This window comes from Rutidosis leptorrhynchoides, chromosome 2 (genome assembly GCF_046630445.1).
Source record: "Rutidosis leptorrhynchoides isolate AG116_Rl617_1_P2 chromosome 2, CSIRO_AGI_Rlap_v1, whole genome shotgun sequence".
Classification (NCBI taxonomy): Eukaryota; Viridiplantae; Streptophyta; class Magnoliopsida; order Asterales; family Asteraceae; genus Rutidosis; species Rutidosis leptorrhynchoides.
In genome coordinates this window covers 18,204,040-18,276,128 of record NC_092334.1, presented here as the reverse complement: position 1 = coordinate 18,276,128, position 72,089 = coordinate 18,204,040, and the positions used below count along the sequence as shown (strand labels likewise).

General features: G+C 35.2%; 1 protein-coding gene and 1 non-coding gene across 2 annotated transcripts; both read right to left on the bottom strand.

Annotated features, from left to right (window-relative positions):
* Positions 1-46,095: 46,095 nt before the first annotated feature.
* On the bottom strand, positions 46,096-47,085 carry LOC139887663 (uncharacterized). Its single transcript, XM_071870733.1, has 2 exons — positions 46,569-47,085; positions 46,096-46,454 (listed from the first exon to the last, which is right to left on the bottom strand). Exons 1-2 carry the CDS (start codon positions 47,083-47,085, stop codon positions 46,096-46,098), a joined length of 876 nt encoding a protein of 291 aa, XP_071726834.1.
* A 3,645-nt stretch (positions 47,086-50,730) lies between these two features.
* LOC139895090 (small nucleolar RNA R71) lies at positions 50,731-50,837 on the bottom strand. The gene has a single exon (XR_011775558.1). It is a non-coding gene; the product is annotated as a small nucleolar RNA R71 (small nucleolar RNA).
* Between the last annotated feature and the right edge of the window lie 21,252 nt (positions 50,838-72,089).

The following is a 72,089-nucleotide window of genomic DNA, read 5'->3' as shown; positions in this document are numbered from 1 at the left end:
TAACTATAACAATCTTATTTCAAGTGATGATCTTGCTTGAACTTGTTTTCGTGTCATGATTCTGCTTCAAGAACTTCGAGCCATCCAAGGATCCGTTGAAGCTAGATCCATTTTTCTCTTTTCCAGTAGGTTTATCCAAGGAACTTGAGGTAGTAATGATGTTCATAACATCATTCGATTCATACATATAAAGCTATCTTATTCGAAGGTTTAAACTTGTAATCACTAGAACATAGTTTAGTTAATTCTAAACTTGTTCGCAAATAAAAGTTAATCCTTCTAACTTGACTTTTAAAATCAACTAAACACATGTTCTATATCTATATGATATGCTAACTTAATGATTTAAAACCTAAAAACACGAAAAACACCGTAAAATCGGATTTACGCCGTTGTAGTAACACCGCGGTCTGTTTTGGGTTAGTTAATTAAAAACTATGATAAACTTTGATTTAAAAATTGTTATTCTGGGAAAATGATTTTTATTATGAACATGAAACTATATCCAAAAATTATGGTTAAACTCAAAGTGAAAGTATGTTTTCTAAAATGGTCATCTAGACGTCGTTCTTTCGACTGAAATGACTACCTTTACAAAAACGACTTGTAAATTATTTTTCCGACTATAAACCTATACTTTTTCTGTTTAGATTCATAAAATAGAGTTCATTATGAAACCATAGCAATTTGATTCACTCAAAACGGATTTAAAATGAAGAAGTTATGGGTAAAACAAGATTGGATAATTTTTCTCATTTTAGCTACGTGAAAATTGGTAACAAATCTATTCCAACCATAACTTAATCAACTTGTATTGTATATTATGTAATCTTGAGATACCATAGACACGTATACAATGTTTCGACCTATCATGTCGACACATCTATATATATTTCGGAACAACCATAGACACTCTATATGTGAATGTTGGAGTTAGCTATACAGGGTTGAGGTTGATTCCAAAATATATATAGTTTGAGTTGTGATCAATACTGAGATACGTATACACTGGGTCGTGGATTGATTCAAGATAATATTTATCGATTTATTTCTGTACATCTAACTGTGGACAACTAGTTGTAGGTTACTAACGAGGACAGCTGACTTAATAAACTTAAAACATCAAAATATATTAAAAGTGTTGTAAATATATTTTGAACATACTTTGATATATATGTATATATTGTTATAGGTTCGTGAATCAACCAGTGGCCAAGTCTTACTTCCCGACGAAGTAAAAAAAAAAAATCTGTGAAAGTGAGTTATAGTCCCACTTTTAAAATCTAATATTTTTGGGATGAGAATACATGCAGGTTTTATAAATGATTTACAAAATAGACACAAGTACGTGAAACTACATTCTATGGTTGAATTATCGAAATCGAATATGCCCCTTTTTATTAAGTCTGGTAATCTAAGAATTAGGGAACAGACACCCTATTTGACGCGAATCCTAAAGATAGATCTATCGGGCCCAACAAGCCCCATCCAAAGTACCGAATGCTTTAGTACTTCGAAAATTATATCATATCCGAAGGGTGTCCCGGAATGATGGGGATATTCTTATATATGCATCTTGTTAATGTCGGTTACCAGGTGTTCACCATATGAATGATTTTTATCTCTATGTATGGGATGTGTATTGAAATATGAAATTTTGTGGTCTATTGTTACGATTTGATATATATAGGTTAAACCTATAACTAACCAACATTTTTGTTGACGTTTAAAGCATGTTTATTCTCAGGTGAATATTAAGAGCTTCCACTGTTGCATACTAAAATAAGGACAAGATTTGGAGTCCATGTTTGTATGATATTGTGTAAAAACTGCATTCAAGAAACTGATTTCGATGTTACATATTTGTATTGTAAACCATTATGTAATGGTCGTGTGTAAACAGGATATTTTAGATTATCATTATTTGATAATCTATGTAAAACTTTTTAAACCTTTATTTATGAAATAAAGGTTATGGTTTGTTTTAAAAATGAATGCAGTCTTTGAAAAACGTCTCATATAGAGGTCAAAACCTCGCAACGAAATCAATTAATATGGAACGTTTTTAATCAATAAGAACGGGACATTTCAATATGGTTCGAGTTGAGGCCTGGGTGCCTTTTGATCATTTTGTTTTAAACACTTTTCTTTTATTTATGTGGTGTGATTTGGTTTGGTTTGTTGAACTATGTTAGGTTATTAGACATTTGAATAATTGTGTGGTTTGTGAACTAATTTGGTAATGGATGTGGTTGTATCAACACCTTTACCTTTAGTATTATTTTGTGCGGTTTGTTATTGTGTGCAGCATGATTGAACTTCAAAGACTGGCATTAAGTTCAGCAACATTTGGAAATTATGATGTGTATATGATACAAATCGAGGAAGGGACGATGCTCTTATGCTGGCAGTAAGTTCGGAGGCATTCGTCTACTTTGTTCCACGATTTTCAGGTTCCAAATTACTAATTTGTATTGCCACCTTCACACCATGCCCTCTACAATTTAATCCATTTTTCTTGTATCATGAAATGAGGGCATTGCATGAACCAAGTGTGTGTGGGGGGGGGGGGGGAGATAAATTGTCTCGGGATTTCGTTTTGCACTTCAAATTTTAAAATTTTTACAGGTTGCCTTTGAAACGAATATGTCCAAGAACCATTACTAATACACTTTTGAAAGAAATGTTGTCTAAAAAGTCTTAAATTATTAATAGTCTTTGAAGTTGAGCTTGGAAATCCTACTAGTTCACCGGAGCTAATGTAGGTCACCTGAACCAAGTCAGGTGTCGATCGTGAAAGAGGTCCGAATGACGCACTTATTAATTTTGTGTTGAAAGATGCAGTCCAGAACAGCTGTAGGTTGATGAAAAGTCTAGAAAAGTCTTCTCTATGATCGGCTGGAAATCCACCTAACCTCAACATCAAACAGGGCTTTGTGGTCAGACATATTCAAACCATGAGATGGATTTGTCTAGTTCAATGGGGGGCACAATACAAATTAGCTTTTAAGCCTAATGAATCTAATCCCCAGATGGATGATCTCCATAAAGATCAACCGCATCTATGTTGACTGCGGTCAACATACATATGTCATAACAAATTGAGGTGTACAAACTCATGGTTCACCGATGATATTTGGACGTAATGTAGTATCTTCCTAAGCTACATTATTTTCTAACCAACTTCACTATGATGTTAGGTTCCGTGGGAAGGCTTGGCTTGACCAAGAGCGGGAAACCCGCACGCATTTATGAAAAACTTGTAAATACCCTCAACCGGGCTTTGAGGAAACCGAAAAACTTGTTTAGTGTAAAAACTAACATGATATTTGAAAGTTTTTCGATAACATTACGCGAAGACATGAAGATATGCATTGAAAAGTGATTCTTGAATAGTTTTGATGATTTATAGTCATTTTATGAGTTATATTATCATCATGGTTGATCCCGTACGAGTTAGGTTCAAAATAACGGGTTAAAAAGTTGAAATAGGGCTTCAGTTATGCTGGACCCCGTCCAAAATCTTGGGACTCCATCCAGTATAACGGGGTGCACAGGCAGTAGAGGATGCAAAACAAAGGATTCTGAGCAAGGCAATTGGGACGCCGTCCCAATTTGGGATGCCGTCCAGAAGCAAAGACAATTGGGACGCCGTCCAAACTTGGGACGCCCTCCAAAAGTTGGTAAAACAGCTGGATCCCTTTTTAAAGCCACTTTCCCCATTCCTAAACTCATCATTCAATCAAGATCGACCAGGAACTGCTAGGTGACGATTTTAGGAGCACTTTTGGAGACTTTCAAGCTCTTTCAAGTGTTCTAAACATTCAAGGATCAAGATCAAAGTCCTTCTCAATCCAAGATTCATCATTCTTGTAGGTTGATTTCTTGTTCTTAAACAATGAATTCTTCATATAATTTGATTGTTATTTTGATTGTTAAAATGATTGTTGGCTAAGTCCATAATGTTTGTCTAGATTAATAGTCAAGGTATTGGATGTAGAACTATTGATTGATTGTTATATGTGTGATAGTTTAAAGCTTGACGCAAGAACCATTCTTATGTATGTTAAATCATTTGTATCTAGTTGGTTAACATGTTTGTTTGATAAAGAGAACTCTTGTTGATTTAACATGTTAATTTACAATTGATTTGTCTTAATTGATTGTTTACTAAACCGGACAAAGGGGGTAAATTAGGTTCAAACGGTTATACTAAATAGGCATGAATCATATATAACGAACCTTGGTATGATTAGTGATTCCCATGACCATAAAATCACATTTCAAGTCTTTAAACTAGCTAAGTTACTTAGTTACAAACTTAAGGTCTTAGATGTCAAGGAACCTTGCATCTTGTAATTAGGTTTAAGTGTTTGTCAAAGAGAACTCTTAGCAAACCTATTAAGTAGCTTACACACTTGATCAATCAATCGGGCTTAATAACAAAACTTATATCCAATACCGAGGGTAAAAGATCTAGATAAACATTTCTCAATCTTGATTAATATCACAACTATCCTTATTTGTTACTTTTTCGATTTGATAAAAGTTAAAATACCAAAAACATTTCCTTTGTAAACTAGAACTTATCTTCATTCACCCATCGTTAAAGGGCAAACCAAAATATCTTGTACCTTTACTTATTATTTCCTTAGTTAATCATAATTTAGTTTTCAATACTAGTTTGGCTAATATATTGTCCTCGAAACGATACACGTATTTACCATTTACTATACTACTCCACGATCGGGTACACTGCCCGTGAGTGTGTGTAATTCTTAAACCGGTACTTTTCCAAACGATAATTTATAGACACGATTTCGCACATCAATATCATAGTAAACGGATTAGTAAAACTTGGTTTATGCTTGATTGATTGTGCATGGTAAGATTTCTGACATACGTGTGTAAACTGAACCGTACAATGAAATATAACGACATCTGGAATATAAGCTTATGGAATTTGGAAACTACACAGAAAGGTCGATATCATAGGCTAATTGTATCTAGATCATCGGATAATTGCATGAGAAGTTGACTATCATAATCAGGAACGAATCTGGGTTTTGTGCACATTATATGCTATAACTTGAACTATAAATTGATTGAGCATATGAGCTTCTGTAATGTTGTTAATTAGATGATAAGAAGCATATTCCATTTATATGTTAGCTTCTGAAACCATTGTTTGCCATGCGTAATATGTGCTACAATATGACATGTCTAGATATCTGTCCAAATCAGAATGTCTGTAGTATTTTGTGAAACTGTACAAACTGGCTATATGGATTGCTTAGATTTCTTTAACAATGATTATTTGAGATGTTTTTGGCCACCTCCAATTGTCCGTTTGTCATTTTCATTTATCTATATTAAATGAGAATTATTTTAAAACTGTTGCGCGTGCTGAAACTGCTTTGGGAAAACCTTATCTGAAACACGACTTGTAGGAATCGTTTGAGTGCATGGATAGGCTTATTAGAAATTTTTATGTGTTAACTTATGATCTGGAGTTTGCCTTATTGCCTTGACTTATGTGTTATGATTTACGTTCATTGTTTACAAGGTGCGCGTGAATTGCATGTTAAACGATAAACTGTGTTTGTGTACTGAATAACCGTGGATGAAAACATGTTAGTTGACTTAGGATTAACATGTTGACTTGAAATGCATGACCTACTGATATGGTTGACTTTGGTTGACCACTTTGACTAAGGTTTGACTTTGGTTGACTTACTTGGACTTGTTGACTTTGTGTTGACTTTTGCTTGCATGTTGAGTCAGTCTGAGCACTAGGACTACGCGTACACTATGGATTGACATAGTGTGACTTATGTACTTACTTAAGGTAACCTAAATGATTAGGTTGCGTTTTACGTTTGCGATCATCAGTTTTCCGTACTATCTCACTAAGCTATTATTGTGCACATAAAGTGAATCTACAGTCCCTACTACTTTTACTTTGAGATGAGATACATGCTTTTACAAATTGTTTTACGCATTAGGCACGAGTACTTGCGATTATACATATGAGTTTGACTAAAAAGCCTTTAGCTTGAATATATCAATTACTTTACGTAAGCTCGACTTATAGGGATGGATCCATTAGGTTTGACAAACCTCGTCCCAACGAATGGGATGTCTATACTGTTGTAACTTGTACACTTAGTCAGTGTATGCTGTATAGGGTAAAAGGAAGACGCATAGCGCATGAGCTATTCGCAGGTTAAAGCCTTATATTCAAGTGCTCATAATAGATTTATAACACTTTTACAATGTTTTCTAAGTAATCTCGTGGCCTAACTTACGATAACTGTTTCACTAAACCTGTAGATTTTACTCAATATTTTTGTTGACTTTCTCGCATGTTTTATCTCAGGTTCTTAAAAGGTTTGCTTCCACTGTTACTGTTGATTGCTTGCATACACTGGATGGAGTCCAGTATGATTTACTTTATTTCAGAACTCGCATTCGCATTGAAAACCTTTTTGCTTTAAACAGTGTTTGAGATTATTTATTTTCGTTTAATAATGTTAAACCGTTACTGGATTACTTTTCATTTAATGTTATTGGTTGTGAAACTTTAATGCGAATGTTTTCGGAAAACATCTCATATAGAGGGTGTGACCGTTAATTTTGGGACCAGAGTTAATACGTCGTTAGTGGTTACTGACGGGGTATTACAGTACCTTTTTGCATAGCCTAAATTGAAGATCAGCATCCAGGAATAATTGTTGGTCTCCATGGGTTGGATTCAATTTTGCAGCCGATCCTGTTTGTTTCAATTTCAATCCTGAATGGTTGATGAATAACAATAACAATACTAATAAAATGAAGTAGATGAACAAATCATGTATTTTCTAATTCTAAACAGATTGTGGATATAAAAAGATAACCTTGAACAAAGCATCATAATTGCTGATATTAACCCATACCGAAGATTGTAGATTGTTAATCGTTGTTGAAATTGCTTGTAGAAAGAATTATGATATAGATAATGAGAAAGAATTTGGGAACCCTAATTGAAGATCAGGAAGTGGGAGAAAGAAAGAGGTTTTTTGAACCGATTTACGAAACTGTGACAGATGTAATTATGTCAGATATTAGCGCAATAAAGGTTGATTAATTACACGTGGCACGAAAATTAGTGGGTAATTAGGCTGAATGACATGTGGCACATGCACATGCTTTATAGAAGGTTATAGCTTATATGTATTTTTTTCTAAAAAAAAAACAAAAACTAACAAACTTTTATAACTACAAAAAAGTTCATCAAAATATTTAAACCCATAAAAGATACAAACATAATAACAACATAAAATATTATCGGGACATTGATTTACATGATTTCCCTGCTCCTGGAGGTCCATAGATCCATCGAACACGAATGTAGGCCTTTCAACTGGGGGTCAATGTCTGAAATAGTTTTTGAGCAGGTTATGTCCGGAATATCCCCAATTTATTGGGAACTCATCAATGAAGTTATCCAATCCAGACTTTCCGAACTCCATGCATTCGAAATAAGGAATCTCAGTCTTTGATAATTTTGTCATCATCCAATTGTTCTCGAATAGGCCCATTCAACGATGTAAAATCTCCCAATGTTATAAAAGAATTAATCAAAAAAGACCCCCTAATTCCAATTAGGAATTTGTTGGGCCCCTTAGGAACAGGCTTTTCAATTTCTAATTTTGATTTATTTTACTATTTAATAACCCATAATCAGATCTTGGTAACTAACTATTTCCAATTTAATAATTTAAAACACATTTTTCAAATACTTAAATAAAATGTATGATGCAATTTATAGACACAATTAAAATAAAATGAAATTTTATTAATATTTCAATATTACAAGTACAATTAAGGTTTTGTAAAATCCGCTCCAGGTCTAGGTGGGACAACTGTTCCACCTGTTCCCGTACTAGGCCTAGGTCTTCCTGTCTGTCCTCCAGTTCCAGTAGATCCATCTCCAACGGGCTTCGGCGGTACAATTTCAAATGGCTGCGTCAGGATTTTCTCGATAATACATTGTTGGTACGGAATTGTATTATATTTAATATTGGATCATGAGGATCGAGATGATATTAGTATGAAGATTAAATAGGATTGTTGCGTATGAATTCATGAATGAAATATGATAGTGATGTTTGCCTAACTTTGATTCTATAACAAGAGTTAGAGGTTCGCGCGTTGCTGCTCTAAGGTTTATGCGATTTTAACGCAAGCAATCGATTTAGACGGCACATTTTACTTCATGTTTTTTTAGGCACAAAACTACAACCAAAAACAATTAGTCTCCAAAAACGACCTATCATTTGTTCATAGCCATTTACCAACATTCAGGCATCATACATGTTAACCAAATCTCATAACATCACTTAAATACATGGAACCAAACAAAATACAATTGCGGGTCCATGTTAATTTCTTAGTTTTATCAAATGGGTTACTGGGATTTGAGCCCAGCAACGGACGGAGGAGCACCTCGAGTTGCCTTAACATAGCTCACATAGTCCCCATAGTGCATTGTAAATAATGTGCTCTGATAACGGGTCAACGATATACACTTCCTCACTAATTCTGTTATGGTGCCATCAAAACCCGCTTTCCGCATCAGAGTCGATGGCTTCCATCTTTGTCCACCCTAATAACCCAAATAGAGGAATTATAGAACATGAGAACTTAATTGGATCAAGTTGTAGAAATTAAACGGGTTTGGGTCAAAATAGGCCTTTTTGTGCCAGAACAAACGGGTCAGGTTGGTTTGGGTCAAAATAGGTCTTTTTTGTACCTGAACAAATCGGTCGGGTATGGTTGGTTTGGGTCAAAACATATCTTTTTGTGCCTGAACAAATGGGCAGGGTTGGGTTGATCCATAAACAATTTTTGTCCTTTTTATTAGTCCGTAACTATAAAAAATATGACCACTATGAAAAAAATTATTAAAATATCAATATATATGTAACTCACAAAACGTGTAAGCAAAAAATGCTACCTTCTTGAGCAGCTACATCGGGTAGGTATGTGGCATTTCGCCTTGTTTTATTATCATGATCAGTAAACTCTATAATAATTCCATGCTTTCTGACCTGCAAGATAAGATGAAATTTTTTTCATAGTGGTCAAACGGGTCGGGTCTAAAGCAAGTTGGTGACTTCCAACAAAAGGGCATTTAAAAAGAGATCTTAACTTCAAATGGAATCCTCTAATTTAATTCAAGTAAATTAAATTCAAATGAGCAGAATTCGAGTTTACACTGTGTTTTTACTGCATTAGGCAGTTTATTAGTATTCATTATAGTTACACCACCCATTAAATATCCATGAAGGTGGTAAAGTCAAGAGATAAACCTGGTGGACCTTCAAAGAGTACTGCACGGGTTCTATTTGTCTCAAACTTGCACCTGGCTCCACGAGCAATTTCATCATAAACCTCGGGACTCTGCAGAGCCAGCAGTATTGTATCTTCTATATCTCTGCATTATAAATTATATAATCAAATACATAGGCTAATCAATTTACTTAAAGTGGATCCGTTACCTGTTTGAAGTCATGAAAGAACATATGTATAATTCAGGAAAGGAAGGTGATATTAGATAGTTGTATTACATTTGATGAAACCACCATGGGATACATTACAACCAACTATCAAAGAACATCAGAAAACTATGCTTGAAATAACATAATCATGTGTATCCATACTTGAAACTCCATTTGCTTACAGTACAACTTTTAGTTAACCCACCACGGCCTATTTCAAACCACACTTAAAGTTACCCATATTGACCCACTATCACACCCACGCAAATGCCACCTTAACTATCAATTGCAAATCGTAATGGTTGAAACGGAACCAAACTTCAACAATGACATTTACAAATCACTCTTTATCTATAATTATGACACCACCAACGCTCCCAACCCCTATTTGACCAGTTTTCCTTTCAGTTAATTTTTAATATATAGTCGAATTGCCCCATTAGAGGTCATATCCTGAATCGACGGGTTATAAATCACAACTTGAATTGACCCATTCATAAACGGGTCATAAAGATAACCAGCTCTATGAAACATGCTGTAAATATTCACGATTCGTATTATTGCAAATTGCCATACCCGTAAAAGTTTAAGTAGTCCTAATAAAAGGAATGCCCACACGTAGATGGTACTTCCCATGAAGAGTGGTTTAAGAATCCATGTTCTTGAAATAAAAAGAAATCAGATTCTATATTATTATTGTTCTGTTACCTTTTATTGATCCCACTTTTTGTAGCTTTGCAAATGAAATTCGATATTTAATATGTTGTATTCTGCTGCAGCAGGTTTGCATAGTGTTCTTTGTCTCGGTAGTTCATTTTAGCTTGGATGGCGTTTCCCTGCATATGTGAAGCGGAATTCATGCTGAACATGTTAGTTAATTCTTGTTCCATTTATGAATAATCCTCAAATAAGATTTTGATCGAAACAATGAAGAGCATGTTAGTGAATCCTTATGCTATGAAGGTCTTTTTTCTTTTTTTTTATCAGATCATACTTTCTAACCTATCAGCTTGTCACTCTATTTTCAATATTTTAATAAGTGCAGGTTAACCACAGAATTCCAACAGCATACACAAAGCTAATAAAATAAACAAATCTAATGACTAATGCATTAAACAATTACACTATAATTAATCAATACATTATATACATACTTGAGTGAAAGTGCCATAAAGATACGCACGGTAACAAAACAGATACCAATGATTAGTCAATAGCAAAAAAGTGATCAGCAATTTAAGCAAATGTAGATAAATAAACATATAAAAATAACAGTCTTGACCAAACCATCTATAACAAAAGCAACAATTAAATTACAAAGCAACAGACCACATATAAAGGAGAAGCATCAAGTACTGAAACCTAAGAGAATCGTAAGAATAAAGAAAGTGCAGTTATATACCTTGAGGATCAAGAGGAATAGAGTACGCAGAATATACAATCCACAGTAGGAAATGGTGGCTGCAAACGAAACTGAAAAGGAATTGTATAAAAAACATACCAGAAAAAAAAAATCACAAAAAAATAATACTCCGTATCAATTATCATCACAATTCACAATTAGTTGTGTGGCGTATATTATTTTTTTTTTTTTTTTGGGTAAAGGGTTACCCCGATGAATATTATTAAATAATAAAAGAATAGAACAAGAAGCACAGTGGCTACAACAGGGGTACTGCAGCCCGAACAAAAAAATAAAAATAAAAAATAAACCATGGCCAAAAAAACAAACGGCCCCAACCACACATCTAACACTTAAACTAAGCCCAGATGCATATTAAACCTCCTGTAAGTTCCAAGTTGATCGAATACGAGCCACATTAGAAGAGTTTTTGAAGCGAACAGTGAGTAACTTCAACCGCGTATTGGAAACGGTAGCCTCGAAAACTTGTTGTTCCGTGCGACACACATGTTTAAAAATACGAGTATTTCGTTCTTGCCAAATAGCATAAACTGCACCAGCGAAACACAATTTAGCCACCAACACATGAGCCATATTCCGAACAGCCATTGGCGTAAGCTTGGCAACGATGACCTGCCAATCGTCACTTACAACATCAAACTGCAGCATGCGCTGCAACTTGCTCCAAACAACTGCAGAATACTTACACTTGAAAAACAAATGAGTGTGCGAATCCGGACAAATCTTACATAACGGACATAAAAGATCACTACCATCCCGCACATCCCAAGGCTTAAGCTTATCTTGAGTTTTCAATTTCTCACCCAAAACAAGCCACAACAAGAATGCGTGTCTAGGAATACAATGCGAATACCAAACAACCGAATACCATGGCACTTGATTACCTCGCGGACGCAATGAATCCCAAGCTTTAGCAACAGAGAACTCATGAACCAAACCTTGTGGGTCTTTCCAACCATATTTATCGGGAAAGTTAGATAAACTTGGCACATTAATAGATGGAAGAGTGGGATATTTACGCCCCCAACCTCGTGGCCACACCACACCATCATCATTGACTATATCCCGAATAACTGTTTTATCGTTCCAACCTGCACGAATGATATCATTATGTGAAATAATATTAGAAAGAATACCGAGATTACTCCATGAATCATGCCAAGCAGACCCAAAAGAACCATCCCCTACTTGACAACAGATATAGTTCCGGATCAAAGGACGAATTAAAAGAATTTTACGCCAGCTCCATGAAGCACCCGCCTTCAAACCGACACTCCAAAAATGATGAGACGTAAGCTTATATTCGTAAGACCACCTTACCCAAATCGACGGTTTAAGAGTCAAGATATGCCACGCATGAGATGCCATCAACGCTATATTCCAAGTTTTCAGTCTCTTGATTCCCAACCCACCCTCCTCCTTTGGCATGCAAACATCGTCCCATTTGACTTTGGCTTTCCCTTTTTTCATCGGGCCTTGACACCATAAGAAACCCCGAAGTAATTTCTCAATATCCTTAACAATCATATCGGGGAGAATAAAGACGGAACACCAATAAATTTGCATTGCCGTAAGAACCGAATTAATCAATTGCAACCTTCCCGCAAACGATAAATATTTATTCATCCAATTACCAACCTTATTTTTAACTCGCTCAACCAAAATCTTACAATCACGATACACTAGCCGGGATGAAACAAGGGGCACCCCAAGATACCTTACTGGGAGACGGCCTTCCTCAAACGGAAGAATAGCAAGAATTGAATTCTTCATACTAGCCTGAACATTACAAAAGAAGGCCGTGCTTTTAGGAAGGCTTGGAACTAACCCGGAGCATCTCTTGAACTCATCCAAAGCCTCACGAATAACCATGACCGATGCCACATTTGCATGGGAAAAAATAAACAAGTCATCTGCAAAACAAAGGATAATAATCTGCAATTTGTCACATTTATGGTGATAACGAAATCCCGGAGCACGATTAATCTTTCTTCTAAGTATCAAAAAGGAATCCTACAATATACATCTACTATTACCAAGCATAACACAACAACACTTATATAAAAAATATAACTTAAAACCAAACTTAAAGAAAACAAATACTAACCTGAATGCAAGAAGCAACACCTCAAGGAGTAACCTGCGGGAAAAAAAACACGAGGATACATTATATACCAATAATAAAATAGTGAAACAAACGATTATACAACAGAGGGTAAATAATAACTTACTACACAAACTAACAGCTATTGTAGTAATCTGTGACAAGGAAGAAAAACCAAGCAACAAATATTAAGCTAAATATAAAACAGAAAAAGGAAGGACGGTAAACAGTTGTAAAACAAACATATACAAAAAGCATTTTAATTACTCGGATGTAAAGATGAAGTTCATAATCGTAAGTGGAAAAAGCAACAAAATAATTTCGCACCTGTTCTAGAACCGACCGACTGGCGATGGAGATGGTGGTAGCGAATGACACAATGGTTGCGATGGAGATGACGGTTGATGGCGATGGATGGAAATGCTAAAAATCTCAAAAACCTCTGGGAACAGGAATCAAACTCTGATCGACAATTTAGAGTTTCAAGTTTCGAAAATCACCTGATAGTAGTGGAGATCGAAATTGTTTGAAAGCCCAAAAAATTGTTGGTTTATTTTTTGGATAGTAGAAGAAATGTTTTTTTTGCTTAGTCCCACATCGGTGGATGGAAAGAGTGGGAAGTAATCTCTTTGATTATAAAAAGAGCTTATGTGATTACTTCCAAATTGCACCAATCAATACACTTTAAGTATTTGATTATATCTTTCTTTCTTACCCTTGTTTGAGAGTTGTATTAGTTAAATATTTTGGAGAGTGTAGTTGACTTAAGAGAGTTGTCTATATCATTGTAACAATTTGTGATATAGTGTATTTCTTTCTTTGGGGGCCGGTGGTTTTTCTCCTGTTTTGGAGTTTCCACGTTAAATCTTGTGTTGTGTATTGTTCTTATTTCTTTACTATTATTGTTGGGCTGTGTGGTGGGAATTAGTGAGACCATAATTTCCCAACAATTAGTATCAGAGCGTCAGGTTTGACGGGGGTCTCGGTTATAGGAGTCGGAGTATGCTCTGTGGTTGCCACGGGAGTGGATCGTCCACATCAGAAACGAGTTCTATTGATCGTATAGGGTATCTGGTTAGACAATATTTTTTCTGATTCGTAGTAATAGTTGGATTTGTTAGTGGCGAGTTGTGGATTTCCGATTTAAAGGGTCCTGGCTACCTGCTACATCTTTTGGCTATTCGAAACGTGAGCAAAATCAGAGAAAGTGTTGTTTATAGGATACGGATACGATGTCGAAGTTCAGTCCAATGAGGTTTGATGTAGAGAAATTTGATGGGATGATCAATTTTGGCTTATGGCAGGTTCAAGTCAAGGATGTGTTGATTCAGTCCGGGTTACACAAGGCATTGAAAGGTAAACTCACCTTTGTTCCCGACAGTGATTCTAGCAGTAAGTTCGATGAAGAAGAATGGGATGATATGGATTTGAGGGCAACAAGTGCGATTCGTTTGTGTCTTGCAAAGAACGTGCTTGCAAATGTGCACGGGTTATCAACGGCAAAGGAGCTTTGGGTTAAACTAGAGCAGTTGTACCAGGGCAAGGGCATCTCAAATCGGTTGTGTCTTAAAGAACAATTTCATACTCTGCGTATGGATGTGGGTTCAAAGATTTCAGATCATCTAAGTATTCTTAACGGTATTGTTTCAGAACTGGAGGCTATTGGAGTTAAAACGGATGATGAAGATAAAGCTTTGAGGTTGATATTATCTTTATCATCGTCTTATGAACACATGAAACCTATTTTGATGTATGGGAAGAAAACTCTGAAGTTTGAAGACGTTACTAGCAAGCTCCTATCCGAGGAGAAAAGACTGGAAGGTAACGGGGTCTCGTCATCAGGAGATATGATAGTGTTGTGTTCGGATAGGCGAAAGAGAAACTCTGGGAAGAATCTGGTATGCTGGAGGTGCGGGAAGACTGGGCATGTAAGGGTTAATTGTCCAGGTGGAGCTAATCCGGCAAATGACTCCAAAGACGCTAACATTGTCTCCGTTGTTACGGAGAGTGACGAATTCCTCTAAAGTCACACCATCCTCATGGTGTGTCCGCGCCACCATGGAAAGGGATGTTCGTTAGCGGTTCCACAATTGCACATGGGCATTGGTTTGGCATTGATGCAGGTTGTGTGGTGGAAACTGATGTTGTAGCTGATGAAACTTCCAGGGAAAGCCAAACAGGAAGTTGCACCATAAAGTTTCAGCTGGTTGTTCAACAACATGTGCCGAGGTGAAATGCTTGGAATGTGATATTCTAAGTGCTATACTCTTAATGGTGGAGTATGATAATTCTTGTTAAGAGTTATGATTGTCTGTGATGACAATGATTGTCGGGTCTTGACAATGTTCGATGAAGATGCAAGTTTTGTCTCTTGGGAGATAATGTCAACGACATGAAGATGAGGATCTTGAAGTTGTCGTCGAGGAAGCGTCTACATCGGTTATCCTTGCAATGTGGAAGCATGGTTATCTTCTTCTATTCAAAAGGTGGAGATTTGTTGGTTTATTTTTTGGATAGTAGAAGAAATGTTTTTTGCTTAGTCCCACATCGGTGGATGGAAAGAGTGGGAAGTAATCTCTTTGGTTATAAAAGGAGCTTATGTGATTACTTCCAAATTGCACCAATCAATACACTTTAAGTATTTGATTATATCTTTCTTTCTTACCCTTGTTTGAGAGTTGTATTAGTTAAATATTTTGGAGAGTGTAGTTGACTTAAGAGAGTTGTCTATATCATTGTAACAATTTGTGATATAGTGTATTTCTCTCTTTGGGGGCCGGTGGTTTTTCTCCTGTTTTGGAGTTTCCACGTTAAATCTTGTGTTGTGTATTGTTCTTATTTCTTTACTATTATTGTTGGGCTGTGTGGTGGGAATTAGTGAGACCGTAATTTCTCAACAAAAATATACACAATCGCCACAGCAGATGGGATGGGATGATTTTGGAGATGGAGTAAATGAAGATGAAGGTATGGTTGAAGGTAAGCGGATGTGTCGGAGGGTATGGCCTTCCTCAAACGGAAGAATAGCAAGAATTGAATTCTTCATACTAGCCTGAACATTACAAAAGAAGGCCGTGCTTTTAGGAAGGCTTGGAACTAACCCGGAGCATCTCTTGAACTCATCCAAAGCCTCACGAATAACCATGACCGATGCCACATTTGCATGGGAAAAAATAAACAAGTCATCTGCAAAACAAAGGATAATAATCTGCAATTTGTCACATTTATGGTGATAACGAAATCCCGGAGCACGATTAATCTTTCTTCTAAGTATCAAAAAGGAATCCTACAATATACATCTACTATTACCAGGCATAACACAACAACACTTATATAAAAAATATAACTTAAAACCAAACTTGAAGAAAACAAATACTAACCTGAATGCAAGAAGCAACACCTCAAGGAGTAACCTGCGGGAAAAAAAAAACACAAGGATACATTATATACCAATAATAAAATAGTGAAACAAACGATTATACAACAGAGGGTAAATAATAACTTACTACACAAACTAACAGCTATTGTAGTAATCTGTGACAAGGAAGAAAAACCAAGCAACAAATATTAAGCTAAATATAAAACAGAAAAAGGAAGGACGGTAAACAGTTGTAAAACAAACATATACAAAAAGCATTTTAATTACTCGGATGTAAAGATGAAGTTCATAATCGTAAGTGGAAAAAGCAACAAAATAATTTCGCACCTGTTCTAGAACCGACCGACTGGCGATGGAGATGGTGGTAGCGAATGACACAATGGTTGCGATGGAGATGACGGTTGATGGCGATGGATGGAAATGCTAAAAATCTCAAAAACCTCTGGGAACAGGAATCAAACTCTGATCGACAATATAGAGTTTCAAGTTTCGAAAATCACCTGATAGTAGTGGAGATCGAAATTGTTTGAAAGCCCAAAAAATATACACAATCGCCACAGCAGATGGGATGGGATGATTTTGGAGATGGAGTAAATGAAGATGAAGGTATGGTTGAAGGTAAGCGGATGTGTCGGAGGGTATGGGTTGAATCCTCTCTTCACGCACGCCATCTGATGTACTCGTATTTGTTATTAATAAATAGAAGCAATTGGTTGTGAGAGGGAGCCAAATACGTGGACAGGAAAACAAAACTTTTTTCTTTTTCTTTTTAATTATTAAGAAGGCCAAAATGTGAGAAGTGGTGAATAGTATGGGTTGTGAGAGGGAGGGTGTCACGTGGACCAATCAGAATGCAATAACCACACTTGTTATTAGTATGTGGTTAATTGACATGTTACTAACTTTGATACTCTTGTTACGTAAATGGGTGATTATTATGATGAATGATATTTGATGGTTTATATTCGAGACAATGAATATATAATTCTTAGATAGGTGTCGTTATTCAGAATCCGTTAGGACTCAACGACGGTAACTCTGCTATTCAGAATCTTAAAAAGACTCAACAGACGAAAACCAGTGAGGTTTATTATACAAATACAACATGATTACAAACTAAGACCGAGGCTTCCTTTTATAGGCTAGCCATGATACAATTTACATATGCTCTGAGACCCACGCACTACGATCGTTTATATCATCGATCGTTTACATTATTGCTGTAGCCCGCGCACTTATTTAACTTTAAACATAGACCACACACGTCGATCTACTTTAAAGATACCTATGGCCTACATGGCCCACACACTTATCACGCGTATATACAATACAATTATTACAAGGACACGATATATAACATTACATTATTGGTATGGCCCACGTGGGACCCACTTGTTCAGCGTTTAATCAACTTGGCATGTATGGTGTTCATCTGGGTCTGCATATTGCTCAACTGTGACTGTATATTACTCAAAGATCCAAGCTGTGATATCAATGCACTGATTTGACTTTCAGGTACAGACGGCTCTATCTGACGGTTATCCCTTGCACAAGCAAGCATCAACCGATGCTGATTGTACGTAAGGATAATCCACTCGTTCGAATCGGGACAGGCAGAGATGTTGAATAACTTAGTTCGATCATCGTACCCTAATCTACCACTGCTAATGAATTCAGTGTGTGTCCGTTTCAACTCCTCATACCATTGATTAAGGTCATCAACCAAGTGTTGACGATCAACTCCCCACTTCTTTACTTTGTTCTCAGAGAGTTCCCCCGCCCTCATACTTACTAAATTTCTTCTTGGAGACGTCACATACCAAGATACTGAAATTTATAGACATGTCTTATACCCTCAAGTATTCAAATATCAAATAGTGACCGTCCAAAAACTGATCTGACGGCTAATATTCTTCAAGTAGTGAGCATAATCTAGTGCTTACACGTGTCATCAATTAAAATAATCATATATCAACAGCTGACATCACGACAGCATGCGTCATCAAGGAGTTATCATAGAAGAATGTTATAATCCAAGTAATGTTAGCTGATTATTCTCCATGATTGAAGGATATCTCTTCTCCTCAATTATTACATAGGTTACAGCTCATGGGTTATTAAATGAGTAGTTAGCAGTTACATTTATTTATTATGTAGACTATGGTTGTTTGAGTCTCATTTATGATGTCCAACTGTAAAGGATCGTGTAACAAATGAGAGAAGGACATCAAGCAATGATCACAAATCAATAAAGCAAAAGCATATCAATATTTTCATAAGTAATAGGTACCTAACTTATTCTCTAATTGTCGATCTGTAAAGTGAGAGGGCCATTTATGACTCATATGAATCTTGTAAGTGATCCATCCACATCTTGTTTAGATGAAGAAGTCTTCTACATCTGTAATTGCACTGCATCCTGACTATGTATGTAATATGATTATCTGAATCTGTATACTTGCGATGAACTTTGAAGAAAAGTTCAAAGTTAGATACATTTGGTGTATTCAGTGTTTCTCTTGTACAAACAGCAATGAATATTATACTTAGAGATTGGAGTCTATGACCGGGTATGAATATGAATGTACTGAAGAAATAATAAGATTTGAAATATAAATAAATATTTATTTTTTATTATAATTCATCATAGTACATAAGAGTTATCCTTCTTAACAATGCATCTAACTGTTTATCAGGACATTGATTTACATGATCATAAAATATTATTTCTGGATGAAAAAGAAAGCTCACAATAAATTAAAATTATAGTAATCAAACCCAACTTTTTGTTTCATTTATTCCTATACTTATTAAATATTAACTAGTTTTCAAGGTCTGCGCTTCGCTGCGGCGTGAAATGTTTATGCAGTTATTCAAATAGTATGGATTTTTTTTCTTTGTTTTTTGTCGTTACATATTATTTTTTACTCCCTCTGTCTCATATTAATAGTTAATCTTTTCTTTTTAATATGTCATAAATTAATATTCAACTTCTATAAATAGATAAGAATATTTGGGTAGAATTTAAAAAGACAAAAATGTAGGTAAAAGGTAAGGGTTAAAACTGGAAATTAGACAAAAAAAAATACATGTGACAGTCATTTTTTCTTAAACTGCATATTATTTTTTTCTATGAACTATTAAATTGGGACGGAGTAGTATCATATTTAGTAATGAAAAATTTTGTCCTTGGAATTTTACTTTTATAGTGCTTCGCCGAATGAAGTGGGAAAAAAGTTACTGCAACCGTAATGAGTTGGAATAATTAAGGGTAGTTCGTTTTCTTATACATTTACGAAACAAATTGTCATAAAATGAATGTCTGGTAATTGTGACATATGTTTGTTTTTCTTAAGAAAAATTATATGTTAAAGAAAAGAGAATTATGACATGAGTAAAAAAATGCAAAAATGACTTAACAACAATATTAAAAAAGAGAATGAAATTATAAGTAGTTCTAATTCTAATAATAATAATAATAATAATAATAATAATAATAATAATAATAATAATAATAATAATAATAATAATAATAATAATAATAATAATAATAAAAATAATAATAATAATAATAATAATAATAATAATAATAATAATAAAATAATAATAACAATAATAATAATTATATGGATACCCTATGTCAAATTATTATTATTATTATTTTAATATGTCAAATAATAATAATAATAATAATAATAATAATAATAATAATAATAATAATAATAATAATAATAATAATAATAATAATAATAATAATAATAATAATAATAATAAGTAATATAAGTAGTAATAGTAATAGTAATAATAATAATAATAATAATAATAATAATAATAATAATAATAATAATAATAATAATAATAATAATAATAATGTTAATGATAATGTTAATGTTAATGTTAATGTTAATGTTAGTGTTAATACTAATACTAATAGTAATAATAATAATACTAATAGTAATGGTATAGTGGTGGTAATGGAGATAATAAAATAAAATAGCAAGACACCTCCGTTTTCGATGTAGTTTGTTGGGTTTTGTTCGTAAAATTATTTCGTGTTTAAAGGTGATTCTGGTGACGCGTAAGGTTTGACGAACGGGACGGTAAGGACATTTGAAGTTGTCGGTGGTTTGTTGTTGGGGGGAAAAGTGTAAGCTTTAAGGTTTAGCATGTTAGGCCCTTGAAGTTTGGACTGTTGGCATGAATGGTCCCTGGGTTGTGGGTCGGGTTGGGGTGGGAAACGGTTTCAATAGTGGGAAGGGGGGTGTTAACCAATGGGGTGTTGATGTCAAATACACCAATTAGTATATTGAGTAATATTAAATAATAACATTAATTGTAATGAATTTTAATTATGATTATTAAAAAGTAATATTAATATATTAAAATTATTGTCTTTTAAAGACTAAATTTATAGTAGTGTCTAATAAATCTCTATAATGATGATGTCATAAATAAGGATTATTCAAGCTTATAAAAATTCAAAATAAAGGGAAAAATTTTAAGCCCCATGCTAATGTCATTAAAATAATTAATTATATTTAAAATAAATTTAACATGTTAATTGTATAATATATGAAGCATTATGTACAAACTTATGATAAAACACCCTCATGACCATATGTACAATATTTGAAGCATTATGTACAAGCTTATGGTAAAACACTCCCATGACCATATATATGATATTTGAAACATTATGTACAACCTTATGATAAAACACCATCATGACCATATGTATATGAAACGACCCGTCCATATTACTATAAACACAGTACGTTATTCATTGGTCCCATAGCGAGGTATTTGACCTCTATATGATACGTTTTTAGAAAATATTGCATTCGTTTCATAAAAACACACCATTATTATACATAATGCATGTTTTAAACAAGTGGGCGATTATTTAAGGAATAATCCCCATATTACATCGGTTTACAAATACTACACACGTGCCATAACAGTCAAATATATTACATGGCAAAGGTTTAATTGAATGCAACACTTCATTTAAACAAAAGCATGAGACTCCATGCACAGCTTGCTCAGATAATGCAACAGCGGAAGACTTTCTTAAGGACCTGAGAATAAACATGCTTAAACAGTCAACACAAGGTTGGTGAGATATATAGGTTTAAAGCTAGCATCGATATAAATATAGACCACAAGATTTCATAGTTATAAACATTTCAATAAAGATATTCTATAAGTTGTTGAGCGCTTCGGTAACCATACTTAACCAATAATGTAACATATTCCCTTTATTATGAAATCTCCCTACACTGTACCAAGTGTAGTAAAAATGAAGTACTATGCAACCGTTTACGATACTAGAGCGACTAGCCCGGTTGGGGTTGTCAAACCCGATAGATCTATCAATAGGATTCGCGCTTACATATTCTTACAACATGTAAATATTAGTTACCAAGCTATTAGGGAAGATATGCAAGGTGGTACAACTCAACGTAGAATATATTTTAAGTACTTGTGTCCATAGCGTAAAACATAAAATACATGTATTCTCATCCCAAAATATTTTTATAGTTGAAAAATGGGACTATATACTCACGGTAGTAAAAGTATATTAATAATAAGTTTTCAACTTATTAAAAATATAGCCGTCGTCCTTGGATTCACGAACCTATAACAATAATAATGATTCAGATAATAATACGACATATGAATAAAATAAAGCAAGTTCATAGAATACTTATTAATTTTTAACATTTTCATGTTAGTAATCCTTTGTTAGTTGTCCTTTGTTAGTAGTCCAAATATTGTCTAATAGTCCAATAGTCCAGCAGTCCAACAGTCCAATAGTCCAACAGTCCAATAATCGGTATGTATATATAATCTTAGAATTACCCCACGGCGTATTGTATATGTATTGTTATAGACTCAATCATGACCCATGGTACGCGTATTGTCTTAGAATTAACCCAGACGTATTGTGTACATGGTGTCTTTCGATTTATCCGAACGTATTGTATACGTATTGTCATGGAACGTACCAAGATTATTATATATATACAATCTCGGAATTAACCAAGATTATAATATTTTGTTATACTAATGATAACATGTCCAAATATATATAGGATATAGGAAAAGTTAGCAAGGATATGGTTAATATAGTTTTTATAAGATAAATTTCGTTCATATAAAGTTAATTTTAGCAGATTTTGTTTTGCTCGCCAAATATTCATTACAACTCCGTTTAAAGTGAATCAAATTGCTATGGATTCCTTAAGAAGTTAATTTTTCAAAACCAATTCGAAAAGTTCAGCCCAAGTAGTAATATTTAGAGTTTTACTCTCTTTTTGTGCCGGTGGTCAGATTTGGAAGAATCCCGGCATCCACCCGATATATGATTTTTGATAAAATACTTCCACTTTGTCTAAAATCATTAAAAAATTACTGGAAGTCTTATTTACATATATTAACATATTTCCAAAGTATTAGCCTCGAACTCAAAGTATAAGATAGGTTTTTAATTCCCAACCCAAAACAGCCCGCTTTTTACCGAATAGAGATTAAACGATATATGTTAAGTTTCAAGGTGTTCTTCATATGTACAAGTTATAAGTTCTTATATTAACTTAATTTAACATCATAATACATATAACTAAGTGTTATTAGAGTTAAGCTAGAAAGATTAGATTAGTTTTTCAAACAAGTTTAGAATCAACTAAACTATGTTCTAGTTTATAAACTCTTATATAGATAGCTATAAACATATGTATTGAACAAGAGTTGAAGTAGAGTTTTTACCTCAAGTTTAGAATGTAAAGTTGCTAGAAATAAGTAGTAGAACAAAACTTGATAGAGTTCTTGCAAGTGTGTGTGAAAATTGGAAGTAAAAATTGAAAAATGAATGTGTAAAAATGAGTTAGAAATGGTGCTTATTTATAGGCTCATAAATTTGATTTTTAGTGAAAAATATCTAAGATAAGTTAAAAATCATTAGGTCATGCATGACATAATACATCAATAATTGTAGATTACTATTCATATATACCAATAGTAAATACTTCTAGAAGCTGCGTATAATACGCGTACAAATACCGTATAAATACGTAATTGTAGATTTCTATTGGTATATACCAATAGTAAATACTTCTAGAAGCTGCGTATAAATACCGTATAAATATCGTATAAATACTGTATAAATACCGTATAAATACGAGTAGAATTCTTGAGAAAAATGAACGAAAAATATGAATATAGCTATTCCTTATTTATATATTATTAAGTGTATTCAATACTTTTAAAGATGTATTTATACTCATAATATATTGTATGTAAATACATTTTAACATAAGTTAATTACGTCGTTTAAAAAGTAACATATATATTGTCCGAAAACTCTTTAAATTAATAGTATGAAAAGGTATATATAATACCTTGTTAATATACTTAATGAGATATTTAATTATCATATTTTCAAGTTAAATATATATATATATATATATATATATATATATATATATATATATATATATATATATATATATATATATATACTTAATACAAGTTATGACGTTCGTGAATCGTAGGAATAAAAGGGTAGTCAAATGCTTATATAAAACTCTTTTCGGAGGTTCAAGACTTATTAAAATTCATTGTTTATCAAGTCGGAAATATTAAATCATGTAAATAGTATAGTCAAGTAGTCGGAAAAATCCGGGTCATCACAGTACCTACTCGTTAAAGAAATTTCATCCCGAAATTTGAAGTAGTACCTATTCAATGGGCGGTGTTTGTAAACAGATGTGGATACTTCTGTTTCATCTGGTCCTCTCTTTCCCAAGTTAACTCGGGACCTCTTCGAGCATTCCAACGAACCTTAACTATAGGTATGTTGTTTTGCTTGAGCTTTTTTACTTCATGGTCCATGATTTCGACAGGTTCTTCTATAAAATGCAGTTTCTCGTCGATTTGGATTTCTTCAAGAGGAACAGTGAGGTCTTCTTTTGCAAGGCATTTCCTTAGGTTCGAGACGTGAAAGGTATTGTGTACTCCAGCTAGTTGTTGTGGTAGCTTAAGTCTATAAGCCACTGGTCCAATACGTTCGATGATCTTGAATGGTCCTACGTATCTTGGGTTCAGTTTACCCCTCTTACCAAAGCGTATCACACCTTTCCAAGGTGACACCTTTAACATAACCATGTCATCAACCTGAAATTCCAATGGCTTCCTTCGAACATCGGTATAGCTCTTTTGACGACTTTGGGCGGTCTTTAATCTCTCCTTGATTTGCAAAATCTTTTCTGTTGTCTCCTGTATGATCTCGGGACCGGTTAGTTATCGGTCTCCTACTTCATACCAACAGATTAGGGATCTACACTTTCTTCCATAAAGTGCTTCAAATGGTGCAGCTTTAATACTCGTATGGTAACTGTTGTTATACGAGAATTCTGCTAATGGTAGATATTTATCCCATCCGCTTCCAAAATTGACCACACATGCTCTAAGCATGTCTTCAAGAGTCTGTATGGTCCTTTCACTTTGTCCATCGGTTTGCGGATGATATGCAGTGCTTATATCTAAACGAGTTCCTAGGGCCTCCTGTAGTGATTTCCAGAACCTTGACGTAAACCTACTGTCACGGTCGGATATAATGGAGATAGGTACTCCATGTCTAGAGACAACTTCTTTTAAGTATAGTCGTGCTAATTTTTCCATCCCATCCTTCTCCTTCATAGGTAGGAAATGTGCGAACTTGGTGAGACGATCGACAATTACCCAAATGGTGTCGTAACCCCATGTAGTCTTTGGTAGCTTCGTGATGAAATCCATTGTAATACATTCTCACTTCCATTCTGGGATTTCTGGTTGTTGCAGTAGCCCTGATGGTTTCTGATGTTCTGCCTTAACTTTGGAGCAAGTCAAACATTCTCCGATGTACGTTGCAATATCAGCTTTCAAATTTGGCCACCAAAAGTGTGCCTTAAGATCTTGATACATCTTTCCTGCTCCGGGATGTATCGAGTATCTTGTTTTATGTGCTTCATCTAGCACTGATTTCCTTAACCCTTTAAACTTCGGTACCCAAATGCGTCCAGCAAAATATCGGGTTCCGTCTTCCCGTGTAACAAGCTGCTTATCTAACCCTTTAAGCATCTCATTTCCAAAGTTTTCTTCAGAAAGAGCTCCTTGTTGAGCCTCCTTAATTTGGGTGGTGAGGTTCGTACGAATCTTCATATTCATTGCTCGTACTCGAATTGGCTCTCTTTCCTTCCTGCTTAATGCATCTGCTACTACATTTGCTTTCCCGGGATGATAGCGAATTTCACAGTCATAGTCGTTTATCAGCTCGATCCACCTACGTTGCCTCATGTTCAGTTGTTTTTGGTTGAAGATATGTTGAAGGCTTTTATGATCGGTATACACAGTACATTTAACCCCGTACAAGTAGTGTCTCCAAATCTTTAATGCAAACACCACTGCTCCCAATTCTAGATCATGAGTCGTATAATTTTGTTCATGAATCTTTAGTTGTCGGGATGCATATGCAATAACCTTCTTTCGTTGCATGAGGACACAACCAAAACCTTGTCGCGAAGCGTCACAATAAATTTCATAATCATCGTTTCCTTCAGGTAACGATAGAATAGGCGATGTAGTCAACTTCTTCTTCAATAATTGAAATGCGGCTTCCTGCTCAGAAGTCCATTCGTACTTCTTCCCTTTGTATGTTAATGCTGTCAATGGTTTGGCTATCCAGGAAAAATCTTGAATAAACCTTCTGTAATAGCCAGCAAGACCCAAAAATTGGCGTATTTGCGTTGGAGTCTTTGGGGTCTCCCACTTCTCAATAGCTTCAATCTTGGCTGGATCAACCTGAATTCCTTCACTACTGACAATATGACCAAGGAACTGTACTTCCTTCAGCCAAAAGGCGCACTTGGAAAACTTTGCGTATAACTGTTCTTTCTTTAACAGTTCCAACACCAACCTTAAATGTTGTTCATGTTCTGTTTCATTCTTAGAATAAATAAGAATGTCATCAATAAAGAGGATAACAAACTTATCTAAGTACGGACTGAATACCCTATTCATGAGGTCCATGAATACAGCTGGTGCGTTGGTCAACCCGAACGGCATGACCAAAAATTCATAATGACCATAGCGTGTCCGAAATGCGGTTTTCGGAATATCTTCATCTTTAACTCGCAACTGATGATAACCCGATCTTAGATCGATCTTGGAGTAAACACGTGATCCTTGCAGCTGATCAAACAAGTCGTCAATTCTCGGTAATGGGTACCGATTCTTGATAGTTAACTTGTTTAGTTCACGGTAATCTATACACATGCGGAAGGATCCATCTTTCTTTTTAACGAATAAAATTGGAGCACCCCACGGTGAAGTGCTTGATCGAATGAATCCACGGTCCAGTAGTTCTTTTAACTGGCTTTGTAACTCTTTCATCTCAGACGGTGCAAGTCTGTATGGAGAACGAGCCACTGGTGCAGCTCCTGGTACTAGACCTATTTGAAATTCTACAGATCTAAATGGAGGTAATCCCGGTAACTCTTCAGGAAAGACTTCAGGAAAATCTCTTGCCACAGGCACATCGTTGATGCTTTTCTCTTTCTCCTTCGTTTCAACTTTATTAACATGTGCTAAGATAGCATAGCACCCTTTCTTCAAGCACTTTTGGGCTTTCAAACAGCTAATGAGTTTTAGCTTTGAGTTACCCTTCTCTCCATAAATCATTACTGGCGTTTTATTCTTACGAGGAATGCGAATTGCCTTCTTGGCACAAACAACTTCAGCTCCTATTTTGGACATCCAGTCCATGCCGACTATTACGTCAAAACTTCCTAATTCTACGGGTATCAAATCAATTTTAAACGTTTCTCCGGCTAAATTTATTTTACAATCACGGCAAATTTTATCGGCTTTAATTAGTTTACCATTAGCTAACTCAATCATGTACTTAGCATCTAGAGGTAATGATGAACAATTCAATTTAGCGTAAAAGTCTCTACATATGTAACTTCTATCGGCACCAGTATCAAATATAATAGATGCTGATAAGTTATTAATGGTAAACGTACCCGTAACAAGCTCTGGGTCTTCACACGCCTCTCTAGCATTAATATTAAACGCTCTTCCACGTGCAGGTCCATTATTCTTCTCTGGATTCGGGCACTGGCTCTTAATATGACCCTGTTTCCCACACCCGTAACAAGTAACAGTAGCCAAGGCAGTTCTATTTGCATTGGTTGCAGGAGTCTTGGTGCCATTTGTATTTGTAACGGGAACCCTACAATCTTCAGCAAGATGACCCCTTCGATCACAATTGTTGCACACCACATTACAAAAACCAGAGTGATGTTTGTGGCATCTGTTACATAAGGGATTTCGTCCTTTGTAACTCGAGCTTGAACCACTACCCGCACCTTGCGTGGTTTCCTGTTTCTTGAGAGATTGTTGTTGGTGACCTTGATCACGGTTTCCATTCCACTTTCTTTTGTTATCCGATACCTTGGCATCGGTATTTGATGCATTCTTATCCAGAATGATCTGATCCATTAGCTCGTTTGCCATGGTGATAGCTTCATGAATTGTCTTAGGTTTGGATGCTGTAACATTGGCCTTGATGTTTTTTGGCAGGCCATCCTTGTACAATTCAATCTTTCGCTCTTCAGTTGGTACCAACTCAGGACATAACAAGGCTAATTCCATGAATCGCCCGTTATAGTTGGTAAGTTTCGTGCCGACAACTTTCAGATTACGTAACTCGGCTTCCATTTTCCTAACCTCGTTCCTTGGGCAGTATTCGTTGATTAGCATATTTTTCAACTCCTCCCAAGGAGTATCATATGCTGCATCGCCCCCTACAGCTTTTACATAGTTTTTCCACCATGTAAGTGCACCATCTTGTAATGTGCATGAATCATACTTTATCCTATCCCCTTCCGTACAACCACTAATTTTAAATACAGACTCCAGCTTTTCGAACCATCGGGTTAAACCGACTGGTCCTTCTTTTCCGCTGAATGATGAAGGTTTGCAACCTTGAAACTCTTTATATGTGCATCCAACACGAGGGTTTGTGTTGTTTGCTACTGCTCTTGCCGCTTCGGCCCAAAGCACTCGGTCGTTCACGCGTTGGTTGATAAGCTCTTCAATTTCTTGTTCCGTCATTCGATTCAATCGAGCCATGTTTCTTCAATAAACATATAAGATAATTAATCACATAGAATATTATAGATGTATCGAGTAATTAATGGTACATCGTGGCATATTAATAATATGAACCCATTATTATAAAAGCCATTTCTTCTTATTAGCGTTTTATAATTATTTCTAGGGTATTACCTACCCGTTAAAGTTCATACTTAATAGCTTAGTATAACAATTAACTACTACCATCCAAATAATATTCCATCATGAAAAACTAATGCATTATCATTTCACGCTTTATTCTTCAATGCATTATGGTACAACAATACAATACCACTTATTCACATAAATTTATTTTACATAAAACATATGTAAGATAAAGTAAAGCACACTAGATAATATTATACAATGCGTGAAGTGATGTCGTAGCGAAAATGGTTTTAAAAACGGCGGGGCCTCTTGTTATCAGGTACTGGCATAACGCTTATTCGAGCGGTACGTTTATATCTTGTTCGGGGTTCCGAGGTACTTGATACCTCAATAGAGTTGGTAAGACAAAGATGATTAGGGGTAGAAATGTCAGGAGTACTTTGTACAACAAATTCTTTATTAATTTCCGGATTTGGAAATTTTGGTTTGGTGATTACAGGTTCCTTTCCCTTTTTAAATTCTTTCTCAGTAATCTCTTTTACTTCGTCCTCCTCCTCAGGATCGTTTTCAGGTTCTTTCACTTCCGGTTCTTCTGGAAATTGTGAATCTTCCCAGAATGTGTCCTCTTTCTGGTCTTCATCATCATCAGACAAATTGATGGTCGATATTTTTGCTGAAGATTTGGACTCGATTTCGGAGTCACTGAAAGTGAATACTAATTCGAAGCTAGATGCAGACATCTATCACATAATAACTAGTGCATTAGTAATATACATCATAACATTTACATGTTAAAATATTCAATTTCCGACTAAAAATGATAAGCAATGGTTTTCAAAACAGACGCGGTCAAAGTCTAGACTCACTAATGCATCCTAACAAACACCGGTTAGACACACTAATGCAATTCCTGGTTCGCTAAGACCTTTGCTCTGATACCAACTGAAACGACCCGTCCATATTACTATAAACGCAGTACGTTATTCATTGGTCCCATAGCGAGGTATTTGACCTCTATATGATACGTTTTTAGAAAATATTGCATTCGTTTCATAAAAACACACCATTATTATACATAATGCATGTTTTAAACAAGTGGGCGATTATTTAAGGAATAATCCCCATATTACATCGGTTTACAAATACTACACACGTGCCATAACAGTCAAATATATTACATGGCAAATGTTTAATTGAATGCAACACTTCATTTAAACAAAAGCATGAGACTCCATGCACAGCTTGCTCAGATAATGCAACCGCGGAAGACTTTCTTAAGGACCTGAGAATAAACATGCTTAAACAGTCAACACAAGGTTGGTGAGATATATAGGTTTAAAGCTAGCATCGATATAAATATAGACCACAAGATTTCATAGTTATAAACATTTCAATAAAGATATTCTATAAGTTATTGAGCGCTTCGGTAACCATACTTAACCAATAATGTAGCATATTCCCTTTATTATGAAATCTCCCTACACTGTACCAAGTGTAGTAAAAACGAAGTACTATGCAACCGTTTACGATACTAGAGTGACTAGCCCGGTTGGGGTTGTCAAACCCGATAGATCTATCAATAGGATTCGCGCTTACATATTCTTACAACATGTAAATATTAGTTACCAAGCTATTAGGGAAGATATGCAAGGTGGTACAACTCAACGTAGAATATATTTTAAGTACTTGTGTCCATAGCGTAAAACATAAAATGCATGTATTCTCATCCCAAAATATTTTTATAGTTGAAAAATGGGACTATATACTCACGGTAGTAAAAGTATATTAATAATAAGTTTTCAACTTATTAAAAATATAGCCGTCGTCCTTGGATTCACGAACCTATAACAATAATAATGATTCAGATAATAATACGACATATGAATAAAATAAAGCAAGTTCATAGAATACTTATTAATTTTTAACATTTTCATGTTAGTAATCCTTTGTTAGTTGTCCTTTGTTAGTAGTCCAAATATTGTCCAATAGTCCAATAGTCCAATAGTCCAACAGTCCAACAGTCCAATAGTCCAACAGTCCAATAATAATTATGTATATATAATCTTAGAATTACCCCACGGCGTATTGTATACGTATTGTTATAGACTCAATCATGACCCATGGTACGCGTATTGTCTTAGAATAAACCCAGACGTATTGTGTACATGATGTCTTTCGATTTATCCGAACGTATTGTATACGTATTGTCATGGAACGTACCAAGATTATTATATATATACAATCTCGGAATTAACCAAGATTATAATATTTTGTTATACTAATGATAACATGTCCAAATATATATAGGATATAGGAAAAGTTAGCAAGGATATGGTTAATATAGTTTTTATAAGATAAATTTCGTCCATATAAAGTTAATTTTAGCAGATTTTGTTTTGCTCGCCAAATATTCATTACAACTCCGTTTAAAGTGAATCAAATTGCTATGGATTCCTTAAGAAGTTAATTTTTCAAAACCAATTCAAAAAGTTCAGCCCAAGTAGTAATTTTTAGAGTTTTACCCTCTTTTTGTGCCGGTGGTCAGATTTGGAAGAATCCCGGCATCCACCCGATATATGATTTTTGATAAAATACTTCCACTTTGTCTAAAATCATGAAAAAATTACTGGAAGTCTTATTTACATATATTAACATATTTCCAAAGTCTTAGCCTCGAACTCAAAGTATAAGATAGGTTTTTAATTCCCAACCCAAAACAGCCCGCTTTTTACCGAATAGAGATTAAACGATATATGTTAAGTTTCAAGGTGTTCTTCATATGTACAAGTTATAAGTTCTTATATTAACTTAATTTAACATCATAATACATATAAATAAGTGTTATTAGAGTTAAGCTAGAAAGATTAGATTAGTTTTTCAAACAAGTTTAGAATCAACTAAACTATGTTCTAGTTTATAAACTCTTATATAGATAGCTATAAACATATGTATTGAACAAGAGTTGAAGTAGAGTTTTTACCTCAAGTTTAGAATGTAAAGTTGCTAGAAAGAAGTAGTAGAACAAAACTTGAGAGAGTTCTTGCAAGTGTGTGTGAAAATTGGAAGTAAAAATTGGAAAATGAATGTGTAAAAATGAGTTAGAAATGGTGCTTATTTATAGGCTCATAAATTTGGTTTTTAGTGAAAAATATCTAAGATAAGTTAAAAATCATTAGGTCATGCATGACATAATACATCAATAATTGTAGATTACTATTTGTATATACCAATAGTAAATACTTCTAGAAGCTGCGTATAATACGCGTATAAATACCATATAAATACGTAATTGTAGATTTCTATTGGTATATACCAATAGTAAATACTTCTAGAAGCTGTATATAATACGCGTATAAATACCGTATAAATACCGTATAAATACTGTATAAATACCGTATAAATACGAGTAGAATTCTTGAGAAAAATGAACGGAAAATATGAATATAGCTATTCCTTATTTGTATATTATTAAGTGTATTCAATACTTTTAAAGATGTATTTATACTCATAATATATTGTATGTAAATACATTTTAACATAAGTTAATTACGTCGTTTAAAAAGTAACATATATATTGTCCGAAAACTCTTTAAATTAATAGTATGAAAAGGTATATATAATACCTTGTTAATATACTTAATGAGATATTTAATTATCATATTTTCAAGTTAAATATATATATATATATACTTAATACAAGTTATGACGTTCGTGAATCGTAGGAATAAAAGGGTAGTCAAATGCTTATATAAAACTCTTTTCGGAGGTTCAAGACTTATTAAAATTCATTGTTTATCAAGTCGGAAATATTAAATCATGTAAATAGTATAATCAAGTAGTCGGAAAAATCCGGGTCATCACAGTATAAACTTTAAAACAAATTGTACAATCTCTTACAAAATACCCCATGAACACATGTACAAACTTTGAGGCATATTGTAAAAATAATTGTATTTTAGTTTTTAAAAAACTTTCAAAAGGCATTTGTTATTACTAATAATTATTAATAAAAATATAAATACTCAATTGTTAAGTAAAATTTTTTATTATTATTTATTGTTATAATTATAATAATTATTATAATTTAAATGTGGGTTCTATTTACGGGATTAATTACGTTACATATGTATGCGAAGTACATATCTCAATAAAAGGTTGTAATATATGCTTTTATGACAAGGAAAATAGTAATTGTAATGAAAATTAGAAGAGAGTGGTGGGAGAATAAATGGAGTTCATTTATGGTTGTTATGATAAAGAGGTCAAAGAACTGGCTTCTAGGGAGATCCTTTTGTTTTGTTGTTTTGTTGTTTTCTTGCTTCTATATGTTAGTGCAGTTTTTGGTTTTTAACAGCTCCTTCATAGTTTGTTAGTAGATGTGAATTCATGGTTGTCTGGACAGTAAATGTAAGTCCAATTCGACCCATTTTGTATTGTTTGACTTTTCACCTTTTTGTGAAAAGTCTTTATCTATTTTGCTTCCTGTTTTTTGCCAAAATAATAATAATAAAAAATGTTAAGTACATCAATATTTGTAGAAACAACGAGATGTTTCTTAGTCGGAATTCGTGGTTTCGCCGGTAATTAAACTAAATGACCTTAACATTTACATTCACTTAATACTTAAAACATATTATTAAAATGTTTCTTTTAAACAAACCCGTGGTTCCACGTGTCATTTCACTAGTTTTAATATTATTATTATTATTATTATTACTAGCTTAGTGCCCGCGATTTCGCGGGGCTACTTTATTGGATTAAGCGGGTATTAGTTTTACGTGAGTAAATTTTAGTAATTTTTTTATTTTGCATGTGTTGTAGTAACCTCGACATTCAAATAATATTTTTTATTCCAAATTGATGGGGTAGCCAAAATGCTTATAGCCCCACTTGTAGCACTATGTACACTACATTACATTTATCAAATACACTATGACTTCTATCATAAAAAAGATAAGAATAAAGCCCCATGAAATATTATTCCAATCCTTATAATTGAAGTTATATCAAAGAAACATAATTATAACTGTAAATATTAAACTAAGTAGAGAACTTGCAGTCATACCATGAGGATGAGATGGTTCGATGTTGTACACTACCAATTTTGTAATTCTCCAACTGAAGAGCTGCAGTAGACCACACATTAAAACGGATACTTTAAAGCATGATCATGAAATGAGAATTTTATAACAAAAGGAAAAATAACCCTGAAAATGCTAAATTTTGAGAAAGCATATATCCATGTCTAATGGGTTTAATGGATTTCAATTATTGAGAGTTAGAGTAAGCAAGTTAACTAAAATGTGTTTCAACACATTCTACACCTATTCATTAGCTCATCTATAATCAAATATGTACTACCCTATAATAATGATGATACATCAGAGTGTGACACAATGTGCTCAAATCTTCCATCAACAGGCACCGCTGATTTTATAACGTGTGGAAACCTGCCATATCTACAATCATATTATGCCAAATATGAGTTCGGTCACTTAGAAGTTTTTTTATTGATAATACCCGAAAGTTTTTCGCTCAACAATGTGGTAGAGGCGACCAGGTGCATATAGCCTTCTTGGATCTTTGAGTTTTCTGTCCTCCGATGTGCATGTGTCTGTTACACATCTTAAGCACAACAAACATGGTAAACTGTTCAAACAAAGAATCATGATCGTTATTATATTACTAATGACAAACTGTTATAAACACTATGCTTTTGTGGATATTGGTGTATTAACTTGACCACAACTGAATTTAAAATTACTTGCTTTAACTGGTTACCCAACCTACCCATTTTGCTAGCTCTGGTTTTCATCATACAATGCATAAAAGTTAAGAAAGCTCTTTATTGTCTCAGTATATCTCTCTAATTGTATAAAAGGTAAGAAAAACTTGCCTGCAGCACGAACAAAATTGATGACATCAGCATATCTAAGGCCAAGTTAAGTGACATACATCCGGCGGGTGCAATAAAAAAGCATCGAACCCTTTTCCTATCAATGTTCCCAAACATATCTCGGTTTGTGACCACCACCATGGCCAACAATGCAGCCACAGCTGACCCAAGTAAGTGACCCATTAGAGTTAACGTATAGCTCGGGTAACTCTCTAATAGCTTCTTCAAAGTGTCACTTTCAGCATCCAATATAACTCCGGCAGCTTTTAACAACCCATTATGAACATACCCACCATCTAATTTCCTTCGAACCAACTTTTTATCAAGCAAGACCGCGTAATCTGTATGGATGGCAGCTTGAACTATATCACAATGAGCATGATCTAATTACAACAAGTACGGTGGGGTCCAGCCTTGAGTATCATTATGTCATGACCCGGATTTTTTCCATGGTTATATATTGAACGATATTAATATTTACATGATTAAATGTTTCCAACATGTTAAAAACTCAAATTTGTTAAGACTTGATTAATTGGAACGAATTTTATGTAAACGTGTGACAACCCAATTTGTCCGATGATTCACGAACGTTATAACTTGTAAATGACATGATAATATATATATGAACTTATATATATATTTAACATGATGAAATGATAATTAAGTATCTCATTAAGTATATTAACCATGAACTATATACATAAAATGAGACTACTAACTTAAGGATTTTGAAACGATATATATACGTAACGATTATCGTTGTAATAACGTCTTAATATTTATATATCGTATTAAGATATGTTAACACACTATGTTATCATGATAATATAACAATTTAACATCTCATTAGATATAGTAACAATGGGATTAATTACATTTAACAAGGTCGTTAACTTAAAGGTTTCGAAACAACACTTAGATGTAACGACTAACGATGATTTAACGACTCAGTTAAAATGTGTGTGTGTATATATATATATATATATATATATATATATATATATATATATATATATATATATATATATATATAGTATATTAAGATGTATTAATACACATTTGAAGGAGTTCAATACATATATCAAAACACTCTTACTTAACAAAAATAATCACAATTGTATTCCCATTTATTTTCATCAAGAATTCGACTCGTATTCACTCGGTATTTGCACTCGTATTATACCCATCTTCTAGATGTATTTACTATTGGTATATACCAATACAAATCTGCTCTTTAGCAACCTTAAATGATTAAGGAACATGTGGAACCAACCATTTGTCAAGTAGCATGAATTATTTAGCAAGAAAACAAAATTAGGAATCTTTTCTTTCTTTATAAACTAAAAACGTTTTTATGCATGCACACCATTTCTTCATTCCATTTTCTCATACTTACATTCCCAATTCTCTCTCAAAATACTCCTAACTTCATACTTGATCATCTCCAAACATTTTCCCCATCATTTAGCTTCAATTACAAGCTTTAATCATCATAAAAACAACCTAGAATCAAGATGTTGCAAGATTACTTCCAATCTTTTTAATCCAATCCAACAACTCATCAAAGATCAAGAACTTCCATCTAATCTCAGTAACTTTTCATTCTTAATCAAGGTAATAATCATATCCAAGCTTTGGTTTATTCCTATAAACATAACTATCTTAAATCAAGTAGTGATCTTACTTGAACTTGTTTTCGTGTCATGATTCTGCTTCAAGAACTTCCAAGCCATCAAAGATCCTTTGAAGCTCAAGTTATTTTCACATCATTTCCAGTAGGTTTACCTACTATACTTGAGGTAGTAATTATGTTCATAACATCATTCGATCCATATATATAAAACTATCTTATTCGAAGATTATAACTTGTAATCACTAGAACATAGTTTAGTTAATTCTAAACTTGTTCGCAAACAAAGTTAATCCTTCTAACTTAACTTTTAAAATCAACTAAACATATGTTCTATATCTATATGATATGCTAACTTAATGATTTAAAACCTGGAAACACGATAAACACCGTAAAACCGGACATACGCCGTCGTAGTAAAACCGGGGACTGTTTTGGTTTGGATAATTAAAAGCTATGACAACTTTGATTTAAAAGCTATACTTCTGGGAAAATGATTTTTCTTATGAACATGAAACTATATCCAAAAATCATGGTTAAACTCAAAGTGGAAGTATGTTTTTCAAAATGGTCATCAAGACGTCGTTCTTTCGACTGAAATGACTACCTCTTACAAAACGACTTGTAACTTGTATTTCCGACTATAAACTTATACTTTTTCTGTTTATATTAGTAATCTTTGGTTCAATATGAAACCATAGCAATTGATTCACTCAAAACGGATTTAACACGAAGAAGTTATGGGTAAAACAAAATTGGTTAAAAATGGTTAATTTGACTACGGGATTAATTTACAAAAATCTATTCTAACCATAACTTAAATAACTTATATTATATATTATGTAATCTTGATAGACCATAGACACGTATACAATGTTTTGACATATCATATCGACCCATCTATATATATATTTCGGAACAACCATAGACACTCTATATGCAGTAATGCGGGAGTTAGCTATACATGGTTGAGGTTGATTCCAAAATATATATATACTTTGAGTTGTGATCTAGCCTGAGACGTGTATACACTGGGTCGTGGATTGATTCGAGATATATATTAAATTATTTATGTACTACTAATTGTGGACTACTAACGTTGGACTGCTAACTGGACAACTTAAATCATCAACACGTAATAAAAATGTTGTGAATATATTTCGATCATGCTTTGATATGTATGTATATGTTTGTTATAGGTTCGTGAATCAACCTGTGGCCAAGTCTTATTTTCTGACGAAGTGAAAATCTGTGAAAGTGAGTATATAGTCCCATTTTTAAACTCTAAAAATATTTTGGGATGAGAATACATGCATTTTATGTTTTACGCCATGGACACAAGTACTTAAAATATATTCTACGTTGAGTTGTACCACCTTGCATATCTTCCCTAATAGCTTGGTAACTAATATTTACATTTTGTAAGAACATGTAAGCGCGAATCCTATTGATAGATCTATCGGGTTTGACAACCCCAACCGGGCTAGTCGCTCTAGTATCGTAAACGGTTGCATAGTACTTCGTTTTTACTACACTTGGTAAAGTGTAGGGAGATTTCATAATAAAGGGAATATGCCACATTAATGGTTAAGTATGGTTACCAAAGCGCTCAACAACTTACAGAATATCTTTATTGAAATATTTGTAACTATGAAATCGTGTGGTCTATATTTATATTGATGCTAGCTTTAAACCTATATATCTCACCAACCTTTGTGTTGACTGTTTAAGCATGTTTATTCTCAGGTCCTTAAGAAAGTCTTCTGCTGTTGCATTATCTGAGCAAGCTGTGCATGGAGTCTCATGCTTTTGTTTAAATGAAGTGTTGCATTCAATAAAACCTTTGTCATGTATTATATTCAACTGTTATGTCACGTGCGTAGTATTTGGAAACTGCTGTATTATGGGGATTATCTCTTAAATAATCGCCCACTTGTTTAAAACATGCATTATGTATAATAATGGTGTGCTTTTTATGAAACGAATGCAATATTTTTTAAACGTATCATAAAGTGGTCAAATACCTCGCTATGGGACCAATGAATAACGTACTACGTTTATAGTAATATGGATGGGTCGTTTCAGTTGGAATCAGAGCAGAGGTCTTAGCGAACCAGAATTTGCATTAGTGTGTCTGACCGGTATTTGTTAGGATGCATTAGTGAGTCTGGACTTTGACCGAACTTGTTTTTGAAAACTATTGCTTATCATTTTTGGTCGGAAATTGAATATTGTAACATGTAAATATTATGTGGTATATTACTAATGCGGTAGTTAATGTGTGATAGATGTCTACTTCTAGCACCAATCTCATTGTCACATTCAGCGACTCCGAAGAGGAATCTCCAGCAAAAGTACCAATCATCGACTTATCTGATAATGACGATGACCCGAAGAAAGATGTATCAATCATCTATATAACTGTTGACGATGATGACCTGGAGTCGGATGCATTTTGGGAAGATTCACAATTTCCAGAAGAACCGAAAGTGAAAGAACCTGAAAATGATCCTGAGGCGGAGGAGGAAGTCAAAGAAATTTCTAAACAGAAATGGATTAACGCAACAAAAAGACCCGGTGTTAAACTTCCTATTCTAGTAGGGCTTGAAAACCGACACCTTTTACCACCAAACCAACCTTACCATATAAATCTCCCTGATAATCCCACCGAGATATTAAGTACCTCCAACCCCCGACCAACAACAAAATACACTGTGCGTCTATCCCTCATTCCACCTAAACAAATTGATTCACCAACAACTAAAAGGCTCCGTCGTTTTTGAATCACCTCCCGCTATGATAACATTTCACGCCATGTATAATATTATGTAGTGTGCTTTATTTTATCCTACATATGTATTATGTAAAATATACCTATGTGAAATACTGGTATTGTATTGCTATATCATGAATAGGCGTGAAATGATTATATGATTTTACTTTAAATTTTTCATAAAAGAATATTATCTAGATTGTAGTAGTTAATTTTTGTACTAAGCTATTAAATATGAACTTTAACGGGTTGGTACTACCCTGGATATAATTATAAAGTGCTAATAAGAAGAAAAGGCTTTTATAATAACTGGTTCATATTATTAATATGCCACGATGTACCATTAATTACTCGCTACATCTATAATATTCTATGTGATTAATTATCTTATATGTTTATTGAAGAAACGACAGTCACACACGTTCCAGTTCCATTATAATCCGCAATCAAGAAAACAATACCCAGAATTTGTTGTTGATAGGCTACTTGATGAAGTGCCCAACGACACACCGACTGTCACACCGTCTAACAGTACCACAGATGTTCAGGAGACCCCAGCAGGTTCGACTCTTAGACCATCTTCTTATTGTTCCTGGTGTATCATATTTAAATTTTTTCAAACCCTTATCATTTACAGCTTTGTTGTTATTCCTTTTTTTTTAAACTTGTGTATGCTCATTATACCCAATATGCCATTGGCCAGCTTTGGAAACCACCACACCACCTCCACCAATTGAGCAGCCAAAAGCAGTGAAAGAACCAAAGGAAGGCACAAGCCGCAGGTCAGCAAGGCGCAGTCTATTCGTCTCAGAACCTGTCGAAGATGTGGAGCCGCAAAGAAAATGCGCGCAGAGCAGGGAAAATAAAAAAGCACAACCACAAGGTTTTTAGGGGGTGAACACTCACAAGGCAGTACCTTAAAAACCTTTTTACAGTTTTGGAATCCTGCCGTTGGTCCGTCTTAGTTATATGCTCGAACTTTATCTAATCCGACGTCTGTAATCGTCAAACACTCTATTCTGTAAATTATCGTAATTTGTAACCTTTGTGACCATGCTAAAAGCCTTGATTATGCAAACTATGTTCATTTTGTACCGTTATCGTTCTGGAATTTTCAAGTGACACAATGTGCATAGTAATTAATGAATATGTCACTAATTTTGTACCGCACGTCTTAGAGTTAAAGGTGGCATCCCGGCTATTTTTGCTACGTAATATAAATGTTGCTGGTGGCCTCTGTAATGGTACAAGGATGATTATTACTCAACTACTAGGTAAATCGGTTGAGGCTGAAATAATCACAGGCACGCGTGTTGGTGAGAGAGTGTTTTTCCCAAGAATGAAACTCATCCACAAAGATCCGTCGTTACCGTTTGTTCTCAAAAGACTGCAGTTTCCGATAAAAGTTTCGTATGCAATGACCATAAACAAAAGTCAAGGACAATCACTCAACAAGATAGGTGTATATTTTCCAAAACCCAACTTCGGTCAAGGGCAATTATATGTTGCACTCTCAAGAGCCACTTCACCAGAAGGTTTAAAAGTGTTGGTTAAACAATAGGAAGATCGTGAGCCCAACGTAACAAAAAACATCGTCTACACAGATTTTCTGTCCTCTATTACCGACTTACAGCCAACCCCCACTGGCCATACTAGCCGTTAAAAAAAAAAAACAAGCAGAAAATAAATATGTACATAGTTAATACATATGTATCATTATATTACTATTTTTTTTTACTTTAATAGTATGGCACAAATAACAGCTGTAGCACAGTTAATCTCGGGTGGTAGAAACAGGACAATTGCAGCTAGGATCTACCGAAAGTGGGTAACTTACAATTATCAGAACCAAGCTCCTACTGGCTATTGTTGCATGCTCATCGACGAAATGGTTTCTTACTTTTACGATGTTTCCTTACATATCTGTATGTTCACTTTGAAACACCTGACATTGTAAATTTCATTATGCAGCGCTATCCTATTCTTGTGAACATGCGCTATGGTGACAAAGACTTTCTTGATGATCTTATGCATCTGAACAAAGTGTACATGATTAGAAATTTCTCGTGTCATGCCACAACTAGGTGGGAAAAAGTATTATCTGGACCGACAACCCTTGCTTTTGATCGCAATACAACTTTTGAAAACCTCCCGCTTGCAGAGTTCCCCGACCATTTCTTTGATTTTGTAGCCTACAATCAACTTCGCAGTCGTGTACCGAACAACACTGTGCTTGCAGGTAAAATTAGCATAAGAATAGTTATTTTTTTAACTTGTGCTAACGCAAACATTGATACGTACTTTAAACAAACAGATTACATTGGATGTATCGACCGCCTTGAAGACCCAATTGTGATGGGAGATCCTAATCGCATGCAGGTTATAAGAAGAACTATTGACCTCACAAACCTCGAGTAAGCCACTGTTAACCAAATTAAAAAAAAAAAAAAATCTTCTGCTTTCTATCTTTATATTATTTACCTTGCACAGTTTGAAACATCTAGACATTTACTAATTAAAAATTCTTCTTAGTCATTGTTAAATCCTAACATTATTGTGGCAATCCCATAATTAGTTTCTAAACAATGTTTTATTGACACATTTATATTCCGCGGTGACGCAGTTCAAGTAACTCTTTGGAATGAGCTAGCAACTGCTTTCGATGCAGAGACATACGACGCTATGGAAAAGCCTGTTATTTTAGCAGTCAGCTCATGTCGACCAAAAGTTTACCGCGGTAACAAGAAGGAAAAAAAACAAAAAAAAAAATGTTCCCAAAATATTTGATCTATGAGCAGGTTAATATCGGCTGAATTACTAACTAATTTTTCCAATTTCTGTTTCAAAAGGTGTGGTACAGCTTAATGGAACGCAGGCTACACATTGTTACTTCAATCCACCGATCCCAGAATTTATCGATTCATTTGATCAGTAAGAGCCGCTTTTACTCCTATCATGGAACATATTTATAACCAAATGCTTGAAAGTAATTGTCGTGCCTTATTTACACAGGCACAAGGCACGCTTCCTAGCAAACCCACCATTAGTCATTAACCGACAGAGGTCTCCTGACATTGCAATTGAGCGCAACCGAAACAGGTTTCCTATCGCAGAGCTGCTGACACACAATCTCAACAACTTCAGGATACGTATAATATTTAAAAAACTAAACAAACTTTCTAGCTGCAGCTTCGTTACATGCGAATAAAAATACTTGTGCAGTCTGTAGAATTCACTTGCCAAGCAATTGTCGAGCAAGTAGGTGGTAACGGAGACTGGTACTATAAAAGTTGCAACAACTGCTCCTTCAAGGTTGTAGAGGAAGTTGATGAACCTGACAAGTACACCTACAAAACCCATGGCCCCAAGCGACCTACAGACCAGCGTATGCAACGAAAACGCCATAATTTTTTTTACAGCCATGTTCATGCTAATATAATTGCACAAGTCATTATGCTTTGAGTATGTTTATGCTAAATTAATTTTTTGTTTAACGTGCCAGTTACTGTTTTAAAACAATTGTCAATGACGCGTCAACAACAACATTCTTTACATTCTTCGGTGATGCTGGGAATCAAATTGTTGGGCAGACATGCAGCGAACTGTTAACAGTTAGAGGTTTTGACCAGCCGCATGAAGTACCAGATGTTATAAAAGCCATCGAAGGACAGTCACACACGTTCCAGTTCCATTATAATCCGCAATCAAGAAAACAATACCCAGAATTTGTTGTTGATAGGCTACTTGATGAAGTGCCCAACGACACACCGACTGTCACACCGTCTAACAGTACCACAGATGTTCAGGAGACCCCAGCAGGTTCGACTCTTAGACCATCTTCTTATTGTTCCTGGTGTATCATATTTAAATTTTTTCAAACCCTTATCATTTACAGCTTTGTTGTTATTCCTTTTTTTTTAAACTTGTGTATGCTCATTATACCCAATATGCCATTGGCCAGCTTTGGAAACCACCACACCACCTCCACCAATTGAGCAGCCAAAAGCAGTGAAAGAACCAAAGGAAGGCACAAGCCGCAGGTCAGCAAGGCGCAGTCTATTCGTCTCAGAACCTGTCGAAGATGTGGGAGCCGCAAAGAAAATGCGCGCGGAGCAGGGAAAATAAAAAAGCACAACCACAAGGTTTTTAGGGGGTGAACACTCACAAGGCAGTACCTTAAAAACCTTTTTACAGTTTTGGAATCCTGCCGTTGGTCCGTCTTAGTTATATGCTCGAACTTCATCTAATCCGATGTCTGTAATCGTCAAACACTCTATTCTGTAAATTATCGTAATTTGTAACCTTTGTGACCATGCTAAAAGCCTTGATTATGCAAACTATGTTCATTTTGTACCGTTATCGTTCTGGAATTTTCAAGTGACACAATGCATGTGCATAGTAATTAATGAATATGTCACTAATTTGGTAGCTTTGTAATTGTTACTCGAACATTTTGTGATCGTTACTAAATCAATTTGCAATCATTCCTAAAACACTTTATTGTGTATGTGTTTCACAACTGTGCAACACTTTAAGTATACTAGCAATTTGCAATCTAACATATCAAGAAGTTTGAATGAGAACTAAAAAAAAAAAAAATGAAGGAATGCAAGTACCATTAAAATAAAGGGGCACATTGCATAACCTGTAAATATCTAATTTAGTGGGAAATTTAATATCTGTGGGGAAAAAAAGAATATTTAAACAAAAAATCCCTTCACTTGCTCAAGTACTAGATACGGAGTACATTCCAAAGATCTCTTCAACTAACACCATCTCTTTCCTTGCAAAAGCTTCTCAACCGCCATCATTTTTCTTCCAGACATTCCTCAGCTACACGCAACCCCTTCCATGGCGAATTCAGGTAATTCCTTTTTCTCAAACAATATTTAGGTTACTTTACAGTTGACGATGCATGCACTCCACCTACATACCAATGATTATCGATATGAAACCCTAAACAAAATTGCTCACACATTATAATCACATAAGTGCAGTTTGTGCCATTAATTTGCACATACATTTATTCTTTGTATTCACCTTTGATTGCACGCTAAACTTACAGCTTAAGTGATTCGCATCTTGATACTTATGAAATGTGTTTTAAGATTTATAATTGTTACCTTTGTTTGAATTTTTTACACATGGTTATTGTAGCATTAGTGATTTTAGAATTTTTTTACACGCAACTCAATCAGGTTAGTGCCTTTTCTCAAACAACATTTAGGTTACTTAACAGTAGGCGATGTGCTTTACATTCATACCAGCTTTTGTGGATATCAAACCCTATAAAATTGTACTCTACCTTTTTAATCACATAAGTGCAATTTGTATCCTTAATTTCGATTTGAAACTACTAATTTAGTTTCTTGCTTATTAAAGCATTCATACTTTTACATCATTTATAATGCTTTGAATGCTATCATGAATTTAAATTCACATTGAATATAATTATAAATTACATTACCTGAAAAACACATATATGGATGCAAACAATGAAGCATGTTCAAGTCAAGCATCTACAAGTCCGACCCGAACACGTGCTCAGGAGCAGTTAGCATTCGCTGAGCGATACAACATCTAGGGCACCGTCGATATTACGTACACCTTCGTCAAAATCCCACACGGAACATTTTGGGTGAGTTGCTTACATTTCAAGATAAATTAGTTAATAACATTTGTTTAAATATCATTCACAAATAATTAGCAACTCTTGAACAATTTTTATCTTGGTATTATTCAGGAACTCCCTGCAGAATTGAATCAACTTAGAGAGTTCGAGGCTGGATGGACCTATCCGTGCTTGGATCTCAATAGCGAGGTGCATATGTGGGGTTTGATTCAAGCTAGGGGTACAAGGAAGAAAGAGTTGTTGGTTTACATAGGCTGGCTCAAGTTTCTAGCTGCAAATTCATATGTTCCAGGTGATAAACTGATGATAGGATTCTCCAGAAGGTTGCGGAGTTTTTTTATCGCCCTGGACAGTAAGCGCGCGCTTTAGGAGTTTGATTCAGGTTGGTAGTTTTTTGAGGCTGCAGCTTTAGCCTTCTTTTGTACACAAGTATTAGTGTAACTATGTTTTGGGGATGTGCCCATTTTGTATGAACTTGTAAGTTCCTGTCCCAAAAACAATTTAGGATTTAGGCTATCCAGATGTTTGTAAATTTCATTTCGTAAACAGTTTAGCGTACAAGCTATCACATGTTTGTACTTGTATGTTTGTTATAACAATGTAATATTTTGGGATGTACATTATGTTCGTAACCAATAGCCAACTTTCGGTAACTTTTACACCATGCAATACTTTGTCAAGTAAATACAATGTGCGGTTATATTCGATGTGTAGTCAATAACCATCGTGGTCGCATATAATTGTAAGCAGCGTAGCGCGCACCCCTTTTCATACCATAACTAGCATTGATTCCTTCTATTAATTAAATTTATTAATTTATTAATATTCTTAAAGTAAAAGTATTAATATATTTTATTTATTTTATAGGTTTATCATCCCTTATTTTTATTATTGAATATAGAAATAGAATTGTGTCGAAACTTTATGCAACTTGATGACGACGTGAGTTGGAAATCCTTATCGGCAAACTTGTTAATTCCTCTATCTACATCCTTAAAATAATTCATTGGGTCATCTAAAGGTTACCCACTAAAGTGAATCATTAGTGCATAAGTGCATATTCAAGAAATGTGAACTGTAAACACTAGTGCTACATTCTAAATTAATATATTATCATTTCTTTATTTATAACTAATAACTATATAACTAGTAAGTATAAGGATAATGATATTATAACTATAATATATATATTTTTATTGATTCTATTAAACTTCTTGGCATAAACGTATTTACTAATAATTTATTTATTTATATATAACCATTAGTTTCAATATACATTTAAAATTACGGGTATTACAACTCTACTCTCCTTAAAAATGATTTCGTCCCCGAAATCAACAATAATCAAACTTTGTCACATAACTTGGCAATTTGCGCATATCAATACCAATATCAATTATTATAATAATGTAATTATTAGGTTCTACCTTAACACGATCCATCAGTCCTCAATGCGAACACCCTGCCGTTGGTAGTCACTCCTCCGGTATTATCACGTTGGCTCTTGCAATCTCTAGCGACATGTCCCGTTTTACCACAATTATAACAAGCTCCAGTTTCTTTGTAACACGTGTCTGAAGGATGATGTTTACCACAAGTTTTGCATAGGGTGATCTCAGGATCCCCGTGTTTATTACGTTTTGTGTAATGATTATGCAAATTTCCTTCTTGACTTTTCTTTTCATCTCTATATTGGTCATTTTCGTTTCTCTTCCTGTAGCTAGCCGCCTTTGATGCTTTGTAGTCTAATTCTTCCATTTCGATGTTCTTAGCAGCATTTGCAGCCTCTGCCACGTTAGAAAATTGTCCATTGACAATCTAAGATCGAACACGATACTTCACCGCCCACTTAAACTTTTCAGCTTGCTCAGCTGGTGTTCTGGCTACAGTGCCTAGAAAACTTGCAAGTCTAACAAATCTGGCCATAAAGTCAGTAGTAGATTCGTCCTCAAGTTGACGAATGTTATCATACTCTCGAACGTACGCCTCTCGATCAGCTCTAGAAAAGTATTCTTGATAGAATTCTTGACGAAACTCGTTCCATGAAAGTGCATTAACAAATGCATCACCTCCCTTGGCATGCTTGATTGCTTTCCACCATCTTCCCGCATCACCCTCTAACTTATAAGTAGCTAATTTTACCTTGTGGTTGTCAACACATCCCAAAACCTCAAAAATTTTCTCCATGTGAGCAATCCAATTCTCAGCATCAATCGGAGTTGGTGCTGAGCTAAAGGTTTGTGGTTTCTGCTTCTGAAATCTATCCAACCATACATGAAGATCGCCAAGTTGTATTGTTGTTCCACCAGAACCTTCAGATGTGTTAGGTGGGGTTTCGAGTGTGGTCGCAATGGCATTTACTGGAGTGGGTTGTTCGTGAATGGCATTTACAGTTTGAGTGACTATAGTAGGTATCATACTTGATAATGCTTGATTTATTGCAGTTCAAGATATTCGGGTCCACTGCATTCTCATTTGATCTCGGCATACGATGACGAGTTGTGCTTTGAACCTTACGACGGGAGTTTCTTTTCAAAGCATTGTGAAAAGGAGGCATCTATAAGAAATAAAAAGGTTGAAATCAAAACCCTAATAAGGATACCGAAAAGGAAATTAAGAGAAAGTTGTCGAAAACAATAGCGGAAGTGTAACCAAGTTTCACGGGTCAACACCGGTAAGGTTTCAACAAGAAAGAACCTGGCTCTGATACCATAGCTGTAACACCCCATTTCCTAACCGAAAATGGATGTTACATTAACGATAATCAATAACACTTATTCATCAATAACACTTATTCATCAATAAACAAAACATTAATTGTCCAAATGAACCAAACTGAAAGTACATTACATAATTCATATGATAACGATATTAATATTGAAAGAAATCTTGAACAAACTTTTCCAACGGCTTCAACTTCCCTATAGCTTTGTTCCTTATGTTCCTTGATAACCTGCCGTATGGAAAGAAAATTGCGGCTGAGCAAAAGACCCAGTGCGCGGATACGAATAAAAGAAAATATATACGTTTTATAAAATAATTTTTGAGTAACGAAAATGAGTTGGCGATGAACTGAACAAGGATAAATATCTATCAATGAGATTCAAACGAATTTAGAGTCAATGGGATTTTTACAAATCCAGAGTCAATGGGATCCAAACGAATCCAGAATCAATGGGGTACGACAATTCGAGCTCAATACAATACAATACAATACAATACAATACAATACAATGGGTACCTGGACTGCAGATCCAAGTGTACCAAACAATGGTGAAGAAGGCGTTGGGCACTACACCTTCATTCACAACAATATGATCCAATACAATAACTACGGTTAACCAATACGCCTCCTAAAAACCCTACACCACAATGAGGAGACGCCGTAAAAAATCACACCATTATGGTAGTGTCATGCCATCGGTGCCACAATGACATGCCTATGGGCACCTCCATAGGAAGTTAATAGCTCGCATACCCAGAATAGAATAAATAACGCTAATCAAATATTTGGCCATTCAAGTGAGGTACTAACAATGAAGGCAATGACAATAACAATGAGTTCAATAATTAAAGGCCCAATAACGATTTCCCGAGGGTCAATAATTAATAGGAGGTCAATAACGTATAGAGTTCAATAACAATTACCGATCAATAAGATTAATTAAACTAATACGATCAACAATATGGATCAATTCAATTTTATTATATATACAAAGAAACATCAGTATAAAAATATGTTGGTTATCCGTGCAAAACATAAACAAAACAAAATATCATAAGAATTACTACTACATGGTAGTTAACAAACGAATTCTAGTGAAGTATCACGGAGTATATATATTTATAACTATATATATAATGAACATGAAGTAAAAGCAAATCTTTAGTCAAAATTGATGGAGATTCATATAACTACTTCAAATATTTTACTCCGTTTGAACAATTTTGTATATATTTAGTACGTAAAAGAAATTAAAATTAGAATCCGTAAATTAGAATCCGTACCTTTACAATGAAACGAGTTATTACCGACTAACGTAATGATCAAATCTCTCTTGGTGTCTATGTTCTTCGTTTTTCATAATTTGTGGTGATATACATATATATATTAACATGCATGAATATGAATAAGAGACCGATATAAAGAGTGTATATATATAATATATATGGTCGGTCATTAACAATTATTATTTGACTAACAAAGTGATATGACTATGCGAACCCATGTGTTTTGCCGAATTTGTGTCCATTACCATTATTTAATTTCCATTCATTCATACCATAACTAGCATTGATTCCTTCTATTAATTAAATTTATTAATTTATTAATATTCTTAAAGTAGAAGTATTAATATATTTTATTTATTTTATAGGTTTATCATCCCTTATTTTTATTATTGAATATAGAAATAGAATTGTGTCGAAACTTTATACAAATTGATGACGAATGAGTTGGAAATCCTTATCAGAAAACTTGTTAATTCCTCTATCTACATCCTTAAAATAATTCATTGGGTCATCTAAAGGTTACCCACTAAAGTGAATCATTAGTGCATTAGTGCATTAGTGCATATTCAAGAAATGTGAACTGTAAACACTAGTGCTACATTCTAAATTAATATATTATCATTTCTTTATTTATAACTAATAACTATATAACTAGTAAGTATAAGGATAATGATATTATAACTATAATATATTTTTATTGATTCTATTAAACTTCTTGACATAAACGTATTTACTAATAATTTATTTATTTTATATATAACCATTATTTTCAATATACATTTAAAATTACGGGTATTACACTTAAGGTCTTAGATGTCACCTTGCATCTTGTAATTAGGTTTGAGTGTTTGTCAAAGAGAACTCTTAGCAAACCTATTAAGTAGCTTACACACTTGATCAATCAATCGGGCTAAATAACAAAACTTACATCCAATACCGAGGGTAAAAGATCTAGATAAACATTTCTCAATCTTGATTAATATCACAACTATCCTTATTTGTTTCTTTTCCGATTTGATAAACGTTAAAATACCAAAAACATTTCATTTGTAAACTAGAACTTATCTTGATTCGCTCATCGTTAAAGGGCAAACCAAAATATCTTGTACCTTTAGTTATTATTTCCTTAGTTAATCATAATTTAGTTTTCAATACTAGTTTGGCTAATATATTGTCCTTGGAACGATACACGGATTTACCATTTACTATACTACTCCACGATCGGGTACACTGCCCGTAAGTGTGTGTAATTCTTAAACCGGTACTTTTTCAAACGATAATTTATATACACGATTTCGCACATCAAGTTTTTGGCGCCGCTGCCGGGGACAATAGTGTCAAAATAGAATTGTTAACTATTTCTTGATTAAGTAGTTTCTTAATTTTGATAAATTGACTTTTATATTTGTAGAGTCGGTACGGTTAATGGTTTTGTTAGGTGTGTTTTGACAGATTTCTAGGTTGCATATGCCACATACCCGTACTTCACAATCTCCATTGTATACACCACATCCAGAACCAGAAAGAAAGCTTGGTAAAATACCACAAGAAGTACTTGACGTGTTTGAATCTTCAGGGAAGCCACAAAGTTCTTATTCGGAATCATCAAGCACCACCAGGCCACGTTATTCTAAAGGTGAACCCATTGATCCACCAATCTTTGAAATGGCAGATGAAGCTCCAAAACCATCCATGGAGGCCAAGATGAAGGCCACTCGAACCGGTCAAGGAAGTGCCATTGCTCAGCCCTCCATTACGACTGGATTCGAAATCAAGGGACCTATTCTCCAAATGATCAATAACCAATGCCAATTTGGTGGGGATCCAAATGAAGATGCTAACGAACATGTTCGTATTTTTCTAGGAATTTGCAGTTTATTCAAACTTGCAACTGTCACCGATGATAAGATTATCTATTTGAGACTTTTCCCTTGGACACTCAAGGGAGATGCACGCGATTGGTTCGATTCTTTACCCGAGGGTACCATTACCTCTTGGGAGGAAATGTTGGAACGGTTTCTTAAAAGATTCTTTCCGGCTTCTAAAGCCGCAAGACTCCAACAAGAAATCACTCAATTTTGTCAAAAGCCGATGGAAACTTTGTATGAAGCATGGAATTGTTTTTCAAAGATGTTAAGAGGGTGTCCTAACCACGGGTTAGATACTTTCCAAAAAGTCCAAATCTTCTACAAAGGTTGTGATGTAGCAACCCGAATTTCCATTGATCAAGCCGCAGGTCGGTCATTTATGGATAAAACCGAGCAAGAGGCTTACGAGATTATTGAAAAGCAAGCCGATTACTCACATGAATGGCATCAAGAAACACCAATACTTCGTTCCTCTCAAGTTTCAAGTGCCACAGGTGCTTATGATGACATTGGTTCTCTTAGTGTCAAGATAGATGGTATTACAAGGAACTTGGAAAAGATCATCAAGGAGATCCATGGAATGAAAGTAGGGTGTGAGTTGTGTGGTGGTTTACATTTATCTAAAGATTGTGATGCAGGTTTAACCATGGCGCAAAAGGAAGAAATAGCTTACATAAACGAAAGGAACAACAATTACCATGGAAGGGCACAATTCAATCGAAACTTCAACAACCCTTACAATTCTTAAGGTCAAAATAGCTCAAATTTTCAAGGAGGATCTAGCGGGGGTTTCCAAAATCAAGCTTCGGGGTATTTTCTAAAACCCCAAGTTGAAGAGAAAAAGTCAAATTTGGAGAGCATGATGGAGAAGTTGATTGCATCTCAAACTCCAATTGTTACAAGCATTAACCAAACCAATACGAGTATTAACCAAACAAATGAGAAGAATGAGCAAAATTTAGAAACCAACAATCTTCCATTCATAATTTGGAACAACAATTGGGTAATCTTGCTAAACTGTTGAGTGAAAGGAAACAAGGGGAATTTCCAGGCAACACGCAATCTAATCCCCGAAATGAGCAAGCCAAGGTTATCACCACCCGAAGTGGGTTAACCTATGATTCACCAAAGATGCCGGAAGCTTTTGATTTTCGTGTTCCATTAACGAAAGAAAGTGAGCCACTTAGCATGAATGAAACGGAGAAAGCAAAGGAGCCGGAAAAGGTGGTTAGAGGTGTTGACAAAAAGCACACGGAAAGTCAAGAAAGTACGGTGCGAGTCAAACCGGTTGCGAAGCCATATCAACCACCGCTCCCATTCCCGAGAAAGCAACAACTTGAAAGGCTCGAGGCGGAGAAGTCCAAATTTTTGGACATGTTTAAGCAAATTAACATTAATATGCCTTTTGTTGATGTGATTTCAGGTATGCCTAAATATGCTAAGTTTTTTAAGGATTTGCTCACTAACAGAGGAAGATGGAGAAACTTTCCTCCGTGACGATGAATGACACATGTTCAGCGGTTCTAATGAACAAAATTCCTGAGAAGCTTTCTGATCCGGGAAGTTTTACCATACCATGTTTGTTGGGAAATTTGGAATCTATAAGGGCATTAGCTGACTTGGGGGCTAGCATCAATTTGATGCCTTATTCTTTATATGTGAAACTAGACCCCGGGGCACTAAAACCAACCCGAATGGCTATTCAACTAGCTGACCGCTCAATTAAAGTCCCTCGTGGAATTATTGAGAATATGCTAGTTAAGGTTGGCACTTTAGTATTCCCAGCTGACTTTGTGATTTTGGATATGAAAGAGGATACACAAGTACCTCTTATTTTGAGTAGACCTTTTCTAAACACGACTTGGGCGGTTATAGACGTGCATGGGAGTAAACTAACCCTTAGCATAGAGGATATACATGTTACATTCTCTGTTGACCAAGCCATGAAATATCTTGCGTCTACCGATGATAAATGTTATTATATGCAAAGTGTAGACACGAATGTTGAGTTGTTGCTGGAATTTCCAGAATTGCAAGAGTTGAGCGAATGCACTTTAGGTGATTTGGATGAAAAGAACATACTGGAAGACATGGAAATGATGGCTACATTGATGGCAAATGGTTATGAGCCGATTGAAGAAGAGTTTAGGGAGTTAGAGAAAGATGAGAAGTACAAATGTAAAACACCATTGAAGAACCACCTGTTTTGGAACTAAAGCCACTTCCAAGTCACTTGGAGTATGCTTATTTACAGGATGATTCTAAGCTCCCGGTAATAATATCTTCATCTATCACAACAAGTGAGAAATCACAGCTTGTTTCTTTGCTAAAGGCCCATAAAACGACCATTGCATGGAAAATCCACGACATTAAGGGTATTATTCCTTCATATTGCACACACAAAATTCTAATGGAAGATAACTCCAAACCGATTGTGCAACGTCAAAGAAGGCTAAACCCCCATATGCAAGATGTGGTTAAAAAGGAAATCATTAAATTGCTAGATGCAGGTCTAATCTACCCGATTTCTGATAGCCCGTGGATAAGCCCGGTACATTGTGTTCCTAAAAAGGGTGGTATCACCGTTACCACCAATGATAAAAATGAGCTTATTACCACACGGACTGTTACGGGGTGGCGTGTTTGTATTGACTATCGAAAATTGAACGAGGCCACTAGAAAAGACCATTTCCCACTACCATTTATTGACCAAATGTTAGAAAGACTAGCGGAAAATAGCTTTTATTGTTTCCTTGATGGTTTCTCGGGATACTTCCAAATCCCAATCTCACCCGAGGACCAAGAAAAGACTACCTTCACGTGCCCATATGGCACCTTTTCATATCGTCGAATGCCCTTTGGTCTATGTAATGCTCCGGCAACATTTCAAAGGTGTATGATTGCTATTTTCCATGATATGATTGAAGAATGCATGGAGGTGTTTATGGATGACTTTTCGGTCTTCGGTAACACTTTCGATTCATGCCTTCTTAATTTAGAGAAAATGCTAATTCGGTATGAGAAATTGAACTTAGTACTTAATTGGGAAAAATGTCACTTTATGGTTAAAGAAGGCGTTGTTCTCGGGCACAAGATCTCGAGTGTTGGTATTGAGGTGGATCCTGCCAAGGTTGATGTCATTGCCAACCTACCACCTCCTTCTAATGTGAAGGGTGTGAGGAGTTTTCTAGGGCATGTCGGGTTTTACCGCCGGTTCATTCAAGATTTTTCTAAAATAGCAACGCCCATGAATAAACTCCTCGAGAAAGATGCACCTTTCGAGTTCACAAAAGAATGCACAATTGCATTCAACACTCTCAAAGAAAAACTTGTTAACGCGCCAATAATTATAGCTCCAAATTGGTCTTTACCGTTCGAGCTAATGTGCGATGCATCGGATTTTGCGGTTGGTGCAGTTTTGGGCCAACGGGTTGAGAAACGTTTCCAACCCATTTACTACGCAAGCAAGACTTTACAAGGGGCTCAATTGAATTACACGACCATGGAAAAGGAGCTCCTTGCTATTGTCTTTTCTTTTGACAAATTCCGATCTTACCTTGTTTTATCAAAGACCATTGTCTTCACCGATCATTCGGCATTGAAATACCTTTTCTCAAAACCCGAGTCCAAACATCGATTACTACGTTGGGTCTTGCTTTTGCAAGAATTCGACATCGAAATTCGGGATAAGAAAGGTGCCGAGAATCTTGCGGCCGACCACCTCTCTAGACTTGAAAATCCAAATCTTGAAGTACTCCACGAATTGAGTATTAAAGATGATTTTCCCGATGAACACCTTATGAGAATAGAGAAGGTGGACGAGCCTTGGTATGTTGATATTGATAATTACATCGTTAGGAAATTCCTTCAAAAGGGTTGGTCACACCAAAAACGAAGAAAATTCTTTAGTGACCTCAAATACTACTTTTGGAAAGATCCCTATCTTTTTAAACGATGTTCGGATGGAGTAATTCGCATGTGCATTTCTGGTGAGGAATGCACATGAATTTTGCTTGATTGCCATCTTGGCCCTATGGGTGGGCACTTTGGACCTCAAATCACGGGGAGGAAAGTTTATGAGGCCGGTTTCTATTGGCCTACAATCTTTAAAGATGCCCACCTAGTTTGTAAATCATGTGATGTGTGCCAACGGGCCGGAAAAATCACCCAACGTGACGAAATGCCTCAACAAAGCATTCAAGTATGTGAGGTGTTCAATGTATGGGGAACTGACTTCATGGGCCCGTTTCCTAAATCTCATTCTTTTCACTACATACTCGTTGCAATCGATTATGTGTCTAAATGGGCTGAAGCGAAAGCTCTCCCAACTAATGATGCACGAGTAGTAGTCACTTTCTTAGAAAGCCTATTTGCTCATTTTGGAATTCCAAAGGCACTCATTAGTGACCGGGGCACCCATTTTTGCAATGCTCAAATGGAAAAAGGTGATGAAAAGATATGGGGTACTCCATAAATTCTCGACTTCTTATCACCCGCAAATAAGCGGGCAAGTCGAAAATACTAACCGTTCATTAAAACGAATTCTAGAGAAAACTGTTGGTTCCAACCCAAAAGAGTGGGCAATGAAGCTTGACGATGCTTTGTGGGCATTTCGCACCACCTACAAAACACCTATCGGAACTACTCCCTTTCATTTGGTTTATGGAAAGGCATGACATCTCCCTTTGGAGATTGAACATAAAGCTCATTGGGCATTAAGGGCATGTAATATGGATCACCATGAGGCGGGTCGCCTTCGTTTGAGCCAACTCAATGAGTTGGATGAGTTGAGGCTTGAAGCCTATGATAACTCGGTCATTTACAAAGAGAAAACCAAACGATGGCATGATAACCGCATTAAGAATCCCAAGGAATTCAAGGAAGGAGATCGAGTTCTCCTTTTCAACTCACGATTTAAACTTATTGCGGGTAAAATGAAATCCCGATGGACGGGACCCTTTGTTGTCAAGAAGGTTTTCCCATATGGAACGGTTGAGTTGTTAAACTTAAGAGGAGAAGGATTCAAGGTGAATGGCCACCGGGTCAAGCACTATGTTGATGGTCCCCTAGAAATCGAAGACGGGGTTAGCCTCAACTTCGAACAAAAAGATTAAACGAATTGGGGACGAGTTAGGATGAACGACTTGTTAAATAAAGTTCACATGTGTACATAGTCGTTTTGTGTGGTTTGAGCTTGTGATATTGTTTTTGTGTGAATAACATGATCAAATTTGGTTATATGAGCTTCTATGACCTGTGTTTGATTAAAATTGAGGTTATTGGTGTGTTTAAGACCTGACCAGCAGCTGAAGACCATTTGGACGCTGTCCCAAAGCTGGGGATGCCGTCCCATTACACGGGGGTCTGGGTCAGGAGCCATTCAATGTATGTTTAAGATCAGACCTGAGACTCACGACCATTTAGACGCCGTCCCATCTTTGGACGTCGTCCCACATCGAAGGCAAACGGGACGTCGTCCCAATCGGACGCCGTCCAAACCCATCAGGCCAGAAAAAAATAATACGATTAAAACACATTCTCTCACTCATTTTTCAACCACAAACACTCCTATCTCAATTTTTCTCCCCAAGAACGACCCAACTTCACAAAACCTCAATTTCTACTCCCAAATTTAGTGATTTCTTCTCCTAATTTCATACTTGAATCATGACTAGTCGGGTATTGCTTCTTCCATTACACACTTTTCTTTCTTGATTTGTTAATATATATGCTTTTATGTATGATTATGTGAAAGATTAGTGTAGGGGTGTTTGATTTACATGATTCTTAGTTCAATTAACATGTTTTAGTGATGTAATTACCCATTTATGCCTTGATTTTTCTATAATTACATGTTAATGGGTTTTTGATGATTCTAGGGTTTTGTTAAAATTAAATCCGAATTTGGGGCTTTTTGTTTAGAATGTTGGGTTTGTTTGTGATGATTATAAAGATTGTTATGTATGGACTTGGTGTTGGTGATATAGGTGTCAATTTGGCCGGGTCATGAATTGGATTTTATGGAATTTCAAGCTTACTTCGAATTGTGATGTTCTTATGAAAAATGTATGCTTGATTTTCACATGTTTAGGTCTATTGAAATGGTTTGATAGCATTATATGCTAGAATGTAGTTGCGAAATGCTAAGATAAATGGTCATTTGGTACTAAAATTGTTATACTTGTGTTATAATGGAAATTGTTGGAATGTTAAGATGCAAGTACCACATGATATGACCTATGTTTTTGAATGCAACATATTTGGCTTCTAAGTTGATGGTTGATGGTGAATTAGTGATCCACATTTGTGAAAGTGTATTTACGAACTTGTGTTGACTTTGGTTGACTTTTGCTATTTGATTGGAAAATACAACTTTTCATATGTGATTCACATTGATTTTGGATGATGAATGATGTTATGATTGCTTAATTCACTTTGCTACTTGGTTGTGTTTATTTTTGCTAACACTAACACAACGGTTTCTATGACATTTTATTTGGTGTTATTGTGTTGTGTAGGGTACATCAAGCCAAGGTAGAGGAGGAAACAAAAGAGGCCGAATAACAAGAAGCCAAAACGTTCCACCACCACCACCTCCCCCGGTTCAACATCAAGAAGAAAGCAGCAGCGAGGAGGAAGAAATTGATCCTAGAACTTGGCTAGACTTTTTGAGAAATCCTGATGACTATCGTGCAGATTTTGCTCGCATTGATCCAAGGCCGACCAACACCACGTGGTATTTCATATGGGGCCCTTTAAATGAAGCAAAACAGTACGAGCATGTTAGCCATATGTTATGGCTTAAGTTCCAAGGGATACTTCTTCATGCATGGGAACAGGGCCTGAATGACAAAATTTATCCGATTTTATGTAAAGAGTTTTTGTCTACATTGCGATTGAATTATTGCAGGGATCCGGACTCAAATGAGTTCCTAAGATTCAGGTTAGGAGGGGAGGATCGACGGTTGAGCCGAAGTGGTTTATGTAGAGCTCTAGGAATTTTTGGGGAGCTTGATGATAACAGTCTTACTATGTACTTGTACGGATCCGAGTATAGAGGCCAACGGGTATTTAATGAACAAGGTTTTTGGTCAAGAATCTCTAAGTACGATGCAACTCGAACATTCAAATCAAGCAGAGAATGGTATAGTGAGATTCAAAGGCCGGATGACAGGCTCCTTCACCGACTTATCACAACAACTTTTAATGCAAGGGTAGAAGGAAACGAAAAGGTCCAGTTAGATGACCTTTGGTTGATGCATCAAATCAAGAACAGTCTCCCCACCAACATCTCGGGATACATAGGTTGTTACTTGCAAGAGGTATCTCAAGAGTCAAGAAGAAGCAGTCCACTACTTGGGGGCCACTACATTGTAGTGACCCGAACTTTTCCATGTTTATATATATTAATTGAGATTGATATTTACATGATTAAATGTTTCCAACATGTTAAGCAATCAAACTTGTTAAGACTTGATTAATTGAAATAGGTTTCATATAGACAATTGACCACCCAAGTTGACCGGTGATTCACGAACGTTAAAACTTGTAAAAACTATATGATGACATGCATATGGATATATATATATTTAACATGATACTATGATAAGTAAACATATCATTAAGTATATTAACAATGAACTACATATGTAAAAACAAGACTACTAACTTAATGATTTTTAAACGAGACATATATGTAACGATTATCGTTGTAAAGACATTTAATGTATATATATCATATTAAGAGATATTCATACATGATAATATCATGATAATATAATAATTTAAAATCTCATTTGATATTATAAATATTGGGTTAACAACATTTAACAAGATCGTTAACCTAAAGGTTTCAAAACAACACTTACATGTAATGACTAACGATGACTTAACGACTCAGTTAAAATGTATATACATGTAGTGTTTTAATATGTATTTATACACTTTTGAAAGACTTCAATACACTTATCAAAATACTTCTACTTAACAAAAATGCTTACAATTACATCCTCGTTCAGTTTCATCAACAATTCTACTCGTATGCACCTGTATTCGTACTCGTACAATACACAGCTTTTAGATGTATGTACTATTGGTATATACACTCCAATGATCAGCTCTTAGCAGCCCATTTGAGTCACCTAACACATTTGGGAACCATCATTTGGCAACTAGCATGAAATATCTCATAAAATTACAAAAATATGAGTAATCATTCATGACTTATTTACATGAAAACAAAATTACATATCCTTTATATCTAATCCATACACCAACGACCAAAAACACCTACAAACACTTTCATTCTTCAATTTTCTTCATCTAATTGATCTCTCTCAAGTTCTATCTTCAAGTTCTAAGTGTTCTTCATAAATTCTAAAAGTTCTAGTTTCATAAAATCAAGAATACTTTCAAGTTTGCTAGCTCACTTCCAATCTTGTAAGGTGATCATCCAACCTCAAGAAATCTTTGTTTCTTACAGTAGGTTATCATTCTAATACAAGGTAATAATCATATTCAAACTTTGGTTCAATTTCTATAACTATAACAATCTTATTTCAAGTGATGATCTTACTTGAACTTGTTTTCGTGTCATGATTCTGCTTCAAGAACTTCGAGCCATCCAAGGATCCATTGAAGCTAGATCCATTTTTCTCTTTTCCAGTAGGTTTATCCAAGGAAATTAAGGTAGTAATGATGTTCATAACATCATTCGATTCATACATATAAAGCTATCTTATTCGAAGGTTTAAACTTGTAATCACTAGAACATAGTTTAGTTAATTCTAAACTTGTTCGCAAACAAAAGTTAATCCTTCTAACTTGACTTTTAAAATCAACTAAACACATGTTCTATATCTATATGATATGCTAACTTAATGATTTAAAACCTGGAAACACGAAAAACACCGTAAAACCGGATTTACGCCGTCGTAGTAACACCGCGGGCTGTTTTGGGTTAGTTAATTAAAAACTATGATAAACTTTGATTTAAAAGTTGTTATTCTGAGAAAATGATTTTTATTATGAACATGAAACTATATCCAAAAATTATGGTTAAACTCAAAGTGGAAGTATGTTTTCTAAAATGGTCATCTAGACGTCGTTCTTTCGACTGAAATGACTACCTTTACAAAAACGACTTGTAACTTATTTTTCTGACTAGAAACCTATACTTTTTTTGTTTAGATTCATAAAATAGAGTTCAATATGAAACCATAGCAATTTGATTCACTCAAAACGGATTTAAAATGAAGAAGTTATGGGTAAAACAAGATTGGATAATTTTTCTCATTTTAGCTACGTGAAAATTGATAACAAATCTATTCCAACCATAACTTAATCAACTTGTATTATATATTATGTAATCTTGAGATACCATAGACACGTATACAATGTTTCGACCTATCATGTCGACACATCTATATATATTTCGGAACAACCATAGACACTCTATATGTGAATGTTGGAGTTAGCTATACAGGGTTGAGGTTGATTCCAAAATATATATAGTTTGAGTTGTGATCAATACTGAGATACGTATACACTGGGTCGTGGATTGATTCAAGATAATATTTATCGATTTATTTCTGTACATCTAACTGTGGACAACTAGTTGTAGGTTACTAACGAGGACAGCTGACTTAATAAACTTAAAACATCAAAATATATTAAAAGTGTTGTAAATATATTTTGAACATACTTTGATATATATGTATATATTGTTATAGGTTCGTGAATCAACCAGTGGCCAAGTCTTACTTCCCGGCGAAGTAAAAATCTGTGAAAGTGAGTTATAGTCCCACTTTTAAAATCTAATATTTTTGGGATGAGAATACATGCAGGTTTTATAAATGATTTACAAAATAGACACAAGTACGTGAAACTACATTCTATGGTTGAATTATCGAAATCGAATATGCCCCTTTTTAATTAAGTCTGGTAATCTAAGAATTAGGGAACAGACACCCTAATTGACGCGAATCCTAAAGATAGATCTATTGGGCCTAACAAACCCCATCCAAAGTACCGGATGCTTTAGTACTTTGAAATTTATATCATATCCGAAGGGTGTCCCGGAATGATGGGGATATTCTTATATATGCATCTTGTTAATGTCGGTTACCAGGTGTTCACCATATGAATGATTTTTATCCCTATGTATGGGATGTGTATTGAAATATGAAATCTTGTGGTCTATTGTTACGATTTGATATATATAGGTTAAACCTATAACTCACCAACATTTTTGTTGACGTTTTAAGCATGTTTATTCTCAGGTGATTATTAAGAGCTTCCGCTGTCACATACTTAAATAAGGACAAGATTTGGAGTCCATGCTTGTATGATATTGTGTAAAAACTGCATTCAAGGAACTTATTTTGTTGTAACATATTTGTATTGTAAACCATTATGTAATGGTCGTGTGTAAACAGGATATTTTAGATTATCATTATTTGATAATCTACGTAAAGCTTTTTAAACCTTTATTGATGAAATAAAGGTTATGGTTTGTTTAAAAATGAATGCAGTCTTTGAAAAACGTCTCATATAGAGGTCAAAACCTCGCAACGAAATCAATTAATATGGAACGTTTTTAATCAATAAGAACGGGACATTTCAGTTGGTATCCGAGCGTTGGTCTTAGAGAACCAGAATATTTGCATTAGTGTGTCTTATCGAGTTTGTTAGGATGCATTAGTGAGTCTGGACTTCGACCGTGTTTTCTTTAAAAATGATTGCTTAACATTTTTGTTGGAAACTATATATTTTTAACATGTGAATATTATGTGATATATTAATCTCTTAACGCGTTTGATATTATGTGATAGATGTCTACCTCTAGAACAAGTCCCATTGACTCACCTAATAATAATGAAGAGTCAAATGTAAATTGGAATGATTCGTGGACTGATTCACAAGTTCCCGAAGAGGAACCGGAAGAAGAGTCGGAACCGGAAGAAGAATCGGAACCGGAAGAAGAATCGGAACCGGATGAAGAAATAGAACCGGTGGGGGAAATAATAAAACGGTTAAGTAAAAGAAAATCCTCAACCAACCGACCAAGGTTAATTATGGTCAATGGTGTTTCCGCCAAGGAAGCAAAATATTGGGAGGATTACCAATTCTCCGATGAATCAGATTCCGACAAGAATTCCGATGATGTTATAGAAATTACCCCAACTGAATTTAAAAAGGCAAAAGAAAATAATAAGGGAAAGGGCATAAAAATAGAGAAATCTAATTCCAACCCCGATGAACTTTATATGTATCGTCAACCCCCGAAGTCCTTAAGTTTTAACAATGACCCGGGAACCTCTAAACCACCGGGTTTTTCTAAACCAATGTGGAAAATTACGGCTCGTATTAGGGGAACATCATATATCCCTAGAAACTTGGCAAAACGAACCAAAACCGAAGAAGAAGAAACGAGCGAGTCGGAATAAGATAGTTGTATTCGTGTGGTGTAATATATGTAATATAGTGTTCTTATGCTTTATGATATATGTAAAAATTACTTGTATTAATAAGTATTTTTTTTATGAATCTAACTCTTGTCTATTTTACAGTTTAAAAACACAAAATGGATAGACAACCCAATATTTTAAGAGACCTACCCGGAGACATGATTGATGAAATCTTGTCTAGAGTCGGCCAGAATTCCTCGACACAACTATTTAAGGCGAGATCAGTTTGTAAGACATTCGAAGAACGTTCCAAGAATGTCTTGGTTTATAAGAGACTTTCGTTTGAAAGATGGGGGATATCACATTGGGAAACCCATAAGTTACGATGTGTTTACTTTGACGCATATATTGCGGGGAACCCAAATGCTATTTTACGCAACGGGTTAAGAAATTATTTTGACTCAATATATCCGAATATTGGACTTCGTGATTTAGAAAAAGCGGCTAACATGCAACATAAAGAAACATGTTATGCTTACGGATTAGTAATGTTCGCTTCTCACCAAAGTGAGAACAAGAACATCGGGCTACAACTATTAAACAAAACGTTTCCACAAGTGACGGAGTCGGTAATTGGGGTAAGAAATGAGGTTTTTAGATTATTACGGGACTGTTGGACATTACGTAACCCTCGTCCCTTTGACGACGTTACAACACGCTGTCTTATAAACGGCCATAACGGTTATGTTGCACAAGACCAAGGATGGGAAGTAGTCCTAGTAAAACCAGAATGCATGACTTGTTTCTGGACGTATGAATTACGTGTCTTTATTGCCTTTGCTGAACGACTTGTGTACTAGCTAGAATTGTCTTCACAACTATCTTGTATCAAAATTATTGTGTGCTATATTTCATGCTTTATGTAAAATAAGCGGTATTGTAAGTTTGTAAAATATTGTATAAAAGTTTGAACGCGAAATATTATTATAATCAGTTTTTCATATAGAATTGTAGTAGTTGAATTGTATATTAGCTACTAAGTATGAACTTAACGGGTAGGTACTACCCGAATTTAAACTTATAAAACGCTAATATGAAGAAAAAGCTTTTATAAATGAGTTCATATTATGCTACGAAATACTATTAACTACTCTTAATATTCTGTATGATTAACTTGTTCCATTTGACTATTTTGAAGGAAATGGCACCGACTACTCGACACACCGTGAATATGAATGAAGAGGAATTCCGTACTTTTATAGCTTCAAACATAGCCGCAGTACAGGCTGCGCTACATACCAACAATAACCTTGGATCTAGCAGTACAGGAAATCGTGTAGGATGCACCTACAAAGAATTCACTGCCTGCAAACCTTTGGAATTTGATGGAACCGAAGGACCGATCGGATTGAAACGGTGGACCGAGAAGGTCGAATCGGTGTTTGCCATAAGTAAGTGTACTGAAGAGGACAAAGTGAAGTACGCTACGCATACCTTCACAGGTTCTGCGTTAACATGGTGGAATACCTATCTAGAGCAAGTGGGACAAGACGATGCGTACGCACTACCGTGGTCAGCATTCAAGCACTTGATGAACGAGAAGTACCGTCCCAGAACCGAGGTCAATAAGCTCAAGACAGAACTTAGAGGGTTACGAACCCAAGGATTTGATATTACCACGTACGAAAGACGATTCACAGAATTGTGCCTATTGTGTCCGGGAGCATTCGAAGATGAGGAAGAGAAGATCGACGCATTTGTGAAAGGATTACCGGAAAGAATCCAAGAAGATATAAGTTCACACGAGCCCGCCTCTATACAACAGGCATGTAGAATGGCTCACAAACTAGTGAACCAGATTGAAGAAAGAATTAAAGAACAGACTGCTGAAGAGGCCAATGTGAAGCAAGTCAAAAGAAAGTGGGAGGAAAACGGTGATAAGAATCACCAATACAACAACAGCAGCAATTACAACAATAATCGCAACAATTATCCCAACAATCGCAACATCAATCGCAACTACAACAAACGGCCCAGCAATAACAACAACAACAACAACAGCAACAGCAACTACAACAATCATCCCAACAACAATAATAACCGCAACAACAACAACAATCAGAAGCAGCTATGCCAAAGGTGTGAAAAGTATCACTCGGGGTTCTGCACCAAATTTTGCAACAAGTGTAAAAGAAATGGTCATAGCGCGGTGAAGTGTGAGGTCTACGGACCAGGGGTTAATAGAATGAAAGGAACAAATGGTGTCGGAACGAGTAATGGCGGAGCAAGTAGTGTCGGAGCAAGTTATGCCAATGTAGTTTGTTATAAATGTGGAAAACCGGGCCACATTATTAGAAATTGCCCGAACCAGGAGAACACGAATGGACAAGGCCGCGGAAGAGTTTTCAATATTAATGCGGCAGAGGCACAGGAAGACCCGGAGCTTGTTACGGGTACGTTTCTTATTGACAATAAATCTGCTTACGTTTTATTTGATTCGGGTGCGGATAGAAGCTATATGAGTAGAGATTTTTGTGCTAAATTAAGTTGTCCATTGACGCCTTTGGATAGTAAATTTTTACTCGAATTATCAAATGGTAAATTAATTTCAGCAGATAATATATGTCGGAATCGAGAAATTAAACTGGTTAGCGAAACATTTAAGATTGATTTGATACCAGTAGAGTTAGGGAGTTTTGATGTGATAATCGGTATGGACTGGTTGAAAGAAGTGAAAGCAGAGATCGTTTGTTACAAAAATGCAATTCGCATTATACGAGAAAAAGGAAAACCCTTAATGGTGTACGGAGAAAAGGGCAACACGAAGCTACATCTTATTAGTAATTTGAAGGCACAAAAACTAATAAGAAAAGGTTGCTATGATGTTCTAGCACACGTCGAGAAAGTACAAACTGAAGAAAAGAGCATCAATGATGTTTCCATTGCAAAAGAATTTCCCGATGTATTTCCGAAAGAATTACCGGGATTACCCCCACATCGATCCGTTGAATTTCAAATAGATCTTGTACCAGGAGCTGCACCAATAGCTCGTGCTCCTTACAGACTCGCACCCAGCGAGATGAAAGAACTGCAAAGCCAATTACAAGAACTTTTAGAGCGTGGTTTCATTCGACCAAGCACATCACCGTGGGGAGCTCCTGTTTTGTTTGTCAAGAAGAAAGATGGTACATTCAGGTTGTGTATCGACTACCGAGAGTTGAACAAACTTACCATCAAGAACCGCTACCCACTACCGAGAATCGACGACTTATTTGATCAACTACAAGGCTCGTCTGTTTATTCAAAGATTGACTTACGTTCCGGGTATCGTCAAATGAGGGTGAAAGAAGATGATATTCCAAAGACTGCTTTTAGAACACGTTACGGTCATTATGAGTTTATGGTCATGCCGTTTGGTTTAACTAATGCACCAGCTGTGTTCATGGACCTTATGAACCGAGTGTGTGGACCATACCTTGACAAGTTTGTCATTGTTTTCATTGATGACATACTTATTTACTCAAAGAATGACCAAGAACACGGTGAACATTTGAGAAAGGTGTTAGAAGTATTGAGGAAGGAAAAATTGTACGCTAAGTTTTCAAAGTGTGCATTTTGGTTGGAAGAAGTTCAATTCCTCGGTCACATAGTGAACAAAGAAGGTATTAAGGTGGATCCGGCAAAGATAGAAACTGTTGAAAAGTGGGAAACCCCGAAAACTCCGAAACACATACGCCAGTTTTTAGGACTAGCTGGTTACTACAGAAGGTTCATCCAAGACTTTTCCAGAATAGCAAAACCCTTGACTGCATTAACGCATAAAGGGAAGAAATTTGAATGGAATGATGAACAAGAGAAAGCGTTTCAGTTATTGAAGAAAAAGCTAACTACGGCACCTATATTGTCATTGCCTGAAGGGAATGATGATTTTGTGATTTATTGTGACGCATCAAAGCAAGGTCTCGGTTGTGTATTAATGCAACGAACGAAGGTGATTGCTTATGCGTCTAGACAATTGAAGATTCACGAACAAAATTATACGACGCATGATTTGGAATTAGGCGCGGTTGTTTTTGCATTAAAGACTTGGAGGCACTACTTATATGGGGTCAAAAGTATTATATATACCGACCACAAAAGTCTTCAACACATATTTAATCAGAAACAACTGAATATGAGGCAGCGTAGGTGGATTGAATTATTGAATGATTACGATTTTGAGATTCGTTACCACCCGGGGAAGGCAAATGTGGTAGCCGATGCCTTGAGCAGGAAGGATAGAGAACCCATTCGAGTAAAATCTATGAATATAATGATTCATAATAACATTACTACTCAAATAAAGGAGGCGCAACAAGGAGTTTTAAAAGAGGGAAATTTAAAGGATGAAATACCCAAAGGATCGGAGAAGCATCTTAATATTCGGGAAGACGGAACCCGGTATAGGGCTGAAAGGATTTGGGTACCAAAATTTGGAGATATGAGAGAAATGGTACTTAGAGAAGCTCATAAAACCAGATACTCAATACATCCTGGAACGGGGAAGATGTACAAGGATCTCAAGAAACATTTTTGGTGGCCGGGTATGAAAGCCGATGTTGCTAAATACGTAGGAGAATGTTTGACGTGTTCTAAGGTCAAAGCTGAGCATCAGAAACCATCAGGTCTACTTCAACAACCCGAAATCCCGGAATGGAAATGGGAAAACATTACCATGGATTTCATCACTAAATTACCAAGGACTGCAAGTGGTTTTGATACTATTTGGGTAATAGTTGATCGTCTCACCAAATCAGCACACTTCCTGCCAATAAGAGAAGATGACAAGATGGAGAAGTTAGCACGACTGTATTTGAAGGAAGTCGTCTCCAGACATGGAATACCAATCTCTATTATCTCTGATAGGGATGGCAGATTTATTTCAAGATTCTGGCAGACATTACAGCAAGCATTAGGAACTCGTCTAGACATGAGTACTGCTTATCACCCACAAACTGATGGGCAGAGCGAAAGGACGATACAAACGCTTGAAGACATGCTATGAGCATGTGTTATTGATTTCAGAAACAGTTGGGATCGACATCTACCATTAGCAGAATTTTCCTACAACAACAGCTACCATTCAAGCATTGAGATGGCGCCATTTGAAGCACTTTATGGTAGAAAGTGCAGGTCTCCGATTTGTTGGAGTGAAGTGGGGGATAGACAGGTTACGGGTCCGGAGATTATACAAGAAACTACCAAGAAGATCATCCAAATTCAACAACGGTTGAAAACCGCCCAAAGTCGACAAAAGAGCTACGCTGACATTAAAAGAAAAGATATAGAATTTGAAATTGGAGAGATGGTCATGCTTAAAGTTGCACCTTGGAAAGGCGTTGTTCGATTTGGTAAACGAGGGAAATTAAATCCAAGGTATATTGGACCATTCAAGATTATTGATCGTGTCGGACCAGTAGCTTACCGACTTGAGTTACCTCAACAACTCGCGGCTGTACATAACACTTTCCACGTCTCGAATTTGAAGAAATGTTTTGCTAAAGAAGATCTCACTATTCCGTTAGATAAAATCCAAATCAACGAAAAACTCCAATTCATCGAAGAACCCGTCGAAATAATGGATCGTGAGGTTAAAAGACTTAAGCAAAACAAGATACCAATTGTTAAGGTTCGATGGAATGCTCGTAGAGGACCCGAGTTCACCTGGGAGTGTGAAGATCAGATGAAGAAGAAATACCCGCATCTATTTCCAGAAGATTCGTCAACACCTTCAACAGCTTAAAATTTCGGGACGAAATTTATTTAACGGGTAGGTACTGTAGTGACCCGAACTTTTCCATGTTTATATATATTAATTGAGATTGATATTTACATGATTAAATGTTTCCAACATGTTAAGCAATCAAACTTGTTAAGACTTGATTAATTGAAATAGGTTTCATATAGACAATTGACCACCCAAGTTGACCGGTGATTCACGAACGTTAAAACTTGTAAAAACTATATGATGACATGCATATGGATATATATATAGTTAACATGATACTATGATAAGTAAACATATCATTAAGTATATTAACAATGAACTACATATGTAAAAACAAGACTACTAACTTAATGATTTTTAAACGAGACATATATGTAACGATTATCGTTGTAAAGACATTTAATGTATATATATCATATTAAGAGATATTCATACATGATAATATCATGATAATATAATAATTTAAAATCTCATTTGATATTATAAATATTGGGTTAACAACATTTAACAAGATCGTTAACCTAAAGGTTTCAAAACAACACTTACATGTAATGACTAACGATGACTTAACGACTCAGTTAAAATGTATATACATGTAGTGTTTTAATATGTATTTATACACTTTTGAAAGACTTCAATACACTTATCAAAATACTTCTACTTAACAAAAATGCTTACAATTACATCCTCGTTCAGTTTCATCAACAATTCTACTCGTATGCACCTGTATTCGTACTCGTACAATACACAGCTTTTACATGTATGTACTATTGGTATATACACTCCAATGATCAGCTCTTAGCAGCCCATTTGAGTCACCTAACACATTTGGGAACCATCATTTGGCAACTAGCATGAAATATCTCATAAAATTACAAAAATATGAGTAATCATTCATGACTTATTTACATGAAAACAAAATTACATATCCTTTATATCTAATCCATACACCAACGACCAAAAACACCTACAAACACTTTCATTCTTCAATTTTCTTCATCTAATTGATCTCTCTCAAGTTCTATCTTCAAGTTCTAAGTGTTCTTCATAAATTCTAAAAGTTCTAGTTTCATAAAATCAAGAATACTTTCAAGTTTGCTAGCTCACTTCCAATCTTGTAAGGTGATCATCCAACCTCAAGAAATCTTTGTTTCTTACAGTAGGTTATCATTCTAATACAAGGTAATAATCATATTCAAACTTTGGTTCAATTTCTATAACTATAACAATCTTATTTCAAGTGATGATCTTACTTGAACTTGTTTTCGTGTCATGATTCTGCTTCAAGAACTTCGAGCCATCCAAGGATCCATTGAAGCTAGATCCATTTTTCTCTTTTCCAGTAGGTTTATCCAAGGAAATTAAGGTAGTAATGATGTTCATAACATCATTCGATTCATACATATAAAGCTATCTTATTCGAAGGTTTAAACTTGTAATCACTAGAACATAGTTTAGTTAATTCTAAACTTGTTCGCAAACAAAAGTTAATCCTTCTAACTTGACTTTTAAAATCAACTAAACACATGTTCTATATCTATATGATATGCTAACTTAATGATTTAAAACCTGGAAACACGAAAAACACCGTAAAACCGGATTTACGCCGTCGTAGTAACACCGCGGGCTGTTTTGGGTTAGTTAATTAAAAACTATGATAAACTTTGATTTAAAAGTTGTTATTCTGAGAAAATGATTTTTATTATGAACATGAAACTATATCCAAAAATTATGGTTAAACTCAAAGTGGAAGTATGTTTTCTAAAATGGTCATCTAGACGTCGTTCTTTCGACTGAAATGACTACCTTTACAAAAACGACTTGTAACTTATTTTTCTGACTAGAAACCTATACTTTTTTTGTTTAGATTCATAAAATAGAGTTCAATATGAAACCATAGCAATTTGATTCACTCAAAACGGATTTAAAATGAAGAAGTTATGGGTAAAACAAGATTGGATAATTTTTCTCATTTTAGCTACGTGAAAATTGATAACAAATCTATTCCAACCATAACTTAATCAACTTGTATTATATATTATGTAATCTTGAGATACCATAGACACGTATACAATGTTTCGACCTATCATGTCGACACATCTATATATATTTCGGAACAACCATAGACACTCTATATGTGAATGTTGGAGTTAGCTATACAGGGTTGAGGTTGATTCCAAAATATATATAGTTTGAGTTGTGATCAATACTGAGATACGTATACACTGGGTCGTGGATTGATTCAAGATAATATTTATCGATTTATTTCTGTACATCTAACTGTGGACAACTAGTTGTAGGTTACTAACGAGGACAGCTGACTTAATAAACTTAAAACATCAAAATATATTAAAAGTGTTGTAAATATATTTTGAACATACTTTGATATATATGTATATATTGTTATAGGTTCGTGAATCAACCAGTGGCCAAGTCTTACTTCCCGGCGAAGTAAAAATCTGTGAAAGTGAGTTATAGTCCCACTTTTAAAATCTAATATTTTTGGGATGAGAATACATGCAGGTTTTATAAATGATTTACAAAATAGACACAAGTACGTGAAACTACATTCTATGGTTGAATTATCGAAATCGAATATGCCCCTTTTTAATTAAGTCTGGTAATCTAAGAATTAGGGAACAGACACCCTAATTGACGCGAATCCTAAAGATAGATCTATTGGGCCTAACAAACCCCATCCAAAGTACCGGATGCTTTAGTACTTCGAAATTTATATCATATCCGAAGGGTGTCCCGGAATGATGGGGATATTCTTATATATGCATCTTGTTAATGTCGGTTACCAGGTGTTCACCATATGAATGATTTTTATCCCTATGTATGGGATGTGTATTGAAATATGAAATCTTGTGGTCTATTGTTACGATTTGATATATATAGGTTAAACCTATAACTCACCAACATTTTTGTTGACGTTTTAAGCATGTTTATTCTCAGGTGATTATTAAGAGCTTCCGCTGTCACATACTTAAATAAGGACAAGATTTGGAGTCCATGCTTGTATGATATTGTGTAAAAACTGCATTCAAGGAACTTATTTTGTTGTAACATATTTGTATTGTAAACCATTATGTAATGGTCATGTGTAAACAGGATATTTTAGATTATCATTATTTGATAATCTACGTAAAGCTTTTTAAACCTTTATTGATGAAATAAAGGTTATGGTTTGTTTAAAAATGAATGCAGTCTTTGAAAAACGTCTCATATAGAGGTCAAAACCTCGCAACGAAATCAATTAATATGGAACGTTTTTAATCAATAAGAACGGGACATTTCATACATCACTACTATTGCCAGACATTTTGGTATTGATTTTAGTCGTTTATTGGAAAGTGAAAATAAGATGAAAGCATTAAAGAAAATTTCCTACATAAACGCCGAAATCCTCATGAAAGTTAGAAATGGTCGGTTGGTACCTTTTGTAGCGGGTGAAGCTAGTGGTAGTGGAACGAATGTCAATGTGGATGTGCAAGAGGAGGAAGAAGAAATGGCAGCCCAAACCGACGTTCATGGGCATGGTACTTGGGCACCTTCCCAGTCTGATTGGGATGGTTTGGTTAATAGTGTGCACGGTATGAGGTTGAGTCCTGATACTCAAAGAGAGCATAACGAGCGGATGTGGGAAAGTCAGCAACGAATGGAGCAACGTCAGATTGCTTCTGTGCACGATCAGGGGTGGATGTGTTATGGTATTGACTGGAACAACCATAACTCTGAGTTGTTCTTTTCTGACCCCGATCATTACTATGGAACGACAAGCCAGACTCCCACATACTATACCGATCCTCAGAACCCACCTCCTCCATACCCAATTTATGACTCTAACGCTTCTTTGCAGGATGCTCAACACAGGTTTGAGGAGCAATACCCCCAGGGCCGCCCGAACAGAGATGGTTCGGGAAATTACTTTTGGCCATATGGTTCGAGTTGAGGCCTGCGTGCCTTTTGATCATGTTGTTTTAAACACTTTTCTTTTATTTGTGTGGTGTGATTTGGTTTGGTTTGTTGAACTATGTTAGGTTATTAGACATTTGAATAATTGTGTGGTTTGTGAACTAATTTGGTAATGGATGTGGTTGTATCAACACCTTTACCTTTAGTATTATTTTGTGTGGTTTGTTATTGTGTGCAGCATGATTGAACTTCAAAGACTGGCATTAAGTTCAGAAACATTTGGAAATTATGATGTGCATATGATACAAATCGAGGAAGGGACGATGCTCTTATGCTGGCAGTAAGTTCAGCGGCATCCGTCTACTTTGTTCCATGATTTTCAGGTTCCAAATTACTAATTTGTATTGCCACCTTCACACCATGCCCTCTACAATTTAATCCATTTTTCTT

Coding starts and splice junctions, on each gene's coding strand:
- LOC139887663 (XM_071870733.1), bottom strand. CDS start 47,085: ATGATACCTACTATAGTCACTCAAACTGTAAATGCCATTCACGAACAA. Junction 46,455..46,568: donor CAGATTTGTTAGACTTGCAA/GTTTTCTAGGCA, acceptor CTAACGTGGCAG/AGGCTGCAAATGCTGCTAAG.